At 38.8% G+C, this 70,460-nt stretch overlaps 3 protein-coding genes across 3 annotated transcripts; 1 reads left to right on the top strand and 2 right to left on the bottom strand.

The window, feature by feature from the left end:
* The first annotated feature begins 10,522 nt into the window (after positions 1-10,522).
* LOC139147505 (uncharacterized) lies at positions 10,523-14,473 on the top strand. Its single transcript, XM_070718620.1, has 2 exons — positions 10,523-12,262; positions 13,641-14,473. Exon 1 carries the CDS (start codon positions 10,565-10,567, stop codon positions 11,645-11,647), a length of 1,083 nt encoding a protein of 360 aa, XP_070574721.1. The 5' UTR covers positions 10,523-10,564; the 3' UTR covers positions 11,648-12,262; positions 13,641-14,473.
* A 2,713-nt stretch (positions 14,474-17,186) lies between these two features.
* On the bottom strand, positions 17,187-34,325 carry LOC139147504 (amine oxidase [flavin-containing] B-like). The gene is made up of 17 exons (XM_070718618.1): positions 34,062-34,325; positions 32,868-32,962; positions 31,850-31,987; positions 30,528-30,632; positions 28,727-28,922; positions 28,335-28,372; positions 28,149-28,212; positions 27,207-27,295; positions 26,505-26,588; positions 26,202-26,277; positions 23,898-23,985; positions 22,610-22,663; positions 22,215-22,272; positions 21,138-21,235; positions 19,692-19,803; positions 19,028-19,090; positions 17,187-18,139 (listed from the first exon to the last, which is right to left on the bottom strand). Exons 1-17 carry the CDS (start codon positions 34,114-34,116, stop codon positions 17,954-17,956), a joined length of 1,599 nt encoding a protein of 532 aa, XP_070574719.1. The 5' UTR covers positions 34,117-34,325; the 3' UTR covers positions 17,187-17,953.
* Positions 34,326-50,458: 16,133 nt separating this feature from the next.
* Positions 50,459-61,255, bottom strand: LOC139147503 (histamine N-methyltransferase-like). The gene is made up of 4 exons (XM_070718617.1): positions 61,089-61,255; positions 56,853-57,033; positions 54,871-55,212; positions 50,459-51,143 (listed from the first exon to the last, which is right to left on the bottom strand). Exons 2-4 carry the CDS (start codon positions 57,025-57,027, stop codon positions 50,788-50,790), a joined length of 873 nt encoding a protein of 290 aa, XP_070574718.1. The 5' UTR covers positions 57,028-57,033; positions 61,089-61,255; the 3' UTR covers positions 50,459-50,787.
* Between the last annotated feature and the right edge of the window lie 9,205 nt (positions 61,256-70,460).

The raw sequence follows: 70,460 nt of genomic DNA, 5'->3' as shown, positions 1-70,460 counted from the left end.
TAACGACCTATTTAGCCATGCAGTCCGCTATTCAGGTTGGCTTGATGGGAATTCTTCCCTTGTATAAAAGGTAGAAGACCTATCCACACCAAGTTCAACAATTTCTTTTAAATCAATATCTAATTTGCCTAATTTAGCCGTCTCGGCTTCGGGTAACAGAATGAAGTTATTGTAATTAACACGGCCAGGAAGTCAGTAAATGATATTGTGCGCATTAATTTAGCAAAAGTGACATTGCTCCAGATCGTGACGCAGATGTCCAAAGTTGAATGCATCGCTTTCAACAGCGGGGAAGACAGAATGGGGCGTCCGGAAAAAGAATCATTAAATTTGTGATAAATTATATTTCATTATAGGACATTGAGCAGTTTGGTGAAATTCAAGCTGGCACGGTTTATCAAATGACTCTACATGAAAATCTCAGCAAAACTATTGTAATATTTGTAAACCTGAGTGAAAAGGATTAGAACGTTACTTTCTGTCTCCAGATTTCCTTTCTATGCTGAGGAGGCGCCCACCCTCTTGATGTCTAAATCGACTGAGACCCCAGTATTCAAGCAGTTTTTACATCACATTCAAAGGCGTGTGTCCTATCAACTTACATAATGGGCGTGAGTACCATTTGGTCAATACTATATAACAGATTTAATTCCTTTCTTAGTATTATTAAGAATTCTTATCCTCCTGTTATGCAGGATATCTCCGAGGCAAATCTCACCCCAGCTATTATATAACCCCCCTCCCCCGAGAGTGTTTCAAAAGAAAATGAAAATGAATTACAGCACACAGTGGCCAGTTCATTTCCATTGTATAGCTGATTACTGACGACTTTCCGAATCACATAATGTCATACAGACACATACGTAGGTAAAACGTGTCACAGACAATGGTTTGTGCCATACAATGCCAAGATTCTACAAACTAAAGCGTGCAGAATTCCCCATTTCCTTAAAATATAAAACTTGAATTGAGAGGTTTCTAGGGGATTCACTGTGATACATAACTTTCACTCTCACTGTAGCATATAGACGTATTGCATATGCTCCACGGACGAAGTAACGCCTTTGAGTTCAAGTTGCCGAAAAACAGTGATGCCGTCATTATATACCTACAACCATGTCCCTTCTGATTTGTTTTCCAGTTTAAGCCATGCTGACCTAAATCACAATAATAAACATACACCGTCAGTAAGTCTTTGATACATTAACGAGGTGAAATAAGAGGGGGCATACAGCGAAGTTAGTCTTTTCAAGACTCCAAGAAAAATGCTGACCTAAATCACAATCTTAAGCAATAAAAAAGCATACACCGTCAGTAAGTCTTCGATACATTAACGATGTGAAATATGAGGGGGCATACAGCGAAGTCGATCAGTCTTCTCAAGACTTCAAGAAAAATCGCTGAACCTTTATCATCCCAAGTAACGAGCATACTATTAGGCCTCACATCGCGAAGCCATACCTTCAGGCGGTAGAATAAACACCATCTCAGAAGCTTAGAAACCAACTGATTTCCGGCACTGTTTAACGAGCTCAGTAACCGTGCTACATCTCCGCTTGTCACGTCATCTGTATTTGTTCAAGTATTGCAGTGTCCTGGGGAGCTGTAGTATTGGTTTGGACTATCTGAATAAGTACTATTAGCATGTCACTATCGGAAGTATGTGATTTTAGAATGTCACGGGCAAGGACGTCAGCGAAGAAAGAGTCAGATTCAAACGAGAAGGTAAGTAAGTGAGTAAGTAAGTAAGTAAATACGTAAGTAAGCAAGTGAGCAAGCAAATAAACAAGTAGATAAGTAAGTAAGTAAGTAAGTAAGTAAGTAAGTAAGTAAGTAATTAAGTAAAATACTAAGTAAGCAAGTGAGCAAGCATATAAACAAGTAAACAAGTTAGCAAGTAGGCCAAGTAACTTAGTGATTCAGTAAGTAAGTAAGTAAGTAAGTAAGTAAGTAAGTAAGTAAGTAAGTAAGTAAGTAAGTAAGTACGTAAGTAAGTAAGTAAGTAAGTCGCATACTGCAAAGTCTGGACAGTTGAAGCCAATATGAAATACAACTGAGATACATCCTGTCAAATTTCCACTTAGGTCCATATCCAATCCACCATTCTGACAGATACACCCAATAGACAAATACATGCACACATACATACTCAGAGACAGACAGACGTGAGTACTAGTGAGATAACGACGAACAAACAGACCAACATTTAGACATGTCTTATTCATAAGGCAGCTACAGCTAACTTGCCAAATATCGCATATCCACTCAGGAAATTCTTGTTCCATGAATCTATCATGGTGTGAGGGGCTAGGGTATGAAAGTGGCACATTTCCAGTACTTCAGACATGCAGGTCGTCATACCTTCGTCTGCAGACCAGTGCTGTATCCATTTGGAGCCACTCTAGCTCTATACTCATGTCGACTAAATACAATGCACTCATAACGTGGCTTAAACATACGGATTCAAAACAATGGGAAAGATGTGGGTGAATAGGGAATGGTCGGATTTGGAGACATGCCAGGTAGCGGCAAGAAGATAAAGAAGAAGTTGATTTTTGAGTTTTTGAATGAACATTTGATACATAAAATTCCTGTAGAGAAATGTACATAATCCATTCAAACAGACGAATAAGCAAAGAAAATCAGAAAAAAAAAACCGGCCTAAAATAATGAGATAAACGTAGTGACAGATAAACTGGGAGAAAACAATGAAACTAACCACGGTCCCTCCACAGAAGGGTTCTATCGTGCATAAAACGTATTAGACGGTAACATCGGATGTACTGAAACGGCAACTGGAAGCTGGAGGCAATAAAATGATCAGGAATAGCTGGAAAACTGAAAAAGCGATACTCAAAAACAGTGACGAGACAGGAGAGAAGAAGAAGAATAGGAGGAGTTATATATATATATATATATATATATATATATATATATATTATATATATATATATATATATATATATATACATACACAAATCCTTTGCAAGACAGGAGGCCACTACGCAAGTTAGACCAGACACTACGCGGGACTCCTTTATCGATACCAGCTCTGCTATCCACTGTTTGTCATGCTATTCCATCGAGCTTGCACCGAATCAAGCTCACACAATGAATACATCAGTGGTTTAGACACCTTTTACAAATAAAAATATTGGCGCTTTGCGTGCGATGAAGATGAGATCGAATTTTGATCTTGCGATGACTGTAATAAAGAAGAATGTAATAGCGTCCTTCATGACAACACCTCTTGAATCACAATGACAGGGGAGGAAATTGATACGCTTACTCATTTAGTTTTGATTTCGTGTTTTACCAGTGCCAATCGGTGTACATATCTCCTTTCCCATCCTATACTAATATTGCACATACTAGGCTTCAGAAAGTCGTTCGTGCCTTGTACACATTTTCGTCCTAGTCACTGCAGCAACGAGCCTTCGATGTAGCACAGCGTTTGAGAAAAATATCTTGTCTCGTTTGTAAAAGCGAATGCCGGAGGCGCGATCTGATAGGACTTCACGGGCTGTCTTTCATTTCCGAGTAGATCGTTAAACCAGCAACAAAACCGACTTGAGAGGGGCTGTATACTGCCGAGCATCACCATGGAAACTATAATGGGTCTAAAAGACTTGGATGAAACGATTTGAAAAAAAAATACAACTTTCAGCTCTCTCCCCTTGGAAAGTATTAGCTTAAGCTGTAGGCAGCAACATCACGTGACGGCGTCAATAAAATGAAAGGGTTAGGGTTGTATGTATGTTGTGCACTTAGCCTCTGCAATGCATCGTATAGCGCTTGTAAATGCTTGACTGAACGAATATCAGGTGCCATCGACTGTTATTTTTCTTAATTTTACAAAATCATCACAAAACATCATGAAGGCTAATATACTGATTTTACATATTTTTCCCCTTGACTTACTAAAATTTGGCGGGGAAACTAGAGCTGTTCGTAACTGTCCTCCCACTGGCATATGTAGAAATATACCCTCCCTCTTAATAATGATGCCCCTGCCCTCCAGTGTCTATGGTTTGCCCGCTCCCCTCTTCCAAAAACAGTTTGAGCTCCGCATTGCCCTATTCCCACCTCTGAAATCCCCCATTGCCCACTAGATATACGTCTTTGAACATTGGACAACCTTTGGACAAAACTCCCTCTGAGTTAGAGCTTAATCTCCCCTCAAGTTCTGGCATTCCCCTTCCTCTACCTATTTTCCGGTACCCACTGCCAGAAATTTTCTCCCCGCTGTTGTAAAAACTGAAAATTCTTCCCCGTCCACTGTAAATATAGATTTTTTTCCCCTCCCACTGATTAGTTTTTAAATTTCACCGTCCGCTGAAAAACTGCCAACGAACCGTGGTACCTTTCCGTACGAACAGCTTCGTTGGCGGCACCTGGAGTATGAAATTATATGCTTCCAATCACGTCCGCACTCTTCCCCGTCTTAACCTCGCTCACTTCTTTTGTTCCATTTTTTCGTCTTCCCTGGAAATCGCCGAAGGCATCACTATGCTGATCCATATGAAGGAACCTATGATCCAATTTCACATTGGCTGCACAAATGCCTGGGCTGCAAAGTCGAGGGTACAACCATAGGGGATTCAATCTCCGATGATGACGATGATGATGATGATTAAATATTTAAAAATGAAGATAAATAAACATATATTTGGACTCAGTAAATTTGTTGTTATTGTTGTTGTTATTGTTGTTGTCGTTGTTGATACTATTTGCAGAAAAGAACAAAGTATGCGCTGCAAATTTCAACACAGCCTAACTATACATGTGCGTCGCAAATTCAATACAGCCTAACTATACATGTGCGTTGCAAATTCAATACAGCCTAACTATACATGTGCGTTGCAAATTCAATACAGCCTAACATTACCCAAGGGGTGTCACTTCATTGCCACACACTTTTTTTCGATCGCCAAAAATGCACCTAGCATGCATCGAAATCGGTAAAATTCGACGTAGGGTCAAAGCACATTAGTCCTTCTCAATAATACTCCAACATTTTTACCTCTTACCGATGAAAAGTCGAGAAATCAGCAAGTTTTTCAGCGTATCTGGACGTCTCTTACATTTCAGATTTAAAAGGCGCGGCGGTGTATTGAGTCACGTGGGCGCTTTTCAAATCGAACCAATAGCAGAGCTCGCCAAAATGCACCCAGCAAGCATCGAGAGCGGTAAAATTCAATGTAGGGTCAGAGCCCGTACTGAACGAATGGGCCCAACGTGAAAACCCGGCAGTAACGTAAGTTTCTCACGTCTTTGGAAGACTATGGGTGACACTGTCTGCGTGTGTCTGCATACGAAATTTTGGTAACTTTAACAGTTCAGTTCACCCGCAGCAAGAGATCGTTCTTTCCAAAGATGTGAGAACTTACGTTGCCTCCGGGTTTTCACGCTGGTCCATTCAGCTCTGCTATTGGTTCGATTTGAAAAGCGCCCACGTGACTCAATACACTGCCGCGCCTTTTAAATCTGAAATGTAAGAGACGTCCAGATACGCTGAAAAACTTGCTGATTTCTCGACTTTTCATCGATAAGAGGTAAAAATGTTGGAGTATTATTGAGAAGGACTAATGTGCTTTGACCCTACGTCGAATTTTACCGATTTCGATGCATGCTAGGTGCATTTTGGCGATCGAAAAAAAGTGTGTGGCAATGAAGTGACACCCCTTAGGTAATGTTAGGCTGTATTGAATTTGCAACGCACATGTATAGTTAGGCAGCAACGCACATGTATAGTTAGGCTGTATTGAATTTGCAACGCACATGTATAATAGGCTGTGTTGAAATTTGCAGCGCATACTTTGTTCTTTTCTGCAAATAGTATCAACAACGACAACAACAATAACAACAACAATAACAACAAATTTACTGAGTCCAAATATATGTTTATTTATCTTCATTTTTAAATATTTAATCATCATCATCGTCATCATCGGAGATTGAATCCCCGAGGGTACACCACCGCTGAGAATGATCACAAAAACCGCCCTCTATCGTCATGGTCAGAACGAGCCCTCCATCCCCGACAAACCGACTGTTGGTCTCCAGTGGATATTTCCTGAACCCCTACACTAGCCATACACGACCTCCAAATGACCAATAAACAGTCCAACACGAGTTGACCTAGTTATACCTCGCCTTTGAGAATCACGATAACCGTAGCCACGGTTACGAGTGTTTAGATACATAACAGCCGCCGCGTAACTATGCATATGACGCGGCGGCCGCTATGTATCTAAACACTCGTAACTGTGACCGTAGCCCTAATCGAACACTGACCCTAACACCCAAAATCCGCCTTCCCAATAAAATTCCTTTCCAAGCCCCGCCCTCGTAGGGTCTATGTTTCTGGTAGAAATTTGCCCCTTCCCATCAAGATTTCCCTCGAAACATTCTCAGTTCTACCGGCCAGACACATCCCACGCACAATAATGTACAATAATAGTGTACGACGCAAAATCAATCATTTCCGGAACCGAATACAAAGTCAAGCTGCTCTCCCCTCGCACCTATGTATGCAATAAATCAGATGGAGAGATGGCGACTTGCAAAGAACAAACAAAGAAGGAACCATCGCCATATTCTGATTTTGATCAAATAAATGTATATAATATATATATATATATATATATATATATATATATATATATATATATATATATATATATATATATATATATTGAATGGAAGCCTCTATCCTCTACATCCACTGGTTTCTAGCAAACATTTTTACCTTCCCACCTATTTTCCCCCTATGAAGCCATGAAGCACCCGATTAGCTAAGACATTGCGTGTGTGAAATTTTAAAGGACTGCGGCTGAGAGGATGCGCGTTGCACCGGAGTCGACTATTGATGACGTCACAACAGTTACGGTCCTGACTGTTATTCATGTATTCATGTGCACATAGAAGACGTCTCATATATTTTCGGAATAAATATTGCAGAACCCAGATGGTACAGATAGTTCTCACTGAGAACATTTTTACTCTGGCCGTCTACTAAGGAACTTACATTTTTATGTATTGAGAAGTGTACATGATGAGGGCGTTCTTTCTCGGTTTTAATAATTTTGTAAAAATAAGTGACGACAAGAAACCTACGATGGGGTAGAATCAAGAAATGATAAAGTCGCACGGCTGATTGAAAGGTACCATTATTATAGTCAAAACGAAGACCTGAGTAAATGTCACCGATAGTACTTGTATAATATTTTGTTCAGAGACGTAATCATGTCGTTTTGCGGCTGACGGAAATAACAACCCAAAAAACAAATAGAACCATCCGTTTTAAAATGCACTGCCCCTCCGCATTGGTACGTGGTAAAAGGAAGTGATAAACTTATGCAAAAGTAGAAAATGTTTGAGATAAAGCTCGAACAAAGGAGGAAGAAAACGAAAGTAGGAGATGAACATTTCGCTGAAACTGAAGCACTGGTATATTTTATATGAGATTGTGAAAAGTGAACAAATCTCGGATAAAGGTTCGTAGCAGAGCCTCGACGGATGTGGCAAAGGGAACTTACGGCAGTGAGGGTATGTAGGATGAACGGACAAGCCGACGACACGATAATGGCTCTTTTGATCGCTAACTATTTTATTCACAATTCTAAGGGTTTATATACATAAATGCTGCATAGTGGTAAAATATAAATGCACTAAAATTCGCTTATCTAATGCCCGGTCCAAACTAGACCAGCCCTGGCCCGACACAGCGAAATGTTGAGTCGACTCAGAACCTGGGACTGCCCAACCTCAGCGCTGACACAAGCTACTCGATGAGAACATGACTTAAAAGTCAAGAGTCAAGATGTCAGGTGTGATGTCAGTGTGATACTTTCAATACACAAATCCAAAGTGTGAAACTTAAATCCATGATCTCATGTAATCTGCGACGCGCTCGTAAATAAACTATGTGTCTATATGTAATCACTTGAAGCAATACCTCATATGTAAGAGATCATGTTCAAGATATGAAATTTTGGGAAGAAAAACTAATTTTGAAATGATAGTTTGCAAGGTGATAATGATATTACGTAATCAATACTCAGCTAAAACACAAATTTATTCATAGGCCCCTGGATTGCTCGTTGCTTGGGCCGACATGTCAGCTATCAAAAAACAAAAGAGCATACGATGATGCAATGGACAGAAGTGTCAATTATCTTAGCATAATCTGCTTTTTACATCCACTGATCTTTGTAAATTAGCGACACCTGGTATGGTAGATACGTTGTTGAAGACTGTGTGACGGTCATTGTGTGGAGTGACCGAGATGGGTGCAGAATTGTGTCTTTTCCTCAAATCCAGTTCTACACTACGTGTATTCCCTATGGAACTAAATTAGCTAAAGATGATAAACACGGCAAAAACTCCCGATAATTATCGCTTTCTAAATTTGGAAAGAAGCTGAAATTTAGAAAGTCGTGCTGGAAGTGAAAATAGTTATTTTCGAAGGGTATATCGGATAAAAACGAAAATCATCGCTTTCTAAATAGCATTCTAAATTTAGAAAAATCTTGAAATTAGCTGAAGTTTAGAAAGTCGGGTCTGAAGTAGACTTAGTTAAAAACGATGATTACTACTTTCTTAATATCTATTGCTTTCGCAATCACTTTGCTAGTTTGTAGAAATATTGCGGTAGAGCCACGAAATTAACATCGGCTTGCGAGGGAAAACATTTCCATAACCAACATTATCCTGGACGCTACCGTGCCGTCCATCATGGGGGTTAAAAAGACGCGCTACTGTTGTCAATGTCATCTTATGTTTCCAATTCCATCAAAATGAAAGTTTTTGTCTGTATGACTGCTGTGGTAGAAACAAGAAAATAATACCGGTCTCACTTTACACAACCCACATAGAACCTTGATATTTGACCGATCTCGAGCGACAAACGTTCCGTACTTCACGCCACACCATTTCTGTCACACGGTTTCGTCATCTGTGTTTTCCCAACCCTTTCAAAGTAAAGAAATATAAGCTTGCGGGAGTAGTGTTGTAGAACCTGGAAAATAATATCTCTTTCCCCGGAGGAAAGTATTACAATCCGAGATGGGTGCTGAATTGTGTCTTTTCCTAAAAAGCAATTTCTAAACTATGTGTATTCCCTATGGAAGCTAAACTAGCTAAAAACGATAAACACGGCCAAATATCCCAATAATTATGGCCTTCGAAATAGCATTCTAAATTTAGAAATTAGCTGTACATGTAGTTTAGAAAGTCGGGCGTGAAGTGAAAAACATTTTCCGAAAATATGTCGGATAAAAACGTTGGTACATCATTTTTCTTATTATCTGTTTTTCCCAAGTGTTTCTACATAAAAGGTGTGAGCGTGTAGGAGCAGTCTTGTAAAACCAGGAAAATACTATTACTTTCCCCAAGAGGCAAGTTTCAAAAGCCTAAGCTCAAATGTGACTCGTTCCATAGACCCCCGAGAATAGTACCTGGTATATAATTGACCATTGCAACGGGCAAGAAGTTGAATGTCACGCAGTAGAGAAATGAGGCAGTGAGTAATCTGTTGATGTTCAATAAACAAGATGTGTGACGTGAAGACGAATGTAAATAAATGTAACAATAGCGAATAGCACTCTGCCACAGGTCAAAAGACCAAACTGTGTTGGGAATATCCTAGTTCCTTGACGATCGCGTGCATATTTAGACAGAGATTAAGTAAGCAGTGGTGCAAATTAATGCTAATTGCCTTATCCAAAGTGATAATTATCGTTTTTATCCGAGATATCCTTGGAAAACTTTTTGCACTTGAAGCCAGACTTCCTGAACTTCAGCTAAATGATAAATTTAGAGCGCTACTTAGAAAGCGATAATTATCGTTTTTATCCGATATGTTAGGTTTATATTTATATTTATATAAGATATGTATAAGGTTGCATGTAAGGGGAACTCGAGTTCGCGCTCGATTGGTCGAGCAGAGAATCAATCGATCGGGCACACTACCCAACCCACGGGCGTCTATGTACATAATGTGTTACCGCACACATTACCATCCTTTTCATCTACGGATCTTCTTGTGTCATTTGCAAAATCCTGCATTTCTGTAAACGATATTACCGGACAAACAGTCAGAGCATAGACAATAAAGGGGTGAAAGCCTTTCTACTGTTTATGGTCAGAGTCAGTATTTTATTTCATGAATAATTTGTTTGAAACTGAGATTTTACAGCCGGAGAAATGACCTCGCCAGCCGTGAAATTTCTCCAGCTGCCGGCTTCTTTTTTTTTTGCTCCCGGTAATTTTACTCGAGGGTCTATGCTTCTCCTCACTAATGATTTACCTTTCCCTCCATTTTCTCCCGCCATTCGATGTCACACCCGACAACGTAAACAGCATGAACAACTATTTCCCGCCAAATTTTCCCGCCATAAAGAATTCGGCACATTGCGAGGTCCCTCCCCAAACAGTTGGCCAACGAATCACAGCCAAGCAATCTACCAATCATTACAGCTCCTTTTGTTTCAAGTCTATAAATACACCAACTTCCTAACATTCTGGCAGTGCCCACTTCAGCTGCTGATTGAACACCAACATGCCGAAACGTAAGCTTCCGATTGCACCGAAGAGACCTTCAAGAGACCTACTCGAACGTACCCACGCATCATCAAGATCATCGTCCAATCTGTCACCAATCCAGGAACCCTCCTCAAGCACTTCCCGTAAGTCAGTCAACGATCTCATCGAGGGGGCTGCAGGCAACGCTCAATCCTCGAAAAACTCGGCGGTGTTCACGGCCCGGAACGCATGCATCCCCAACAATGCAGTGTCCCGTATCTCGCGATCCCCATGCCCAACCACCCCTGAACCAGTGCCCAATCTCCTCACCCTTTCATCCAAGGAATTCATCGCCACCATCTTTAAATTTGCGTCAGTTTCCGACACCTCAACCTCTCCACCTCCCCCACCTGGCATTGCCACCATCCTGCCCCGGCTGAATAACATTTTGGGCAACCTTTTTCAGAACCATGCCCAACGCCGCTTGATAGGCGCACTTTGCGACACAACCGATGTCCCACCCTCCTTTCAACTCGCCCTGGATCCGCCTTTTCCTTTCCCTGACCAGCAACTCTCTCATGACTGGCAGTCTACCCTCAACCAAGCGTCAAGGAGTCTACTTGTCCATTTCAAGGCCTCCCTAGACAGAAAGCAGAAATCCGTGGAAAAATCCGCCGAACTTTACATCCGCAACATTCTCTCCAGTAAGCCAAATTTCCAACGGTACATCCTGTTTCAGGCCTGGAAAATATACTCTGAACATTATCCTCAATTGCCTGCGTCAACTCCAATTCCCTCTAATGCAATTACCAAAACAGCTGACCCCGAACCATCGATTGCCAAAACGATCGCCACGACTACACGGATTCCTGCCACCCCCGTCCCGAACGCCAACCCACCCGTAAATCAGAGAAAACACTTTGACCATGCAGGTAGCACACAGAATGTTACCTCCAAACTACCCTCATGCTCAGACAAAACAAAGACATCAAACCCGCCTCCAAATCTCCCAAAGAAGAGACCACTGACCCATCACCCCAATACGAACGGGATCCCTGCCCTGATGGACCTTGACGTTCGTCCAACCAAGAAATTCAGATACATCCATTCAATGAAATAACTACCGTAAACGTTTTCTCTGAAACCCAACGCCTGATACCGTCCATACAAATAGAAACAGACTTAGATTTAAATCCGAGAGCACGTGCACGCAATGCATAGCCCTCTCCAACATGAGGAAAGACAACACAATACAGGGGATTAAAGATCAACCACGGTCTTATTCAAGCCAGCATCTGTTTACCAATAGATTCCCAGACTTTTGGGTACGTTTGACCGTCACGGGTGCAAGTCTGTTCAATACAGACACTTGTTTCTATCCCTCGATTAACTATTGCAAACACCAATGCTAGAAAAACAGAGGGAACGAAGGCAGAGACAGACCGTGAAGCAAATCGAGACTGGGAAGTACTAGTAAATGTTCACCGCCATATTAACAGATCACATGATGTGGAACTGACTCGGCAAAGCGATCAGGAAAATGGAAGATTCTCCGGTGACCGAAGGCAGCTGTGGGCGAAGACACATTGAAAGGAGTTGAACAATGCGATATTCAACGCGGATGTATGTTTGCAAAAGAAAAAACAAGATGAAAAGTGGTTGAAAATTGAAGTTGCCGAATAGACCATACACAACAGAAGGTGACAGGGAACAGACTTCGACAGAAATATTATTGGTGAGTTGGTTCATGATTTACACATAGACAGTAGAAAAGGTAATTTACGGTTATATCTTCTCGCGACCGGAATGCTGCAGCATGCTGCAAATGTATGCTTGAACCCGGCATGCTGCAAGCGAAATATAATTTCACTGCTTCATTGTTCCGATATATTTATCGTACCATATGGGCGATGGACTTTGAAAATATGAGGTCTCTTTGACGTCTGGGAAAGTTCGTTCTTTTCTTTGTAAACACCAACCCAGGTCGGTCTCATTTTTCATACTCACGGCTTTTCCCTATATCTGCATTGCATTGCTCATAGTGTTGATTTATTGTTTTTCCTGGTCGAATACACTTGACCTTCCAACTACCAATTTTTATGTGAATGGTCGCCAACAGAGATCATGACATCACTGGCGTCCCTTTCACAGCCAATCACTCAAAATGATCCACTCATGTGACTTTTTGGGGACGTAGCTTCGATGTAATTACCGTGAAAAAACTAGTCGGAGAACGTGTGCCATGTAATTGGGCACAATGATTATTAATGAGCAACGCCTATTTAATTCATAGGCCAAACATGAAAGGACCATTTTAAATGATTGACTTTGAAAGGAACGTCAGTGTCGTCACGTCCTCTGTTGGAGACGATTCACATTTAAATTTGCAGTTTGGTTTATCATCGATCTCGCGGCAAGACGGAATATAGACGAAGGCCCAGAAATCTTCGAAGCCAAAAATACGCCAGCTAGGGATAAGACTAATCTTGCTTATACCTCCATGCTGAATACCGCGATATGTACATCTTAGAATAATAGAAGAAAAGAGGGGCGACAGCTTACATAACAATATATAATTTGCATATTATTATTTTTGCATTTTCATTAACATACAATTAGAATGCTCCGAAAACAGAGGGGTGTCCCATCCCTAAAACCCCCTTGTGAAGAACCCTGAAATGCGGACCAATATTTACTTTTGCTGATTAATGAAAGAAAAATAACGTCATTTGCGGTCATCGCTGTTATTCATCTGATCACAGGGGCATGTGAATGGACATTAAAATATGAGAAGGAGTAAAGAATACTGCTATTAAACCTTATTTTGTGTTCGAGCCTTTTTTCCTTGTTTCGTGCACTGTTTCCTCGGCTTTGTGCATCGAGTCCCGACGGGTCAGTGTTATCATAATGTATGCAATAAGTAGTGCGCCCTTTCTCTTCTGAACTTTTCATACAGGATTTCTGCCTTGGCCTCCATACTGTTGCCATTCTAGGCCATAAGGCTATACATAGACGCTCGAGACCCTCGGGTCTATGGGCTATTGTATAGCGTGTGCGTAGCCTCAGTCTTAAGTTTCGTAAATTGACCCATCATCTTTGACGTCATTTTACAGGTGTTGTTTACCACTGACGAACGTTTTGAGAAAGGACACGCTTGAAAGCAACTAACTGTATTCCCGTAACCGTTGAGAGAGCGAGAGAAAGAAGCCAAATACACGAAATACGGAATCTGCGACATAAGCTTAATTTTATCCGTGGCCCAAGTCTCTACTCCGGTACTACGCAAGTAGACAGACTCTGAATTCTCAGTTCAGTGGACGATAATCTATCGCCCGGATGTGAGGATGCAGCCCATGGACCACTCACACACCAACATCGCCAAAGGAGTGATATATATTGAACATTTGACACCTGTCAACAGTACCGTGTGCACCAAAAGGGACAATTCAAGTCTTCAACGTGACCCAAATTACGAACCCACTGACAAAACTGACACTGAGTCTGAACATAACACTCCAGACACTATAGTAATGAATCAAAATTATTGTGTTTAAAAGCGGTCTTCATGATCTTGTGCTGTCGTCTGAAATGTTGTGATGCACTCATCGATGATTGTAAGAAAGTGATCTCTGTTTTGTATCGTTGAAATGGGCACTTGCTATGCAATTGCATCGACTTTACATCCTCTGATCCGAAGTCAAATGCAAGCAAGGCAAATTTTCCAAAACATTTCTCAGTTCACAATGTTTCGTAAGTTTCCCATGACAAAACATTTTTTTAAATCCGCTGTTAATGGTTAGTTTTTTTTCTACATTTTAAAGATTTTTTAACATTTTTTAGTTTTTCTTATTCTGTTATGTTAATTAATCCGCGATTAATTCATGGGTTGTTGACGCTTTGTAAATAAATTATTGTTATTGGTATCATAATTCACTTGCGTACAATGTTTCTACAAAGAGAAACAAACATAAAACATTGAACAACCTCCAGCTAAGACAGCCATGACGCACCTCGGAATTTTACCTTCTACTACAAATGAACGAAAATGACATCCCTGGTTGTTTGATCTTTCCCGCCAATAATTGCCCCACCATAAACAAATTTCCGAATTCCTAGACTTTTGACTGCAACGATTGTCCAAACTATCCCGTCTTCCGTCAAAGACATCGCCAATTTCTCCCCAGACTCGGCTATTTATCCCCTGTCCCACTGTCCTTGTAACCATAGGTACCAGACACGCCCCTTCATTTGCCAATATCATAGCGAAGATCCAGAAATCCCTCTTCTAAAGCACCCCTAAAAAGGACATAACCTAACCCCCATTATTGACTTCGCCTCACCGATGATTTTAAAAGCTCTCGAATGCCATTCAGGTCCTATGATGTTCCTCAAATACATCAATGCCAGCCACTCAATTAATTAACCTCCCAGATTAAAAAAAAATCAGTTCCCTTCCTTGACATCTAGAAGGGCCCGAACTTCCCCGCCGTCGGTATACTAGAACAGTTCAATACACTAAACCCACAGACACTCCCCAATATCCACACTCGGTGCAACCCAACCCACTCCCCCTAACTGCAAAGCCCTCAGAAACTAAGGGAGCGTTCAGTTTTACAGCCGGGGGTGGGCGGCAAAATCCAGGGGGGGTCACCTCAAATTTGAAAACTGCAAAGGGGGGGGGGGTCATGTATTTTTCAAACAGCTCAGAGGGGGGGGGGGTCACTTAATTTTCATAAGCATCTGTCCCGTCAAAAAGCAGTTTCAGTGTTCAGAAATATTCTAGGAGATAAAAATGATTTGCTGCATGATTTCATTCTCTGAAGTCATTTAATTGTAAATCTGAACAAAAGTATAATTATCTATCGCATGAACATCTTGACTTGGCAACTCTGAGGCATGTCTTATTGTCAATGGAGCTCACTGAGGGCAATGAACAATTCCTATTACTTACATATTAGAGATATGGCAAGTTTAAACAGTTACCTGTAGACTAAGAGTACCATGAAAAGTTAAATAATTCTTTTAGGTGAAATTCTAAAATCCAATTTCCTGCACACATATCCATTTGTAACCACCCTAGTCTAATCAAGTACATTAATATTAATAATCAAGAGTACATAAATACACAGATTTACCTAATTTTGTATTGGAAAAAAATTATTCATAGTTTCCTCATAGACTCCCATGTACAGTGAATCTACATTTTGGTGAAATTCCAAAATCCAATTTTTGGCAAACACATCAATTTGTTACCACCCTAGTCTAATCAAGTTCATTGATGTTAATAATCAGGAGTACATAAATACACAGATTTACCTATTTTTGTATTGGAAAAAAATTATTTATAGTCTCCTCATAGACTCCCATGTATAGTGGATGAACACTTTCAGTGAAATTTCAAAATCAGATTTCTTGTACACATAATATGCACCTTTAACCATCATATTCTAATCAAGTACAATTATGTTAATTATTCAACGTCTGTATATGTTCATGTATAGCAAGTTTTTCATTTGAAAAAAAATTGTTCACAATTTTATCATAGACTCCTATGTATAGTGGATGAACATTTTTGGTGAAATTCTGAAGTCAAATTTTTTGTTCACATACCAGTTGTAAGTACATTTATGTCAAATATCAGACATCTATAAATGCATAGATATAGTTTTGTATTAAAAAAGTATTAAATAGTTTTCTCATACACTATCATGTATAGTGAATCAACATTATCAACAGCTGATCATCAATTTAATCCAAATATCAAAATATTTTACACACACGCTTCCGCAAAAATATTGCGATCTACGTGTAATTTCTGTCCAATCTCTTTAAGGGGTAATTTCAAAATTATAGCAAGTCAGAAGGGGAAATTTGAACATTAACACTTTGTGAGTTTGTAAGGAGGGTCATTTGAAAATATCTGAGAATCTTTTTTTTGAGTCTATCCCTCCGAGGTGTTGTGTGTGCAGCTTTACTCAAGCAATGTGGGGGGGGGGGGTCATGAAATTTTTGTCATCTTAAAGGGGGGGTCATCAATTTTTTGGTGCAATGGGTAGGGGGGGTTCACTATTTTGCTTGATGCGCAGGAAGAATTTGCCGCCCACCCCCGGCCATAATAACTGAACGCTCCCTAAAGGTTAGTCTCGGACCCTGCCGAACGAAACACTTATCTTGTTCAACTATTCACACACCGCAGCCACAGAGATTTAGTTCCGGTCCTCATACGGTAAAACCTTTCCTAAAGCACTCAATAGCACTCCATAGAGACTCTCTTCTCGCTCAGAAACTGGCCAGGGATCCTCTCACAAGGAGGCCCCCTTGTCACAGCCTTACACCCTAATGTAGCAACCAACAAAAACGCTTCCAGGATATCACTTTCGACCCTAGCATACGCTACTGACCCTGCTACTTAGAATCTTCCCTGAACGACACCTCTGACGCCCCTAATCTCGGAGGTATCCTAGTCAAAGTATGGTTTTTACCTCCATGGTTAGAACTCGGCTCTCCACTCACCAGTAAATGTTGTCACTTTCCCTTGTGCCTTTGTTGTTAACATAAGGATATTATCCTCTCAAATCCTAATCTGTTTACCCAAATCTACAGAATTACCTAAAGTCAATTCATCGTCAAGTGTAAAAATACACGCAGTAAGACCGACAGCAAAGTTCTAAAAGTGGGTGTACAGACTTTATTGAGCTGACTTTTACAGTTTCGGTACTGACTGCCCCTTTACAATGACATAAGTCATTTCCTGAGTAGCAAGTGAACAATTCATACAATGAACATGTTGAATATTCGTTTCATTTTGTCTCATCAAGCCTTTCTCGAAGTCTCACCCAGTTTTGTCTTGTTGATGTTAACTTTTAATAGATATATCGAATCAAGTTGTTCAATATAGTTTCTCGATATTGTAATGCCGTAGTATGTGATCTATAAAATCGTGAGAAGTTTCTGTGCGGTTTTGCCCAGTGGCTGTGGTTCGTTACCATGGTTAAAGCTTTCGAATTTCCACATATAAGCGGTTACAATGTATGAACACAATCATGTCTGTATGAGGTAAATTGAGGATTTTGTGACACTATTACATTAACTTCAAAACAACGTGGATAAAGGACAGCTCGAGGGAAGAGTAAAAATCGTGGCCTATACTAGCACAACTTACAAAATACACAAGTATCTCTGAATTGACGATTAAAGAACGTGTCTAGCCAACATGCATGTACGTTTACTAAATTATTGTTATCATTATGGCATCTTTGATTTAAATTAAAAAACAAAGAAACAAAATTAATTCTGAATCCTGCTTTAGCCACCAGCTTTTAATATTGCACCATTATAAGGGCAGATCGACGTCTTCGTTTTGCTGCTATTAAGTTTAGCACCCTGCAATAACACGGAGATTTCTGCAAATTCTACGCAGGCGAATTCACTTGAAAATTCCCATTACAGCATCTCCGATATCCTTCAAACCGCTCAAGATCTTCGGGTTTTTAACAACGATGGCGACCCCGGCGCTGACCACTGCTGAGGAGACCAGGAACCTCAAGAATCCGGGTACCGAGGGGAGGATTTTCTCCACAGTTGAGATTTGAAATGGCGCAGCAGGTACTTCCTGAAAAGAGGCAATCGCCGTACTTTGAATGGAAAGTTCACGGTGCAATGTTACGGAACGTAGACCGAAAGACTTGGTCGCGTTTTGGGTCTCCGCCAACTCCAACCCGTTAATTGAAAATGGCGAAGACCCGCCGGACTGAATCTTTCAGCCTGAAAACCGTTAGTGACAATTTACTGATTTCGGCGTTGATGATGTTGATGATGGTGGTGGTTGTGATGATGGTGTAGACTGAAAGAGAGCGCCCTCGAGCGACAGATCTTTAGTGTAGTGGTGGTGGCAATAATGATTGTCATTATTGTTGATGCGGTCATTTTTCATGTCGCTCTTTTTAATTTTCATTGCTATTGTTCTTTTTGTATTGTTGATATTGTTCGATACTTCGACGTATCTCATTAAGATGGCGCAAAAAGTACAACTTCAAATGCATAACACGGGAATGCAAACTAACAAAAACATTACAAATGGCTCGAAAGATTTGGTATCGTTCAAAAACCACGGCAATGTTACCATTCATGGGCGATTGTGGCAGCATACGTTGAATTGATTCGTATCAGCGTTTTGCATAAAAGGTAGTTCGTTCCCTATGGCTCTTCGATGACTATATGGCTTCTTCGTTTACTATTTTAGCAAACCTTTCGACGTTTCCCCTCAGCAAATGTATCAAGCTGAATCTTTGCCTGAGGGTAACCCAAATGTAGGGATGTTTTGTTCTCGAATTCGAAGCAAAATCATGTTTATTGAATGTGAAAGTTTGAAACCTTTGCAATGAAACGGTTCCTATAATTAGTATGCAAATCATCTTCTACGTACAGAATGCGCCAGAAATTAATGATCTACGCCCCCTCAGTCCGGCATATCTTAACTTTTCGTTTATGAAGAACTTACCAGAGATTCAGGCTCGTCTTGCCATATCTCTTCTTCAGAGATCAGTCCATCGGCATGAAGTACCTGTAGAATTCCGTGTTTATTTCTAAGTGGTTTGTTATCACTACCCATATGATACTGGCCTGATATGCAACCCAAATCTGGTCATATTTACTCCAATATTAACAGTTAATTTTGCTATGATATTCCAACAGTTACTGAAAACATTGACACAAAAGCTGAACTTCCAATTCCAATATATGAGCACTGACTGGCCTATTATCAATTCGTGTTTCAGGTACTAGCTCCCCATATACGCAGGCAACTGCCAGTCACCGATTAGAAAGAACCATATTGGATTTGATAAAAAATGCGGCTAAGCAACGTTTAGCAGAAAACAATCGAAACATGCATATTTCGAAATATTGGAATATCAAACGAGATGGGTGAGTGCCGTACCGAGAGAATCAAGGCTCTACAGGAACTGCAAATTTATCATAACCACAAAGAAATCTGAACTGTGCACACTTGCCAGGTGCACTCCACATTGTGTTCCATGAAAGGTGCAAGCTGGCGTTCTGTGTATGTCAACTATAGAACGACAATTACTGACCCGTAGATTCGCGATTGATCGATGCACTTATAGAGTTATGTTCATGAGTTATGTTCATGTGACATGTCTCACCTCTCTGGCTGCCCTTTCACCTGCCTGTATCCCACCTTCCATGTAGCCCGCCCATTCGGTAGCCGTCTCCGTACCGGCGAAGTATATCTTACCGTGGGGCTCTCTTAGGACACTTATGGAGAGTAAAGAGATACAATGCAGGTGAGTTAAGGTCATCGGGTAACATAAGAGGCACTGTTTATCTAAAAAGCTATAACGTTTGTAGCAAAACACGCTATTGTTAAGAGTGTACGTGTCTATAAACAAAGTAGTCACCGGACAGATTAATGATTTGCCTTTAGGAGAAATCTGGCAACCATTTCGAAAAATGCGGCCAACCGTAACGCACTCACTTAACACATTAGCGTGCAAATAAGGCCTATGTGTATATCTGACCCATGAAATCTATTCCGTTAATTGGACTAACGTGAGCGACTCCGGCTCAGTGGCAAATTTGGAAAACAGTCTTCACACTCAAGAAATTCATGGCCCAATCCGAACAAGAAGCCTTCGTCAGTATAATCTCGGTTATCATAAGTCGCGCTCAATAATTACTGTAACTGAATAGCGTAGAGGATGAAACTGTTGGTAATTTTCCCGCAGTTGTTAAAGACAGTACTTGGCATGAAAATGGTTGCATGTACAAATATCCTACGTATTCATTATCCTAGTGATTTTGAAAAATATTAAACTATCTTTTACTAATTTTAGGCAATCCAGGAACAGAAAACCGTAGAAGATGGCATTAAGGTAGAACGCGCCTCGGGGACAAATATTTTAACTGTCAAAATTTTACAATTTCTTCCTGATCTACCACTTGTGGGGGTTCATTTTTAAGCCCTCGAAGAAAGAAAAACTATCAAGGTCTTCGTTTTTTGAAAATTGAAACTTTTATTTTTTCTTCATAGGGTTAACACAGGGATGGTGGCCATTTTGAATTTCCGAAACATCGGTAAATCTCGGGTAGTTTGTTTCTGTAGTACCAAAATTTGCACTTTGACCAGCAATTTTTATTCTTGATTTTGAAAGTGAATGATTGAAAGATCCCTTGAGGAAAACTTGAGCGAAAGTTTAATCGTTTTCTTTCGAGGCGCACATTACCTTAAAAAATGATACCGTCAACTAACTTGACTTACAATGACTTAATATCGAGTTGAAATCTATGAGAGAGAATTCCACAGGAATTCAATAGACCCTTCATGGACGTCTGCAGTATTTCTGACGTAATTTTCGACTTTGTCCCGAATGCTTTACAGATGTCTAATAGAAATCCTTGCGCAATCTTATTGGACGGTTTTTAGTCCCATGGGTGATCGCTTAGGTATGTATTATATTTTTATGAAAGGTTCATTAAAGGTTATAGTTTTTTGGGTCACCAAAAATAACCGCAAAAACTAGACGCTTACGTTACCAACCTCTGTCAGTAGGGATTACTGTGTCTATGATATAGTACTCGATAATACTTACGGTCCAAACTGGGTTAGTACGCCGGGTGGCATGACCCCGACATAACAACCGCCCGAGTACTCTTCGGTTAGCCAGTTATGTTCAATGTAGTTCACCGGCTGTTGGCAAGATTTCAAGTGTGAGTAGAGCAAGTGAACTCTTGGTTGTAGCTCCACATAAATTAGATCAATTAACAGAACCATGCAGACTGCTTTAAGTCACAAGCTTTCCAAGTCTATGCCCTGGAGCACGCGTGATAGAGTTGGTACATGTGCAATGTCTTGCCTTTTTTTCCGCAAAGCCATGAATTATATAGAGAAAACGTCGCAGCCATAGATTTCTACAGCCGTAGCTGGAAAAAATGTACAATTGGATGTATAATGCGACGGATTTAATGATAGGAATGTTGTAAAAGTAAAGGTTCGTCCATGCTAAAGGTTCGTCCATGTTGCCATCTGTTCCGAGTTAAAGTTGCCCCTAGCCGATGCGATATCAGCTGACTTGAAAAGCAAATGCCAACCATGTCTATTGCAGCCAATTAGATTTTCACTGCGCAAAAACAAGCGCGCCATCAATGTGACCAGTCGCAGTACTGCGAATATTCTATGAATAAATTTTGACGGGACCGAATTTAATACCGATCTCCGGAACTGAGCAGTTTTCCCTCGAGTTCTCAACCCGAGAAAACGATTATTCACCGTTTTGTCGGATAGAAAGATAGTTTGCCACTTCGTGGAGCATTTCAGAGATCATCATATTTTGCAATTGTTCAAATGCTTTCGAACAACTAACAATAATACTAGCAGATATTTTGAAGATGCATTTGGGAAGCCTTCTGAAAAGTAATTCGTGTTAATATTATTAAGTTGACCATAACATATCACACCTGTGTTTCCCGTACATACCTCTTATAGGTCGGATAAATTGTATAAATTTACCGGGGTGAGACCGGTAAAATACAGTAAATTTAGATTATTTACTCCAATGATTTTGAAAATGCGAAAAAATCTAGAGTCAGCGGGTTTTCTAGCGTCGGTGGGGCTATACGAAACATATGTTTTTGGCCTGATAATTACTGCAATGCCATACTTTACTTACATTTAAAGCTTCATTGCTTTCAAAGAGATCTGCATACAAGTCGCACAGTCTCCTTTTCCTGATAATTGATGGATAAGAAAATACAAACAAACAAGAAATTGTCATGTTACTGAGACAGAATTCACCTCTGAGACAGATGTACGCGCTTTCATCTTTGTCGGAGTTTACTCAAAAAAGATATTCTCAGCTCAGAATTATAGCAGAAATTATCTGAACTATAGCATTTTACAGTGGCGATCGCTTTGAAAACCTGCGACAATGCATGTAGAATGTAGAGTCCACATCACTGTATAGACGTGTAACACATTTCAGGGAGCTAAGCGCCTTTGCATGAATTGACTTTCGACAGTTAATGCACGTGCGCTAATTTTGAAAAAAATCCCATGTTTTCTTACCTTTCTTCCTTTGTTAAAGGAGTCATTTCTCTGGCGTCTTTGCCATTTATAAAACTGTCGACGAAAATATACAAGACAAAATATAATATCAATATGAGATAGCAGTAGTATTTTATTGAAGTAAGCGTTGAATGACAAGGCTGTAGGTGAAAACATTTCTAATTCTATAGTGACTGAGACTTAGAAGTGGAAAGGATGGCGTTTTGAGCAAAGGTAATTACAAAATGCCATTACCAATAGTGGGTTTAGCATATTTACGATTATGGGTATGTAAACGACCACAAATATATAAGGTCTATTGTCGCGAGGGAATTTCGAGACATCCACAAAATTCCTCATTGTTTCAAGGAATCGGGCACTTTTTTATATTCCGTCATTGATTTTCGTTCAACTGACTTCAGATCCACAAAAAGGCCCCCCCCCTTGAACGAACCAAATCAAACAAAATAAAAACAATGTGATGATACTAATGTTCCGAAAGTGAACACGGTTTATGTGGATCCACAGCCGTGCATCGCGGTTACGTATAAATTTACGGAGATCGAGTATCTTTCCGGCACCAACTCCATAGCACGTGAAAAGCACAATGGACACGTGCATTTCAAGTTTCAGAGTACGGCGAGTAACATTCTAAGGATAATATTAAAAATAATGCTCGCGGTAGCATAGTTTATGACTATGTTTGAAAGTGTAATTTTAAAAGCTGTGCCTCTCATAAAAAGGGTAGGTGAAATTCCTTTTTTACCGAATTTTCTCCTTCTGTTGAAATGAGAAATAAATTTTGCGTAAATAATTTATCAAATTTCATTTTCCCAGACGTGGTTTGATCGCGAATGAAGAGAAAAATAGATAATGACCAGTGATTTAAACTAAAGCAGGCAAGGTTTACGGGAATTAAGCTACTCTGTTGCCGCCATACCTGGACCGCATACCAGCGATTCCTTTTTACCAAATTATAGATGATTGTGACCCTTCTTCCAAATCGGTAGTCATATGTCATTTGTCATGTTGGAGACAGTGGTGTACCTCTGATCTTTTTCATGAATCAATCATGATAGGACCGATTATCAAAGGTCTCCGATCGTCCCAACAAAAGAAGGAAAAGCTACACGTACAAATTACCTCAGCCGACCATCTGCTAAATGTCTAGGCAACGTTCACTGTCGATGTGTGCGAAAAACTTGCGATAGAATAGAACGGTCGACGCTTGCTCGAGTTATGAGAAATGTGGAACATATAAACAAAATGCAGACCAAGACATCAACAAATGGAAACATATTGAGCGTACCCGATGATGGCCGGGTTAGAACCGTCCGGTTTGGTATCGTCAAAGGCCGCAACGACGAATTTGTCAGTACCAGCCATGCCATTGAAACCTGTCAAAATAGCAATGGCATTTACCAAACAATATCGCTCTGTTTGTACACTGGCGGAAAGGCGAATAACATAGTAGCTAAAGTGATGTGTATTATTTCGCTAACAGTCTCTGTATCGTTGTGCAATAAACAGCCCCAGTGGCTGTAATTCACGATTTTTTCAGCGAAAAGTTGAGTAATATTAGAGTTCTAATCAAGATGTATCTGAGCGCTGTTATGCAAATAAGATCTAGAAAGTATCAGATCAGTACTGTTAGTGTCTAAATTAATTTGTAGGCTTCAACCTTTATCTCCAGAAAGCACAGTACTTTACATAAGCTTGAGAGAAATCTGAACATTGCATGCGGGCCTATAGCAAAGACAGTTCCAAAACAACATTACGAACTGGACAGAAATTACAGGGGCGGGTGTTTTCAAAATGACACTGCGCGATAAATAGTGGTCCTTTGAAAGTGTTTGTAAGAAAAATGACCCTCCCCTATTTCATGCGCAAAACAGAGTGACCCTCACCCTGTGTGTCATACTCCATATCAATCATATAATTTCTCATTTGACCTTTGAACTTTCAGCGAATAAGTTTTGACCTCTACAAACACATGTTATCACTTCTCTGCGATGTTTCAATTAATTTGGTGACAAAAGATCACATTTCACAATAAATTATTCTATCAACAACTTGAAGGACAATTGGCTACTCAAAATCAAAAGGTACTGTAACTGTGTTATAGTTTGGCGTGTAATTGCATAGAGAACACCATTTTGACACCATTATTGTCTGTCAAAAACTTTTTACAGCCTATAAGTCACTACTGAACAAAATTTGACCATGTGTGACAGAGATAGCAAGTTTTGTTGGGGAAAATGTATAAAAGTTTACTGCTAGACTAACATGAGAAGTGAATTGATACTTTTGAGTGAAATTCCAATATCATATTTATTGTTCACATCTGCACTTCCAAACAACACCCTATTCTGATCATGTACATTATTTCGATCAATTGTCAAACAGTTATAAAAGCACAGATTTAGTTAGTTTAGTATCGTAAAATAATGCTCACATTTTTCTCATAGACTCCCATATAATGGATCCACATTTTCGGTAAATTCTAAAATCAAATTTCTTGTGCACATATGCATTTGTAATCACCCTATTCTAATCATGTACATTTAATTATGTCAACTCTCCAAGGTCTACATATGCAAAAATACTGATTGTTTTATATTAGACAAAAATTATTCATAGTTTTGTCGTACACTCCAATTTATAGTGGATCCACATTTTCGGTGAAATTTAAAATCAAATTTCTTGTGCCCTTATACACTAGTAAGCACCCTATTCTAATCAAGTGTTTTATGTCAGTTGAACGATATCAATAGATGTCACTTGTTCTATATTGGAAGAAGATTATTTACAATTTTTTATAGACTCCAATGTATAGAGGATCCATACTTTTGGTGAAATTCCAAAATCAAATTTCTTGTACACATATATACTTGTAACCATCCTATTCAAATCAAGTACATTTATATCAATTATCCAACGCCTACAAATGAGAAAATATTGCTAGTTTTAGATTGGAAAATATTAAAAATTATCAAAAATATACAAAAGTACAAAGGCACCTTTTGTAGGGGAAAATTGTTAATAGTTTATCCAATATTTTTTATATAGATTCCCTTTATTATGATTTAATATTTATCCATGGACGAAGAACCATATCGGCCACATCTTGGCTTCTAAGTGTTGTGCAAAAAGGTGACCCTCCCCCAAAGGCATGCGTGAAATGTCATGACCCTTCAAAAACGCTTGCGCGAAAAATAGCGACCCCCCCACCAACAAAAAACCCATCGGCCTCCCCCATAATTTCTGTCCAGTCCCTTACACAACTGACGCGTCTAGATTCATCAAGAAATTGTGGAATCAGATTAGTGTTATGATCTGAAGATACAATGGTGAACAAGCATGGTAGTTGAAATGCTGATGTTTTAGCTAACAATACAATGTTGATTTTTTTCTGGAGTTTTCTACACTTCTAGCTGTCTAAGTATACGTAGGTCAACATTTAGCCAATTGGTCTACTAACTTAATATATAACTTACTTGAAATGATAAAAATGTTAACATTTCATCAAAAAAGAGGAAATAAGACATCCCCCTAGTATTTTCCCATGGAAGATGAGCTCAATAATTGAAATAAGTGTTTCTGAAGCACTCACCCTTTTCTCGCCAAAATGGCCTTTTATAATACATTATGACCTTGATGACAGATCCCATTGGAACCCGCTGAATCAGCTGCAAAAATGCAAAATAATATATTCAATTTTAATTCAACCAATAGTGTGGTCAGTATTTGAATTTTTTTCCACGTAGCCGTATCCTTCTTTTCATCGTCAGTTCTTCCTCCGAAAGTATGGCGCCCTCCTTTCAAAGAAATAAAGTGAAACCTATTCAAATGAAATCATGACTCAGATCCAAAAGTCAGATATGCCTAATGCAGTGAAGCATCATCAATGTCTCACCTGGATTTTGTGAGGCGGTAGCGCAGGGAAGAAAGCAATCCGTCCGAGCAGAGTCGGTGCGAGGGCGCTAATCACGTGCCTTGCCTGGGGAGAGAGGAGAATGATAGATTGTCGTGTAAAACACTGACACACCACATATATCCACATAAATCTTTCACTATCCGCTGTTCGCCACGGATGGTTATCAGCAGGATGAGCGATTTGAATACTGTTGTGTAATAGTTGTGTAGTTGTCATTTTGAACATGAAATGCATCATCAAACGTCACGGTGGCTTCACAATGTCTATTTATTCATCATTACGTGAACATTTTAGAAACAAGGAGGGGTTGGTTCCGTAGCAGCTCTCGAGATTCTGGGAATATTAAAATTAAAGTCCTGCTCCTAACAGGAGCATGTCCTTTGATCAAGTACAGGTAATTTTCAGAATGCTGTTTACTGGTAGCAATTTTGCGTTTTAACGAAATCTGAACAACTGCCATAAAAGGTCCATCTTCGACTTTTGTGCGCAGCTGCTCAGCCAGCTGGCCTGCGTCGCAGCCTCATCTTGTTTTATCTTGATCTAAAAGTCGCCAACGTGGCGGTTGAACAGATCTCTGGCACAGTGGCCGGTCAAAGTGTGTTCCGAACGAACGTACCGCGTTATCTATTGCTATCGTATTATATGCGTGCCAAATTACATGGAGGCTAGACAGGCGTGTACCTTGTATTGGTTCCCATCAGCTGTAGTCACTGTCACGGCGGTCTCATCTTGTTCTACCTTTATCACGGGGCTCTTGAAGACAACTTTGTCTGAAATAAAATGTGAACAAAATAAATGATTGATATTGTAAGACAAATCCGGGTTGATAGTCACGTTTATAGGTTCCTGAGGATGGTGTGCATGCGTACAACTGATTGGTGTTGGAATCAATCTCATTTAAAAAAGACCACGTTAAAAGTTAAAAGTCAAAAGTTGACAGCACTGTTGAACTTTGTTGTAGTTTAAAGTACATGCATTATAAGCAAATATTCTTCCTAGGGTATGATCTCATTTATTATGCGCAAGTTCACTTAAATTGTTTTGATAGTTCATTTTTGCTCTTTTTGACGAGTTTCCGGCAAAATACAGCGTAGTCAAGTTTGCTTGTGGACATTGCTATCCACAGCAATGGTGAGTTTCGGGTAAAATCGGCGATTTTCTGCTACAAAATGTTTTAACTTGAATTTGGTAAAACCTGTCGTTGTTGGAGTAAAGTCCCGCGCACGAGAGATAGTTTTGGATCAAATTGCAGTGCATTCGTTTGTCTTTCACCTTTTCTTCAACTGACCATTGCCCATTTTCACGCCTCTGTTCGCACCGGTAGGAATATTTTAATATAAACACGATTGGAACTATAATCTTGGATAATTGGATTGTGAAGTAATGTCGATTTAATCTGCAAATGTAAGCTCATCTACTTTTCTTTTTAAGTTATACACTTGTCTTCATGAGTAATTTGTAATATCATATTGCAACATTCAGCCATAGGTCACCTAATAATTTTAAGAAACTCGAAAAAATATGAAGATCTAATTATCCCAAATTAGTTCCCATCGTGTTTATATCTACACATCACGTGCTAACTGTCAATTTTTTTGTTTTCACACGCTCCACATTTCTTACCTTTCCCAATGGCGCCATAAAGGTTGTGACAGATTTGTTGACTCCCACCAACAAACTTCCTCTCCTATTCAAGAGAAAGGATGGCAATCTTGGTTAATGTGATTCACCTATCACGTGACTGCAAAGTTCGACAATAACTTTACACGACATTCATGAAGTGTCGAGTTTCAAAGTTTTGATTCTTACCTGTCCCCCATCTTCTGTCTGTGTGATTCTTAAGAATCCTGAAATACATAGAGAAAAAATGAACAACCTAGGGGTTCTATACGATTTAAAATTCTCATTCGTGCACACTTTACAAAATGGTCGTCTGTATCACATCGAAAAAGTCGAGGGTCACCGTGGTACTAGAGAAACAAACCACCCAATATTTACCGATATATCTGAAATTCAAAATGGTCGCAATTCTTGTATTATCTCGATGGGGAAGAGTTCTTTCGATTTCAACAAAATTAAGCCGGTGAAAATATTGTTTACCCCATCAGCTTCAAAATGAATCTCCACAAGTGGTAGAAAACATTGTAAAAGTTTGAGAGTCCGTTCTGGCCCCCGAGGCGCATTCTACCTTAACCACGTACCGTGCGCAACTCTCATGTACCACAGGAAATACAAGAACGAGATCTCCTCCGGTTCGACGGCGTAGACTGTTCGAGTGACAAAGGTCATGAGAGTATTGGTTGCTTTACACCAGCATACTTTGTCGATCCATTCTTTGACAGTCATCCTGTCCCACTCCTTTGCGTTGGCGCACTCCCATGGTGCAGCCATCGGTACCTGACACAAAACAGTAATGTTAGGGACTGGATAGACATTACAGGGGCGGCGGTGCTTGGGGGGAGGGATGGGTCGCTATTTTTTCGCGCAAGCATTTTTAAAAGGTCATGAACTTTCACGCATGCCCTGGGGGAGGGTCAGCCTTTCTTGCGCAGCTATTAGAAGCCAAGATGTGGCCGGCATAGTGCTCCGTCCATAAATAGCAAATCATAACACAAGGGAGTCTATTGGGCAAACTATTGAAAATTATCCTTTACAAAACAAGCTTTATCTGTCATTTTATATATTTTTGATGATTTATGTAAATGTACTTTGCTTGAAGTGGGAGGTAAAAGGTGCAAGTGCGCACAGAAATTTGAATTTTGGATTTCATAGAATGTGCTGATTCACTATATAAGTCTGTGAGAAAAATTGAACAATATTTTTCCACCATGAAACTGGCCACATTTGCTCATTTATAGACATTGAATCATTGACATAAATGTACTAGATTAGAATAGGGTGGTTACAAGAGCAAATGTGTACAAGGAATTTGATTTTGGAATTTCACCGAAAAGGTCGATCCATTATACATGGGAGTCTATGACAAATTTATGAATAATTTTTTCCAATATAATAGACGTTGGATAATTGTAGATTACAGATATTTCACCTTTAACGTTAGGTTAATGTAATTTTCTTTGAAATCGTACGTAATATTCATAAAGACGGCTTTCTTTACCAAGGCGACTCGAAGACAACTCCACAGCGCAAGATAAAAAGAAAAAAAGGACTATAATTCATTTTACGGCCGTCTGAGGCATGTAGTTTAGGCTTAGATTTGGATGATTGTGTTCAAGCAAAAACAGATGAACCGCTGTGTGACGTGACAATCATGTTCGGTTCAGCGTCAAGAATATCAAGTTGCAATGATGTCAAATGTTAACATCATGGAATGAAGCTTCGTTCAATTTCAGAAGCGACTGGCATTTAAGGAAATAAGCGCCTCGAAAGTGAAAGACTTAAACTTTTGCTGAAATTTTCCTTAAAGAATCTTTCAACCATTCTCTTACCAAATCAACAATAAAAATCGGGGGGTCGCCATGCAAATTTTGGTACAAGAGTAACAAATAACCGAAGATTTACGGATATCTAAAATTCAAAATGGTCGCCATCCAGATGTTAACTCCATGGAGAAAAATAAAATTTTCGAATTTCGAAAAACTAAGCCGATGAAAAGTTTTCTTACACCAAGAGCTTTAAAATGAACCTCTCCAAGTGGTCAAAAGTTTGAGAGTCCGAATATCTGTCCCCGAAGCGCGTTCTACCTTAAATGGGTACCACCGACCTAAAAAATAGGCTAAAATAGCTTATCATATGATACTGGATGGTAAAATATTCTATCATATATACGTTTGAAAATGTCCCCACACATAATTCTTGACACTTTTATGCCTCACCCGAAGGTCAAGAGAACGTCATAGAGAAAACGTTTGCCTGAATTCTATTACTCAAAAAATTGTGAGAAAGGTCACAAATTTAACCGTCTAAACTGTATTAATCCCAGTCATATTGTTTTCGAATACAAAATGAGAAGGGTGGCGCTGTCATGACAGCTGTACTTACCGTATTCACGTATTCATCTATCGTTCTCACTGCGTTGTTTAAATCCATGATTATAATGGGATTGTATATATTCGGATTGACCCCTCTGTAAATCCATTTGTGTCCCTGTGCAAAATAATAACAGGAATTTTTTTCAGCGTTGGCAATGAAGCTATAAGTACTCAAATTTGTTTTTTAACAAAAGAGGTCATCACTTCTATTTAACAATAACCTGACACAAAACAGTAATGTAGGGACTGGATAGAAATTAGAGGGGCGGCGGTGTTTTTATTTTTTGGGGGAGGGTTGGGTCGGAACCTAACATTATTACCAAATATTTTACCCGAAGATCAAAAGAGTGATGATGATGAAAATAATTATGACAAGGTTTATAAATATATGACCGCTGGTGGCGAGTTAATAATAGGACTGATGGCTATTTGTACTTTAATTCTTCCTTTTTACTTTAAACTTTTTGTGTTCAATGTGATCGACTTATACAATGCACTAAGACAATAAGTCTTGCAATACAGACGTTTTTTCTGTTGATTCTGACATGGTAACACTCTTCCCTTGCATAAAATTCACCCAGATTCACCACTGATGTAAAACGAAGGGAGAAGGACTCGGAACTAACAGCCACATTTCAAAATCGATGCTTGTCTGTTGTAAAACGTATTTTTAAAGAGAATACACAAGATTAAAGTCAACTCAAGTATTCAAATTGTACATTTTGCTCTTTATTTCGTAATTTCCTACACAGTCCAAAGGCCGCGCTGTTCTAAATATGTGTCGTGATCGATTTATGCCCTGCGGAGTAGAGTTAAGATTTGAACTTTTGGTAAGCAAGGTCGTTCAGCGTGTAATAGTACGGTCGAAGACGCTTTCAGTCTAGACACGGTAGTGTTGTTGATAAAATTTGTATCGGACTCTAGCATTCAGATGTGGGCGTAATGTTTACAAGCCTTTTCTAAATCTTGTTTATCCCTGTTTGTTTTGCCTGGTCATTCCATCCTAACCGAACAAGGCGACCCTCCCGCATACAATGACGAAATGAAATCGTCTGAAAACCGTCACACAAAAATAATGCCCCACACGCAAACGAGTCAACCCCCTTAGCTAACTGTGTGCGGCTTCGTTACTACTAAACCGATTACATCTAAAAATTGTGTATACAAGTACAAAATATTCTATTTCATAGTTATGACCATAAAGGTAACAATGAAGAGTTTTTTGCCTACTTCATACCCGGTCAATCATTATGTGCACTTGTTATTATCGAACTAGTGTACTGTATCACTTTCCATACACCTATCTGCTTGCCTATTCACAACATTACTTACCTCCGTCAATAAGATCGTCCGCTCTCTCATGTTCACCTTGTAGTATTCAACTCCGAACTCTTTGGCGAGTCTTAAAAGCCTGTTCTGCGTCGGACCGACGTACGAGCCACCCAAGTCGCAGTACTGAATCGCCGGATTCTGGTGGCACAAATACAGATGGGTGTACCAATTCAGTATTGTTCATTCATGTGTTCCCTCACAATTTGCCAAAGGTTAGATTTGATCGTTTGAGGAAAATATTGAAATTTCTAATATCCTGTTGATGTCCAAGATACGAAGTTTATTGAACCTCACATCTGCATCATGAAACATTTCTTCGCCAAAGAGATGTGAGATAAAATTGATATTGTCAGCTGACCTGACGATTTGGCTCGTCATGTACATTTTCTTTTAGTTTTATGAGGTTCTGCAAACATAACCCAAACAATGGCGTTTTGAGTTTGCCCCCCCCCCCCGCGATAAAACGGAAAATATCTGGACAGACATGTGTCCTACGCTGACACCCACAGAATATTTCGGTCAAAATAAAGTATCAGTCTGTCATTCCGCAAAAAAAATATTTACAACAAACAAAACTAAGCTTGACGTGGTTGTTGATTGTCTATGGCTGACAGCATGACCTCAGATCGACGTACGGGGGCACCGATTACTGGATCTCGTAAGCAAAAAACATTTTAATCTGTACTTAATGTTAATGTACTGTGTGGCAAAGTTCAACCGTTACAAATCTACGACAATGAGTCATGGCGGGATTAAGAATGTGACATGGGGTCACGTTTCCAGAGGGGGAGGCAGAGGTCACGAGAGCATGGACTCGCAATCAAAAAGGGTGGCGTCACTTGGATCGCTCTTCAGCGTACCACAGACATCCAAGAGGGCAAGGAGAGGATCAGGGTGTCTTCGGTCTCCTTAATAGGGAAAGTACGAGGTCAACAGACACCTACATTCTTTTCGAGAGTCGAATATCAATATCAACTTAACCGTTTCGAAATTTGCGACTTTCTGTCCTCAATCTTACCTTGACCGTGTAGAGTCTTCCACCGACCCGGTCCCTGGCCTCCAACACCAACACATGTTGACCTCCTTCGTGCAGAAGTTTGGCTGCTGACAGCCCTGTTTACAGAGAGATATCAAACTTCAGAACACAAATGCCAACGTTTTCAAGGTCGCTCTCCATTTCAAAGCTTTCTCTAGATCTGTGCAAGATCCCGGGGGGGGGGGGCAAGATCCACTGTGCGAACACATCAAAGATTTATGTCGATGAGTTAAGGTCAGATGTGCCCCTGTTCGGACTCTGAAACTTTTGCATGGTGACCCCTGATATTAATTTTGATTTCGAAAGGGACTGATTTGAAGTTTCCTAACGGAAAGTTGAGCAGAAGTTTAAGTCATTGAATTCAAAAGGGCGTTCCACCTTAATGATGTGGTTATCGAAACCACATCTATGGTATAGTCGTTCCGACGCGGTCACTGAGTAGGCCGAGATAACATTATTTGCAAGCCAAAACATTTTCAATACAACTGAAAGCTTGTTCAGCTCATTTGTACACTATTCCAGGGTCTGGGAGCGGCAGTAAATTAAAAAACACCACATCAATTTTTAAATTTAATAGATCGTGCTTTTCCATAGTATAAAATAACATAAAATCCCACTCTGCAGGAAACGCATATCTGAACAGTAACGTTTTGACACAAATACTGGATGCTAACATATCAGACGAAGATAGTGTCAAGGGATGAAGTTACAGACATTTTTTTTCCCCGAGAATAGAACTGTCAGTGACTTATGTCATGTGAGAGGCGGTGTCAATGCGCCCGATATCTCCGTCTTAATAGGCTGTCTTTCGTGGTCGAACTTCAAAAATTCATTCCGTAACAACCTTTGAATTCTCTCTCCCGCCTGTACCCTACGTTAGTTTTCTCCCTATCACATAAAAAACGCAGCCACATCTCTTATAACCCTAGAATTCTTTCGCTCATTCTGCTGCCAAATAGAGATGTAACATCCAAGAGCACATTATGTATCTACGGAGAGCTGTCGCAACCAACATCGACCGTATGTCTCGCGAAAACCGTGCATACGTCTCTCTCTCTCTCTCTCTCTCTCTCTCTCTCTCTCTCTCTCTCTCTCTCTCTCTCTCTCTCTCTCTCTCTCTCTCTCATATGCACGCGACCAGCTGGTTAAATGTTTGCTGAGGGATGTGTTACTTACCGCTTATTCCTGCACCGATTATAATAACGTCGTATATCTTGTCGGTGTCGGCCATTTTGCAGAGCTAGTTGTGAAGTCTACGACAGGAAGGCCTGCAATTGGCAGACGGGCGATCTCCTTGCCCTATTTACAACACATCATTCCCAGGTCAAAGAGTGACCCGACTTATCTAAAGTCAGCAGAACGTATACATCTATCATTCACGCAGTTCCGAAAACACACAGCACTATGTCTGTAGACGGTCTTCGAGGTTTTAAACAATTCGACTAAATGAGAGGTCGCGAAGGCAATCATTTCACAAATCGGATTAGTTAACGTTTGGGTTGAAGTTGTGAAGGAAATTACTTTATAAATCGGATCTATAAGCATTTACGCCACAGGCACGCATGAAAGCCACTGTACTTTTTGAAAAAAAACATGTTCAAGAAAACTCAAGATTTGAGATCTTTGTATTTATCTTACGTCTCGCTGCTCAGATTATTTTGTTTAAAGCTTTATTAGATGACAAAATGCACGTTTTGGGGCACTGTTAGGGGTATTTGAAAATTTATGGTCCACTAGTCTATATTTAACAAGCTTCACGCGTTAGAGGTCGACGACGCACGCAGTAATTTCCATGCAGATCGATGACACTCGTAAATTTCCAATTCAAAGACCTCACAGTCGACTTTCGTACGCACAGGCATTTGACTCAATACGCTATGGCAAGCCAAACGTTGCAATATTCTTAAAAAACTATTTTGTAAAAAAAACATTTTCTTTTTGTAAAACAACCACTTTGTTGGCTGGCTTGAGGAACCGCGATTGAAATCCTTTCTTTTTCATCCCTCCTCAATACCATCAGAAAATTTTCAAGTCCCCTCATCTATTATATGGTCAAAATTTTTATCAAGTCGCCCTCAAATTATCATCTAGCCGCATATTTATTAGGGATGTACGCGCAGAAAAATAAACATCTTGCGCAGTTCCGCCCTCAAATGTTCGACACTAGCTGTTATCAGCAGTTTGTGAAGCCATATTTTTATGGCAAGTTTAAATTGATTCATTTTTGAATGCATTAGTGGAATTTTGGATTTATCAATCTAGGCTATAGGCTGACTTTAGTTAATCTAACTCAGGTCAGGTCAATGGCACCTTCTGAAGAGCACACAAGAGAGAGTCTCCTAGGCAAATTGTGAATTACTGACTACATTTTGCCAAATTGTGAAAAATTGAGCACAGTGGCCCACCCTGTGACCGATTTTTTCAAAAGTACTAGACATATATATGACTTAGATGCTACTTAAAAGTAACATGTTAAAAATTAATGCCTCATTGCTTGATAGTTTCTAATATGAATAAGGTTCTGGTATATTTTAGCACTAGGAATCTATCAAAGAGGAACTGAAGTCCTTGGAAATTTATTTTTAAAAATACGGAAAATATGCCATAAACCTTAGTTTATAATAGCGACCCACTTTACACTGAAAGTCTATTTTAAGAGGTTTGTGGGGCACCTGACTGTGTTAAAATACTTCATAAATATACTGTATTTTGTAAAGAATGTTTAGGCTGATTTTAGAGACTTCCATATATACATGACTTACAAACAGATTAAAACTAGTTATATAATGATATGCTTTTACTATTACTAGTAAGATGTTAGAAAGTCATGCAATTTAATTATATCGTAATGTTTCTGTTTATGACACCTGTTAATCACTGTGAGTCGTCTAAATCATTTATTCTCTTTCTTAATATAACATTGGCTTCATTTGTGTAGTGCATTATTTATGATTTGTATTGGTTTTTAATACCACACTTTGTGGTGGGTCTAACCCTATCTTGACTGGACTATTTGAATACTTAGACGATAAACTTACAAGATAATAGTATCGGATAGTATCGATATTGATAATGTATCGCATTATGTAAAGGGCTCTAAACGATCATATTAAACTATACTAGACTCTATAATCGATATTTTCTAGCATCGATACAAGACGATACATATCCGATATCGTATTAGTGTGCAATGTCGCGCTGTCCTCTCGCTAGGTGGTAGGCTGGCGCTTAGATCGTTGGGTGAAGCCAGTCCCGGTCGGATAACAGTGAACTCGCACCTTTTCAACCTGCCCGAAACAACTCGCCCAATACCAACTGAGATGTACACGTCGTAATAATTTATCTGGTATTTATATACTCATAGATTCCACGTACCTTGTGTCATAAAGTTTGTGCACCCTTTGTTGTCGATTTAGTCTGCAAATATCGATTAATTGACGGTAGAATCATAGACTACTGTGTATGGTGTAATCGAGACTGTTTACAATTTTATCAATTTGGAACAAAAAATATTTCGATCAATTGACAAATACAACCAGAATTTGAGCATTTTATTCAACTTTAAAAAAAAACATCGCCGTCTAAAACATCCGTCCCTAGTTGATATGAACGCCCAGCTTTGCGTCGGCCGTACTGATTGACTTATGGTTATTTCTTCATCAGTTACTTTTTCAATGTTTCGTAAAAGATAGTGCAAACTATTTCTTTTGTAGTGCTCAGGGCAGGCCACAGATGCCTGGAGTTGCCAGTGCAGTGAAGGGGTATGTATACGGCAACTCCACGCACCTGTTGGGCAGGTCGGTCTACGTTTGCAGGGAAAAATCTATCGTTGCCTCACCTAACAAATTGGTTTCGGATGAGCTGGAATCGGGCGAGTTGGTTTCGGGTGAGTTGGTTTTGGGCAGGTTGGAAAAGATGCGAGTTAACTGATACCCAAGCCAGTCTACTGTCTGACTGTGGTGGGAGTGATCGTGCGCGTGCCTTCACCAAACCGGTCCCTCGATCACGTGACCTGACCAAAACCCGTCCGCAACGTATAAAAACAGTTAATACGAAGGAGACAAGGAATGACTCAATATGTTGAAAATCTTTATTTAAAAGTCAAAAATAAAACATCTAAGCGACTGGTGGGCTATTCTACTTGTTGGGCCTGCAAATATCTTTTGATCAGAGCACCTTTGACCAGAGCGCCATCTTTAGTTCGAAGGTTACGTGAACAATACGAATGGCTGTTTTGGAATACAATCATAGGTTTTACCAACAGGAATGAAAGTTCTACATACAAAAAACTTGTTTATGTTATTTCATTAATATAAAGGAAGATGTTTCGAATAAAATTACACATCTTTAAAGAGAAACGTGAGTTGGATAAGCACAAACAGGTGTGACACGTGACCAATACGAAAGGCCGCTTTGGAATGCAAGCATAGGTTTTACCAACGTGAATGAAGGTTTTGCAACAAGAAAATAGGTTTGTACAAAAAGAAAATAGGCTCATACAAACAAAATGTTTTGTACAAAAAGAAAATAGGTTTTACAACAAGAAATCTTTTACAAAAAAAATTATTGTTAAAAAAAGAATTTTTTCACAAAAAGAAAATGTCTTTTACGAAAAGTTATTTTTTTTTTCACAAAAAGAAAATGTTTTTTTTTTACAAAAAGAAAATCGGTTTTTACACAAGGAAAAATACGTTTTTACACAAAGAAAATAGGTTTTTACACAAAGAAAATAGGTTTTTACACAAAGAAAATGGATTTTTACAATGAGGAAATAGGTTTTTACAAAAAGAAAGTGAATATTGCAACGTTTGGCTTGCCATAATACAAGCAAACCGTCACTGATGCAACCATGGCAGTAAGAATACGGTTTGCTTGCATGATTGAGTCCGAATGCCTGCGTGGTCGTACGCGTCACTGCGTCTCTAACAGGCACTGCGCCTTGTTTGTGAAGCAGAATAATGAGGCTAAAATAGCTCACGTATGACAAAATGAATCAAAACAAAAAGCATAATAAAAAATCCCAAAAAGCAAAGAAATCCCAAAAAAGTGAAGAAATTCGAAAGTCATAGCAACAGTCGACACTCCCCACTGACTATGCCGAGCTAGACGTTGTTCATGTCGGTGATTATGTAAAATAAAGTTATTTCGCCAAGTTTTAATGCTTTACTATTATGTAATTAAATGTTTTTACTGAGATTTCGCTGTATGACCCTTCGTCATAGGAGAGGCGAACTCTCTGGAGAGGCGAACTCTCTGGGTACTAGTTGATTTGCGCTTGCGCTGAGTGAACGCGATCGGCAGTAAGTCGGAGAATGACTAGTGATATCTTCAGCACGTCGCTGTCAGACCAGAAAGCCGATATTATTTATTACGTCAAAAAAAATTGCATTCACTAAATTAGGCCGTTTTATTCACAGAATAGGAATTCTGATCTCAATAAATTAGTTCATATTCACCGAATTGGCACAAGTCTCACTAAGTTAGTTTTTGTTTACAGAATTGGAACATGTCTCACTGACTAAATTAGTTTTTATTCACTGCATTGGAATAAGTTTAATGGTGCAGTAAGTTTAATGCCAAGTCTGCTAACTATCGTATTTGGTAGACGTATGAGGGCGCTCGTGTAACTCCGTGATACTCCACCTCTACAGCTTAAAACATGTGGCTGCAGGAAAGTATCGCCTTTACGTTTAATAACATTTTCATTTATTTTAGTTTCAGCGAACAAGGACTTTTTCCTCTGTGTCATTTGTGCGGTGTAAAAATGTTTACGCTGAAAAGTGAATTCGAGTCCGGACTGAAATTCCGTCGTAAACTCTACCATTGACATTACACAATGATAAGTTGTGTTGACCAATTGAAGATTGGTGATTTAGATATAATTTTATGGGGAGAAAATATATTGCTTTTTACAAGCAATCAAAATTAACGGAAATACATCAAAAGTTTGCCGGTGTAGATTTAATCTAGGACAATTGTTTGGAATTGCCAAATAACTGCTTTTCGGTAATTTTTTGCTTTTTGTACACGGTGCACTTAATCACTTAAACTGGCACAAGAGAAAAGTACTCCATTCTTTTTGTCGTCAGGAGACTTACAAGACTTCATGGTTTGCTTGTTTTTCCTTTCTTTGAGTTGTAACTCAATGATGTCTAGTCTGTGAGAGCCAGTCTACTGACATTTTCATTGAAGGACACGATGTGTCTTTTGGTCAATTTTATGAACACCATCTATCTTCAATATAATATATCTTCAGTTATACCTTGCTGGTGCGTTCGTTGTTGACTTTATCAAAGTTAATCCGGTGATAATCTGGTGACAGCATCCACAGATTAGTAATTTACCTTTGCTTGCTTTGGCGCATAGGCAATCAAACGCATCAGATAATAGAAGTAGCACGGTGACAAAACTTCGCGTAAGATTGTCAAAGGACAAATACGTGACACAGCGAACGCGGACGGAGAATAAAACGTTACAAAACCAGTGCTAACATAAGACCAAGGCACCAAAGGTTGGCAGTTTAAATGTTTATTGGCAATACATGTCATAGTCAAACGTATTACAATAAAATAAACTATATCAAGAAGAAACCTGTGCTGAGACCAAGCGTGACCCCTACCCCTGCCCCTAACCCTGCGGACGGACATTTCTACAACCCCCTATGAGTCAAGTCAAAAGATCACTCTGTAGATGAGAATTGGTAATGTTTATTCACACTTTACAGGTTTTAACAGATACAAATCCCGGCGACAAACATGAATGGCTGATTACACAGGTTCTAAATCAGACAAAGAACCGCGACCAGTAACGGAAGCGCAGTTGCGAGATCAATCAGACCGGCAGTGGGAATCCTTGGTGTCAATAAGAAAGCTATCGACCAACATGTGCTGCATTGCAAGAGTAATCGCACTGCAAGACTTATCGAGTTAGGAAAAGAGTGTAGCTTCCGAAAGCTCGTAAGCAAATGTCATAAAAAATCAGAAAATACGTTTACGAATTGTATGTCACCTCTTTCGGCGTGTTAATGATGAGAGTATAAGTTTCCAGGCAAGGCAATTATCAATACGGAAAAACATGACAGTGTTTTTGCATGAATAAAATTGATAAGAAAATAGCTGATAGCCAGCTAATAGCCCGCTTACATTGGCTATTAGCGGGGAAAAACGGCTATTATTTTGATATAGCTAAATAGCTAGGGATTTTGATATCAAAGAAGTATTGCTGCTCAACAACCCAGAAGCAGCTATTAAGTTTCCGTCATTAGGATCCTAACATAATAGCTGAATAGCCGCTAATTATCCGTTTAGTCATTGCTGTAAACCCTCGTACCTGAATAGCTGCTAAATATGTCAAAGTTGGCTGTTTTGGCTATCCAGCAATCTCGCACCTTTATGCTCTGACTTTCACCACTGGCCAGCTCAGGGTAAAAAAATCTTGGTCCTGCGCGATCCTGCAGTACCTCCACAGTCCTAGGCTGACTGGTTTTCACCCGGCCATGTACGTTGGCCTTCACTATCCGTCAAAAAATTACTTCATAAAGCTACCGTTTTTCTTCGAAATCTAAAAAGGCCCTGACCTAGATAATCATTAAAGCAGAGCGAGACAAAAAAACAAACAAAAAAACAAAAAAACTGATAGTGCAAGACCCCAAAGCACAGCTTTTCAAACCAGATTGCGCTGGTTGTGATTGAGGGACCGTGACTGAGCTGTCTTCTTCTAGCAACCATAATACAATTGACAGATGACCTTTGAAGATGCATAGCACTCTCTATACCTTGGTCCAAATATTATAACAAGTTAAAACTATATTTAACTTACAAGTTATGACAATTTACTCATTTAATAACGTACGAAATATCGAAGCTTCAATCTGTGTTTTCGGTAGGATATTGTAACCATGGCTGACCATTTCTCTTTCTTATTCGTGTAGAGATTGTTTCATTGTTACAGTACCATTATAGTAAGCTCAATGGTGGTAATACTTGTAGTCTGATATAACTAGACACGTTCTGGACACGTACGGGCATGCCGGTCGCTTGCTTTTGACATGCAGCGCTTCCGAAAATCATACCATGTCCTGGAATTTGTCACCCTACCTACCAATGGTAGGTTTTTGGTCAACTTTTTGAAATTTCTTCAAAGATTTGCGTCTAAGTTTATCTTACGTAATTGTGCTATCAACATTGAAATTCATACCAGCTTCAATCACAATGCATCTTTACCGTCATCTGTGAAGTCGAAAATTTATTCATGCTACATCGCAACTTTTATTTGCTTGCGTAAGATTGATATAATTTGACCTTGCAAAGGCTTTCATTGATGATCAGCGGAATCTGAGTAATCGAAACGAGGACTTTTTCTTTTCATTACTTAATTTGTAGATTGCTGTCACGACATGTGGTCTCGGTGATGAACAGGACGAAGTGCTCAGTTATGTTGCAAACATGGGCAGGATACAGAAGACTTACAGAAAGTCATATTTTCAGCAAAATGAATATCATACCGTTCTCCAGCGTCATGACTTGTGTTATCACCATATTATAAAACTAATGAAACTGATGCCCAATCCTTATAACTTATTGTTCTTCGTTCCGATAATTTCAGATTCAATCCTTCCCACCCTGGAACACGCAACAGCTGACTACATGGCAGATGCACTGCACGAGGTATGAAACTGAATGTTGGTTAGTCAAACAGTATTAATATGACATTCAGATTTATGCTTTATGGAAACCCGTATCAATCTAGCGAGTAATGTTACAAAATCGACCATCATAATTGCTACCCATTTCTTGTCAGAAAATACTGATTCCTACACACTAACTGATCACCATTCTCTTTGTTATAGGAGATAGCTTCTGATGATCGAGTCGAAAGACCAGGTATAGAAGTGATGCCAGAAACCAGACATATGACACGAATAAATGCCATGCAGAGTGTCGTTATCTTCTTAGGAAACATGCTAGTACAACAGGTGCAAAGAAATTATCGTCGCATTTGGTCAGTAAAAATACGTCCTAATCACATATTTTTTTAAATATGTTTTGACCGTTTTCTAACAAAACGATGAGTTTACGTGTATTAAATTTCTCTACTTTTGGAACAAGAGAATGTCCATGGATAGTAAAGTTTGTAAGGAGGTAGATACCCTCGAACACAGATTTTTACGGTGTCAAATTGCTAAAGTTGTCTGGAATAAGATAGAATGTATCCTTACTAAACTTTTGAAAACGCCAATGTATATAAAAGAAAAACAAATTGTACTTTATTGTTGTATGAATAATTTTTCACAGGATAATGAAAACTTTGTTAATTTTATTACTCTGATCGGTAAATGGACTATTCACAAAATATTGGCAAATGAAGAAAATTATTTTAATCGGTGAACTACTAAAATATGAGCTTACCTGCAGAACTAAATACGGGTTTTACTCTGAAATGTACAACTATCCAATGGAATTCATACAGTCCCATTATAAATGTAATTAACTTGCTCTTTGAAAACTGAACTTGATGTAATTGCAAGTGTGTGAAATTGTGTTGAAGTATGCATTTTAATAAAAGATAAAAAAACAAAGCAAAACGATGAGTTGTATACAAAATTCGATAACAAATAATACGCCACTTTTACTGTTCGAAAAAATTTGCGTATTTTCCACACATATTTCGTCGTAATTCTTATATATTATCCCGTGGAATTTGTCTCTGGTTGACGTCATCGTATACGATTGTTTTTCGCGTGGCCGTACAACTTCTCGCCGAAGGCGACAAGTTGCGCTGCTCCGCGAAAATGCACGAGTATACGATCATGGAAGTCAAGCAGAAAAATTTCATGGGATTATATTTATCACATGAACAGTTTTCTTACTTTTCGTTTGATGTTATTGTCTAGAATTGAATAATATCCATGTGTGCACTGTTATTTTGATTGTTTGTTAAAAATCTGTTTGATGCTGGTCGATAATGGTAAAATTGATCGAGAATGCCCTGGCCCTGTATGTTACTAAAATGATGTCATATAGCGTTAACTGTGAAGAGGTATGTAACAAAAATATTGCCTGAATACATGGGTTTATGTGCCCTCGCAGCAGGAGACAATTTGCCCTCCTGGCGTCGGGCAAATTGTCACCTGCTCTTGGGCACATAAACCCAGGCAATAATGTATATTAACGGCGCAAAGAACATATCATCTATATATACACTGAATATGTTTCTATGTTTTGTTGCGGAAGATATACCTGTCGGTAAGTCACCGTTATTGTTAATTGTCCTAGATATGTACGTCCGAGTGTAAGGTTGTACACCATTCGTTCTATTAGCGAAGTTGCTAAATGCATGGACGAAACGAAAGGAAAGGAACGATACACGCCCTATGATTGGCTAGACGCTGTAATGTTCGTTATTTTCGTAAGCAATCCTTTGTTCTGATTGGCTGAACGAAAACAACTACAGAGTTTTCGTTCCTTTCGTTCACATTCTCTTTCTTGATTGGCTGAACGAAAGTGACGAAAGATTTGCATATTCATTTTGTCTGCATGGAAGTGCGAGCTGTTGTTAACCAAAATGCTGGCGCCTAGCTCTCATTATATATTCACCATGTAATTCCGCCCGTCTTTGAAATACATAGTCTGGTTCCCTGACCCATTTCCCCGGTAGAGGGCGTTGGGAAATATAAGGTCAGGTACCGGCTAATGTAAACATGGACGCTATTGGGTTAAAATAAAACAAGCTGTGATTGGATGAAAGTAACACGTGTAACTTTTTCTCATCTTTCTTGGGTTTCGCACTTTCAGGCTCACTTGACAACAACTTCTTGTTTGTACCACAAAGCCGTGGAGGTAGAAAGAAAGACTTTCTACCTCCTTGATTTAGCCACTGTGATTTAGCACACCTCTTAATACTTTTAGAACGTCGACATGATGCCTGGCATTTTTCACGAAATTCGGACACCATTCTATCCATCGAAATCAATCGTCGTTCACAGTTCTAACAAAGTTTGCTTTCAATTAGCTGTGATATCGCAGCATTACTTGTGGCGTGTATCGAACGTGCTCGGGTCATTGGGGTCACGCCACAGTCGGTGATGACCTCAATGACCCTAGCGCGTTCGATACACGCAACAAGTACTGCTGCGATATCACAGCCAGCCTTCAATCACCTCTATTTCCCCGTACTTCTGGATTAATCCTTTCAGTTTATGTTTCCCATCTCGTGTACCAATGTTTTTGGTTCGGATACCAGTGTTCGAACATAATTCTGATCCAGTCGAATTTTGACCGGCGTTTTCATGGTAGCAGCCATATTTGTTGTAGCATGTTCTGTCAGGTGACTAACCTCCGCCATCTTGAACAAAATTCTGTTCAAGATGGCTACCCGGTACCTGACCCTATATTTCCCCACGCCCTCTACCGGGGAAATGGGTCAGGGAACCAGACTATGAAATACAAGGAATAAAGCAGAGCTCAGATTGAAATATCTCCATGACGCCCATTCTAACTCCGACACTGCCTGGTTAATAATTATAGCGAGGCTTGAACATTTAAGGTCCGCCGCACATCACACACCCAAGTCATCTCATCTCATCTCAATTCACACATAGTCCGTGGGCTAGAGGGGGTCTACGTGCACCCCTCCCACAGGATAACAAACCTGTATTTTTCAGAACCCTTGGGATCCCTAGAATACGAAATTGAATTTTAACAGAAAAAATATAGGGACGCAATAGCTGTTATGGTCATGTTTTGAAGGGTACTGCAAAATCACGATTTTCCAAGCCAAATGCATTTTCGTCAAATCTGTCTTCTTGTAAGTCATGTGCTGAGCTCATTTTTGAACATAACCTCACTTGTTTGGTATCATTAGAAAGCGAATTTATTCCTCTTTAAGATGACATATTGCACTATGCAATATCTTCTACAGTTTTTGTCAAATATAACCAAAACTTACCCCTTACCCCAAAATTTAACATTACAAATTACAGAAAATCTCAAATTCTACCAATTTTTTAGCTAGGCATAATAAAAAATGCAATGCTTTGTCTGAAATCTGTTTATTGATACAGGGACATGTCAGAACTATGAAATAGACTTTTAACAGAAAAAATATTGGGAATCTACAGCTGTAACAGTCATATTTTGAAGGGTACCACAAAATCATAGTGTTGCAGATTTGCATGCATTTTTGTTAAAACTGTCTTCCTATAAGTTATCTGCTGAGCTTGTTTTTGAATATAACCTAGCTTGTTAGGTATCATTAGAAAGATAATTTACTAATCTTTAGAATGACATATTGTAACATGCAATATCTTCTATACTTTTCATGATATATAACCAAAACGTACCCCATACCCCAAAGTTTACATTGAAAATTTCAGTCATAGCTAAAACCAAATTCTACCATTTTGTTAGCTTGACACAAAAAATCTGGCCGTTTTTGCTATTAAATCTATTTTATTTGTTACAGGGACATGTCAGAACTATGAAATAGACTTTTAACAGAAAAAATATTGGGAATCTACAGCTGTAACAGTCATATTTTGAAGGGTACTACAAAATCATAGTGTTGCAGATTTGCATGCATTTTTGTTAAAACTGTCTTCCTATAAGTTATCTGCTAAGCTTGTTTTTGAATATAACCTAGCTTGTTAGGTATCATTAGAAAGATAATTCACCAATCTTTAGAATGACATATTGCAACATGCAATATCTTCTATACTTTTCATGATATATAACCAAAACTTACCCCATACCCCAAAGTTTACATTGAAAATTTCAGTCATAGCTAAAACCAAATTCTACCAATTTTTTTAGCTTGACACAAAAAATCTGGCCGTTTTTGCTATTAAATCTATTTTATTTGTTACAGGGACATGTCAAAACTATGAAATAGACTTTTAACAGCAAAAATATTGAGAATCTACATCTGTAATTGTCATATTTTGAAGGGTACCGCAAAATCATAGTGTAGCAGATTTGCATGCATTTTTGTTAAATTTGTCTTCTTATAAGTTATCTGCTGAGCTTGTTTTTGAATATAACCTGGTTTGTTAGGTATCATTAGAAAGATAATTAACTAATCTTTAGAATGACATATTGTAACATGCAATATCATCTATAGTTTTCATGATATATAACCAAAACTTACCCCATACCCCAAAGTTTACATTGAAAATTGCAGTCATAGCTAAAATCAAATTCTACCATTTTCTTTACCTAGACATATAAGTTCCGGCATTTATTTGTATGAAATCTATTTCATTCGGTAATGGGTCATGTCAAAAATATAAAATAGACTTTTAACAGAAAAAAGATTGGAATTCTGTAGTTGTAACAGTCAAATTTTGAAGGGTACCGCAAAATCTCAGTATTCCTGACTTGCGTGCATTTTTGTTGAATCTATCGTCTTTTAAGTCAACTGCTGAGCTTGTTTTTGAATATAATCTGACTTGTTAGGTATCATTAGAACGATAATTTACTAATCTTTAAAAAGACATATTGTAACATGCAATATCTTGTACAGATTTTTATGAAATATGACCAAAACTTACCCCATACCCCAAAATTTACATCGAAAACTACTGTCATAGCTAATGTCAAATTCAAGCAATTTTTTTACGCAGACATAAAAAATTAGGCATTTTTTTGTATGAAATCTTTTATTTTGAACTTGGCCATATCAGAAATATGAAATGAACTTTTAACAGAAAAAATATTGGGATTCTATAGCTGTAACAGCTGTATTTTGAAGGGTACAGCAAAATCTCAGTATTCCTGATTCGCATGCGTTTTTGTTAAATCTGTCATCTTATAAGTCGTCTAATGAGCTTGTTATTGGGTTTGCTTAGTATCATTGAAAAGGTAATTAAATAGCCTTTACAATGACATATTGTAACAGGCAATATCTTGTATAGTTTTCATGGAATATGACCAAAACGTACCCCATACCCCAAGGTTCATATTGAAAATATTGTCATAGATAACGTGATCAAATTCCGTGAATTTTTAGCTAGACATGATAAAAATAGCTCTGTTTCGGTATTAAATCTGTAGTATATGGTACTGGGTCATGTCAGAAATATTAAATAGACTTTTAACAGAAAAAATATTTGGACTGTATAGTTGTAACAGCCATATTTTGAAGGGAAATGCAAAATCGCAGTACCGCAAACTGGCACCTTTTTTGTTAAATTCTTCTTCTTGTAAGTCATCTGCTGAACTTATTTTGTGACACGACCTGGCTTGTGAGGTATCATTAGTAGGGAAATTTATTCTTCTTTAAGATGACATATTGTAATATACAATGTCATTCATAGTTTTCCTGGAATATGGTCAAACTTTACCCAATCCCCAAAAAGTTCAAATCGCAAATTACAGCTTATCTTAAATTCTACCATTTTTTGCTGCACATAATACAAAAGGCAATTCTTGTTTAAAATCTGATTTATTTGTTACAAAAGTATGTCACAAGTATAAAATAAATTTTTAACAGGAAGATGATACAATTTAGTAGCCATTTGGATCATTTTTGGAGGGGAAACCCATATATTGCAAATGTATGTGTTTCGGCAAATTTGCCCTGATACCTGGGTACCCTTCCAAATATGATCCAAAAGGCTACAAAATCATATTATGTTCCTGTTAAAAGTTAATTTCATATTTTTAACATACTTTATTAACAAAAACACATATTTCATACATTGCATACAAGCATTGCCTTTGGTATATAAAGTAATTAAATTGTAAAAAATGGTAGAGTTTCAGATTTGCAGTAATTTGCTGTGTAAACCTTGGGGTATGGGGTAAGCTTTGGTCCTATTTCATGAAACCTAAACAAGACATTGCATATTACAATATGTCATTTTAAAAACTAGTAAATTACCTTTCTATTGATACCTAACAAGCCAGGTTATGTCAACAATCAAGCTCAGCAGATGACTTTTAAGAAGACAGATTTAACAAAAAAGCAAGCGAGTTGGCAATACTGTGATTTTGCGAGACCCTTCAAAATATGACTGTTACAGTTGTAGAGTCCCAATATATTTTCTGTTAAAAGTCTATTTCATATTTCTGACATTCCCCCATACCAAATAAAAAGATTTCATATAAAGCATTGCCTTATTTGTTATGTCTAGCTAGAAAATTGGTAGAATTTGACGATAGCTACGAAAGTAATTTCCGATATAAACTTTGTGGTATGGGGTAAGTTTTCGTCATATGCCATGAAAACTTATAAGATATGGCATATAACAATATGTCATTTTAAAACGTAGCAAATTAGCTTTTCAATGGTACCAAATAAACATGGTTATGTGATAAAATAAGCGCAGCAGATGACCTACAATGGGACAAAGTTAACAAAACACATATGAGTCTGCACTGCTGCGATTTTGCAGTACTCCACAGAATATGCCTGTTACAGCCATAGAATCCCAATATTCTTTCTGTTTAAAGTCTATTTCATATTTCTTACATGTTCCTGTAACAAATAAAATAGATTTAATAGCAAAAACGGCCAGATTTTTGTGTCAAGCTAAAAAAATGGTAGAATTTGGTTTTAGCTATGACTGAAATTTTCAATGTAAACTTTGGGGTATGGGGTAAGTTTTGGTTATATATCATGAAAACTATAGATGACATTGCATGTTACAATATGTCATTCTAAAGATTGGTGAATTATCTTTCAAATGATACCTAACAAACCAGGTTATATTCAAAAACAAGCTCAGCAGATAACTTATAAGAAGACAAATTTAACAAAAATGCATGCAAATCTGCAACACTATGATTTTGCGGTACCCTTCAAAATATGACTGTTACAGATGTAGATTCTCAATATTTTTTCTGTTAAAAGTCTATTTCATAGTTCTGACATGTCCCTGTAACAAATAAAATAGATTTAATAGCAAAAACGGCCAGATTTTTTGTGTCAAGCTAAAAAAATGGTAGAATTTTGTCTTAGCTATGACTGAAATTTTCAATGTAAACTTTGGGGTATGGGGTAAGTTTTGGTTATATATCATGAAAAGTATAGAAGATATTGCATGTTACAATATGTCATTCTAAAGATTAGTAAATTATCTTTCTAATGATACCTAACAAGCTAGGTTATATTCAAAAACAAGCTCAGCAGATAACTTATAGGAAGACAAATTTAACAAAAATGCATGCAAATCTGCTACACTATGATTTTGCGGTACCCTTCAAAATATGACTGTTACAGCTGTAGATTCCCAATATTTTTTCTGTTAAAAGTCTATTTCATAGTTCTGACATGTCCCTGTATCAAATAAAACAGATTTCAGACAAAGCATTGCATTTTTTATTATGCCTAGCTAAAAAATTGGTAGAATTTGAGATTTTCTGTAATTTGTATTGTTAAATTTTGGGGTAAGGGGTAAGTTTTGGTTATATTTGACAAAAACTGTAGAAGATATTGCATAGTGCAATATGTCATCTTAAAGAGGAATAAATTCGCTTTCTAATGATACCAAACAAGTGAGGTTATGTTCAAAAATGAGCTCAGCACATGACTTACAAGAAGACAGATTTGACGAAAATGCATTTGGCTTGGAAAATCGTGATTTTGCAGTACCCTTCAAAACATGACCATAACAGCTATTGCGTCCCTATATTTTTTCTGTTAAAATTCAATTTCGTATTCTAGGGATCCCAAGGGTTCTGAAAAATACAGGTTTGTTATCCTGTGGGAGGGGTGCACGTAGACCCCCTCTAGCCCACGGACTAACAGTTACGTTCAGATCTGTTTAGATTTAACGACTGAGATTCCACCAATGTGTACCTGAAAAAAGTGCGATCGCAGTCGTAGAACCACGTACACTGCTAAGACTCCCCATGACTGTGTGTGTTGAAATGAGTCCGGGCGTGTTGTTTCGGGAAGTGTGTGGCGGGCCTAACAATGAGCGTGAAACTTGTATTGTTATAACACTCATTCATTGCAGCACGCCCGACTGTTGCCCCATTCCATATTTGAGACGAAAATAACGCGACATACTAAATGACAGGGCGGAAGTCTCTGTTTTAACCAATTCGGAAAAAAGATATAAAGGAATGAAAATGCAAATTTGTCGGCCTTTCAAAACCGTTCAGGAGGCGTGTTGAATGGAGGATACGGTGAATGAACTCTGTTCAATCTGTGTTCACTGTTATTCCTTGTATTTCAAAGACGGGAGTTATAACATGGTGAATATATAATGAGAGCGAGGCGCAAACATTTTGAGGAACGACAATAGCTCGTTCTTTCCATGCAGTCAATTAGAAAAAAAATATGCAAATCTTTCGTCACTTTCGTTCAGCCAAGCAAGAAAAAGAATGTGAACGAAAGGAACGAAAACTCTGTCGTCGTTTTCGTTCAGCCAATCAGAACAAAGGATTGCTTACGAAAATAACGAACATTGCAGCGTCTAGCCAATCATAGGGCGTGTATCGTTCCTTTCGTTTCGTTTCGTCCATGCATTTAGCAAGTTCGCTACTCGTGCCCATTTTTGAAAGAAAATGGCTTGGATATTTTCAACTGACTGATTGTTCAAGAATTTGAAAAAAAAATAATCAACTAAATTGAAGTGAATATGGATCCAATGGTTTATTATATTTTATTTGCCAAATTCCCTATCAAAAGAAAGGTGAGTATAATTTCACACAAAAGAGAACGGATTACAGGAAAGGTATGATATATGTTATACTTACATCATAACTTTGAACAAAATCAGTGACAAACGACGTGACACATAAATAATAGCGGACACACAAATGGTCACCATGTTTGATCATAGCATCACTAAAATTGCAATGCCTATATGGAATAGCTTATTGTTCTCGTGCATAATTTAAAACGCATTAGCAGAAGCATTTCTGATTACCGACAATTTTCCATCCGACTACTTAAATTACTTCTTTTTCAAAATGTAGACGTCCTCTTCGTCGGCTATGAAACAGCGCTTACCATTCACTATGCGGCAGCATTTCTCTTCGATGAATTCGATAATTTTATCAGCAACGTCTTCTTGAGCATTCTGCCTGAAATTCAGCCCCTGGACCAGGAAATCGAGAAGCATATTACCAACTTTCGAATTCTTTTGGAAGCACTCTTCTATGTCTACACTCAGCTCTCTGGTCGCCACCCGCATCTCCACACCTGGAATTCGTTGTCGAAGTATGCCCTGAAGATGGGGGGAGCCGTATAGCTCATGCACCAGGGAGGGAAAATACTCCGCCACTTTTATGTAGAGTCGCTCCCAAGGACCTGGCGTTAGTACAGAAAACAAGACTATCAGTTTAAACAGAGTCAGTTGTGGTTTTCTGAATTATTTTAGGAGCTCAATTTTTTACATCTTGAGCGATCAAATTTCATCTTGAATATTTGAACTATGGAATTTTAATTGATTCGTTTATACTGGGTAACACGAATGTGGCGTTACAGTACTGATCGAATGTATGAAAATAAATGTTATTGTGTTGAATGTTTCCTACTCATATAAGAAATGAAGACGACTCGTATAGCAGAGATTGGTGGGGGAGGGGGCAGTAGTTTGACATGGAAATGCGTACTGAACCAGAGATCTACCTGTGACACAAGTTAAGACGCCTGTGGAACCTTTTGTAGTTATGCGGATTATTCAACTCTTATCCCACTCATTTGCCTGGCATTTGAAGTTTACGTTAAAACCATTCAGCTTCAGCTCTCGAAAAGGTAGCTTGAAAGAACTTTTCCCGGCTATCCCGAAATGCATCGCTGTTGGCGTTTAAAACTCTTCATACACAGTCGGAACAAAACATGGTTTTTAACTCATGAATTTACATCCGTGGGCTAAATTTGTCACGTCACGTATCTGTCTGTGTCTGATAGTGTGTGTCTGTCTGAGTGTGTGTCTGTCTCTTGGCGCGATGTCTCAAGAACGGCTGATATAGGATTGCTATTTAACCAGATACAGAGATTGTGTTTGGGAGTGTCAACTTCTAATTAGTTTGTGATGGGTATGGCCCGCATATTTTTTGCTTATTTGCATAATTCATGATTGTAGAAAAAACAAACATTGAGAACGTCCGTACAAAATTTGACGAGATAAGCTTAAAATATTGATCACGCTAGAATATATCAGCCTTGTGAGATATTAAAGGGTGACGTCACGTGCAAGTTATCTGCTAATATGCATATTTAACGGACTTTCATAATTAGGGATATGTATATGAATTGACTTGATCAAAATTGACGAATCTTGCTCAGTGTTGCAGCCAGGACGCGCCCTTGTGACAATGTCCCGTAAACGTGACCCGGTGTTCCGCATTCTCGCATCCTGCGGGTCACCTTGCTCGCACTGATGAGCCACTGTGTTGGGTGTTGTCTGCAAGCAATATCTGACTCTGACGGCGACCTTTGATTTGCATTATTCTTTTGAGGCTTTTATTTACGTACTTTCGGAACTATCAGATGTAATTAAAACGCTACACTTGATATTATAATTTGCTTTGATTTGTAGTCCTACAGAGCTCTGATTGGCGGCAGATACGGCATACTGCTACAATTACTTGCGCGGTATTCAATCGTAGTCCGGCCGCTTGACGTTGTTTTGTGAAATCAATATTTTACAAAATGATACAAATTTGATTGACAACTGATGCATTGTTTTCGTTCGCGGAAAATTCCATTCTATAGCCACGCATTAAAGTTGGCAAGTTCAATATGGCAGGACGTCACAATCGAAATACATCATTTTTCTCGAATCCAACTCGGAGTTTGTCAACCGATCGCAATCACCATGACGATCAAAAAGCCGTCTGTTGCTATTGGTGATGGTGATTCAAATTCGACGCGATCTGATTGTGATACACAGTGTAATCCACCAGAGTGGAAGAAAAAGAAACAACGGAACGAAAGTTTCAAGAGTTTTGGAGGAAAGATGACAAGTATTCTATCTGATTGGAATATAACAGTTCAAAGAAACATATGCATTGCAAGATTTCTCTTGAAAGTGGCAAGCAAAATGCGTTCACACCGCCATATTGTGTGTGATCAAGTTGCAAGGCATTGAAGAAGTCGCATTGCGTATAGAAGTTTCGACACCACCGTCAATCGAGCTCTGTCAGAAATTGATTAAGGATTTATATCGGCAATGCAGTCGGTTTATTGGTTGGCAAAGGAGGACATTGCCACAAGAAAATATGAATCACTCCCGCAAGGCGTTCAAACAGTGGATAAGTTGCGGATCGGACAGAATACAAGTTACACCTCCCGACAAATTGCCGAAGAGATGCAGGATGCCATCGGAACAGTGATTGCTAATGATATACAAAAGCAACTACAAGGTAAAGTGAATTTGTTAGTGTGCTGTCCGATGAAAGTACAGACATTTCCGTAAGGGTCTTGTGAAAACGATGACAGTTCGAATTTGTCGCTACGACACATCTCTACTCATGGACGTTATCCCTGGCAAACCTGAGTATGGTATTTCAGTGGCAGTACTGCGCTGGCATCGATGTCGAGATTGTACAGGTTCCCGTAAAGACAGCCGTTAGTCAAGTTCAAGACTTGGCTACACAAGATGGCAAATTCTTTTCAGATTTCAAAGGAATGAAGACGTCCGAAGGCAAGTTTTTGGTCCCTGGCCATGGCCATGCTATCAGCGCAACACCTAATGCCTTTGCACATTTCAGGAATATCAGAAGTGGATTTATTGAAAACATTCTGCAAAACCTGAATGAGAGGTTTCCCCGGGACACTACTGACTTATGGAAGTTGCTGTGTGCGTACCATCGGGATCAATTCCTAAACTTTTTCAAGCTGGCTAAAATTGCCCTCGTTTTGCCTGTTCAGACCGCCGATTGTGAGCGTGGATTTTCAGTTCAAAACAAAATCAAAACAAACACTCGTTAAGCGCCTAGACGCTGAAAGACTACTGTTACTGATCTCAGCCCGAGGGGTCCCCATAAACCAATCTGCATTTAGGGATGCACTCCATATGAATGAGACAAGTAAAAGAAAGTCGCATAAACAAACAAAAACATAGTCATCAACGGTGACTTTGTTCATCAGACCATGGTTTGTGGAGGGACCGTGATCAGACTAGTTGATCTGTCCACAGTACGGGACTGTGATCTGTCAGTGGACATTGATACAGTTGATTTGAACTTGAAACCAGTATGGCACAGTTAGTATGGTAAAGATATACATAGACCCTCGAGGGAAATCTAAATGTTATGATAAATATATGTTCTAATAATAATCACACAAAATGTGCGTGCGAGTGTGCGTGTTTTGTACCCGCGCACAATTTTTGTTAGCCCCAAAATATGCAAAATGGCCCCCCAAAAATAGTAGCGGTGCACTGGCTGCAACACTGTATACGCACATATGTGTACCAGGAAAGTAAAATACAGTATCAGAATACAGTATCAAAGGTAGGAACAAATAAGTTAGAAAAGTCTAGATCTTTGTATAGGGGAAACAGGATATAGCTGGTAGCTGGTCGAGCCTAAACCCCTACATGTGAAAATTGTGGTGAAAAAAAAATGTGTTTGTCTGTCGTTGTTTATTTCTTCATCTGTGCATGTATTGTCGTGAAAGAATGAAATCGCTGAGTGTTTTTGTTATATATTCGGGCGCTTCATATTTTGCTTGATATTTAAAAAGGTTTCTAAAGTCGTTTGACGTCACCGTGCGCACATCATCGAAAACAGGATTGGTTTCAGCGTATAACAGCGGAGAATTTTTTAGCAAATGACGTTTTTGTTTATTCTCACTTCGATACAATAGTTCTGTGTTACCTTTCCCACTGTTTGGGAAATGAAAGCGAGGTTTTACCGCGTTTTACTTACAATTCGATTTTCTCTCTAAAGCGAGGAATTAAGGCCCTCTCTGCTGTATTCACCACCAGTGTTCTCAATAACTAATTACCTGTTTATTGTTAAATATTTGCGAGTCCTGGTTTCAGCTGACGTCGGATATAAAAGAACTCCCCCCAATATGTACTTACCGGCACACATCGTATTTAGCAGAATTCCTCTCTCATTGAGAAGATTGTAGAGGTCTACAAAAACTTGTCCCGGCTCAGGAAAAAAGTAGGCGCTGTGATAACAGTGGATGATATCGAAATGTATCTGCTTCTCGGCTACCTTTGCCTCGAGTAGGTATGCGTCCAACGTAAGTTCCTGGAAATCAAAAGTAACAGTCTTCCATAGGCCTTGATCCCGCTTCGACTCCGCTAGGTCCTTGAATTCATTAATGGCCTTTTCAGAAGATTGCTGTATGACGAAGTGGATAGGTTGGTTCTTTCCCAGTAAGCTTAAGGCATCAATAAAGTTGCTTTCGGCGGATCCTGTCAATTTAAAAGACAACAAAGTTTACCCATGAAAGCAAATTGTAGTGTTTTATAGAATGGTACCACGTACATATAACCACAGAGAAACATAAACAGAGTGGCAACGGGTATTGTTTAAGGTGTGAAGCGGTTACGTAACCCATCCATGTTCGCCTTGCCTCAGGTTGCTCTCGCCTCTCTTTTCCGAAGAGTGCCGACCATGCATCCTTCGGTAATCTTCGGATTTTCGCCGACTGTTAAGCGAAAGTATGTTCGGCAAAGTTTGTGTTATTGTTGTCGTGTGGTGCCGAGCGGAATTGTCGTGCTGGCGAAAACGGGAGTGTTTTGAGCTTCAGTAAAGTGAGTTTTACCGTTTTAAAAATTCCTCTCATATTTTCATGAATATATAATGAGTGTGTTTGAACCAAATTTGAAAATCTTTTATCGATACTGTCTGGTTTTACTCAATGGTTTACGGTCAGTCATACCGTCTTTTACACGTGCGTCAAGGAAGGACATGTTTATGAAACTGCTGGCGTGTTATGTTTTGATTGGCGTGAAGCAGTGTTTCTGGCCTGAGAGCTCACAAAGTAACTATGATTGCTACGCGACTGGAAGTACGATGCCATCTCGTCGTATTTTTCGCATAATCTCGTGCAATTATCAACAAAAAACAAAGCCTCCAAAAAGTTTAACACCTTTGAAGCTCATTTTAATATGAAAAGCCAATAGTCTACCGACACGACCATGGAACAAAAGGCTGTCTATACTATTTGTCTGTGATATAACCCGCATTATATTACCATGCCCTGTCCGTCGCATTATAATTAGTCGAGATGAACCATTTGACCGACCACAAATATAGAAATAGCAGGCGACGCGCTGACCATTAACGTTTATTTATGGGAATGGGCGAGAGGAAAGTCAAATATTGGCTTTCCTCACGCCCGCGCCCATAAATAAACGTTAATGGTTAGCGCGGAGTCTGTTATTTCCATTATATTATCAACGAACCCAAAAACTGTCAAAATTTACGAAAATTTCCCACGCGAACGACAACGGGTCAGTGAGTATTGCGCGCACTGTAAAAATTTTGCAAATCCGGATATTTTTTCAAAAAAGTGTCTAAAATATCTGATAAAAGTCAAACTAACAATTACATTTCAAACCTTTCAAACACACGTGATATAATTTGTTAAGAGTTGTTTACGTTTGTTACTATCGTATGTACGTACATACGTACTTACATACGACGTACGTACGTATACGTACGTACGTATGTATGTATGTATGTATGTATGTATGTATGTATGTATGTATGTATGTATGTATGTATGTATGTATGTATGTATGTATGTATGTGTATGTACGTATGTATATGCGAGCGCGCGTGTGTGTGCGCGCGTGCATGCATGCATGTATACATCATCATGCGTGCGTGTATGTTCCTAATTACGTTTGTATGCATTTTTAAATATATGTGTACGTATGTACATGTTTAGTATCCATTTGTACAGTAATACGTGTTTTCACTATCATGTGCTTTAGTATACGAGTGACTATCGTGTAAAAATGAGCTTATGCTAGAGAATTGAAGGCTCATGCACAGTCCCTCCACCCAGCCTTAGGTGGAGAGACTGGGGTCCATGGAATCTTACCGACTAATAGGACACAGAGAGTGGAATCCTGGCGAACCATCAACTCCTTAAATGTGTCTTTGTAGATCAACAGTCGATTATCGTCAGTTGTGTGATATCCTTTCTGGTGTACTAAATTGATTCTCTCGAGATACTCGCTCGGATAGTCCATAAGAGATTTGACTGTTTGTGCCATGGTATCCTGGAAGAATTATGAAACAAAATATCGGCTCAAAATTTTCATGGATAACACCGTTTGTTAATAAATGATGTTACATATATGTACTATCAAGCGTTTGCCCATTTTACTCCGCATTCGTACACATTCCTTTTTACTACATGTTATATATGCAGTAGTTATTTGCGTGCAATTAAAGGTACACTGTCACCTGTTCCAATTTTACCACAGTTACCATGGAAAGAGAAAATCTTACCAATCACAGATTTTAAGCAGGTGGCCGCTTTATAAAAACAGCACCCTCACACGGGCATTCCGAATACCAAGGAACGCCCCTTTGACCATGTATGGGCATATTTAGATTACAGGTGACTGTATACCTTTAATGTAAACTCGTCATTCCTTATAAACTTTTATATATTATATGATAATTAGTTGGTAATTTTCTTCTCACCCGGTTGTAACTTCAAGTAAGGCATGCGTTAAAAAAACGGTTAGTGGGGCTGGAGGAATTCAGGTGTATTCGAAAAGTTTTTTGGTAAGTAGAGGGGGACTTTGAAAATTTTGCTCTGCTTGTATAGGGGGACTTGAAAATTTTTTGGTTCACTTTTACGATTTACATTTTGAAATTCCAAGTTTTTGTAGGTAATTCAATGACAAATGAATACCATTTTTATGACACCCAATTGTGGTAATGTTTGTTATAGTTTAACAAAATCTAGAATCATTTTGTCACATTTCATGACCTTAATCTTGAAAAATCTAAATATGTATGATTTGTCGTAAAATACCAAACTTGAGCCTAGTAATAGGGCAGAAACTGCAACCATTGATGATTTTTGCAATATTTCTGTGCAATATACCAACTATAGTTTCTTGCTGTTTCCCTAAAGCATCCTCAAACACACAATATTCAGTTTGTCAACAAAACCTGTATATACAAATATATATTAGGTGATAATTTAAATAGAGCCCAGACTGACAGTCAGTTGTCAGTCATAAAAAAAATTATGGTACACATACACAGGCTGTGTTAGCAAGCTGAATACTGGACAGTTCAACACGTTGAAGGAAGTAGAACAAGAATGTAATGTATAAACTGAACAAAAATATTGTCAAAATTATCAAAGTTAATACAGCTACTGCCTGCGGACAATGTCACTATCAGGTACCTAGCTGCTACAGCAGTGTCACTGTCATTGCATACCGGCAGTGACAGAGAAAGCTCTGACTCTGATGTACATGGTAGTTGAAGAGGAGTTTGGGTCAAATAACGCTCATGACAGTGACACATACTTGTACCCAAGATCAGGCCACAGATCAACACATGGAAGACAAGGAGACTCGAAAAGTTATCAGGGATATTTTTAATTATGGTATATGAGAATAATCAAATATTAAAGAGGAAATATAGGGTTACCATGCTTGATTTTATAAATTTTCACATATCATCATAAATAATACAAAAGCATAACTTCGAACAGTAAAGACTAAATGAAAAAAATATGTGACTAAACTGAATTATTTATCTTACACTGAACCGTCAGGACTCAATGCACAAAGCGAGGAAACATAGGGCAAGAAGAGAGAGAACAAGGAAAAAAGGCTCGTACACAGTATTTTTTATTCTTTCTCATATTTCAGTTGGCAATTCTCGTGCCCCTGTGGTCTACACAGTGATAAAACTTCGCGTAAGATTGCCACAGGACAAGTACATGAAACAGTGTAGGAGAAGGACTCGGAGAAATCTGTACAAAACCAGTGCTAACATAAGACCAAGACACCAAAAGATGGGAAGCATAAATTTTTGTCGGTAATTTTTGTCGGTAAACAATAGTAAGAAGAAACCTGTGCTGAGATCAAAACACTCCTACTCCCGCCCCCACCCCTCGGGACGGACATGTAAAAAAACCATATGTTTAAACACTGTAATGACATACAGGGTTAGGCAAACTGAGTTACCCCACGTTACTCATTCGCACTGGGGCAGACCCTGGCATACTCGGCTCACTGTTGACCACAATTCATAAGAAAACCAAAGGACGCCTTGCCTGTTATTTACACTGTTTCCGTATATGATGTGCAGCACCATGATTCATAAGGATTACATTTGTTACTGACATAGAAAGAAAATCATTTTTTGTACTTTCAACAATAGCCAGTATAGATGGCGAACTTCCAACTTTGTTTCAACAATAGTCCGGAAGGAATGTGATTACTCTGCTCTCTATTTGTTGTTGATCGCCATGCATATTTATACATCCTTCACGGGAAATCATTGAATGCGAAAGGCTCCATTCCTTCCGTTTTTGAATTTTGCTTTGTTGTGCTTTGACAAAGCATTTAGCCTTCGTGTTTTTAGGATCCATAGACAAAGTAATCATTGTTCCATTTACATTATTCAGAGAGAATGAACAATCATAGTTGCTTTGTCTATATGCAAAGTCCCTTTATCCACCGCACATACAGTCCCTGTGGTCTATGGATTCTAAACAGTTGTCATTTGTGCAGAATGTGGATCAGGAACTGTATTCTCATGCAGCGTAGAGTGAAGGATCATTTTCACTAAGAATAGTAAAAGATATTATTATACACCTACTGCCGTAACCTTTGGGAGTTTGACCGTCCAATAACTTTCCGTATTTTGTATAGTACGCGGAGTCCCGAATACGGGAGACGCGCAACGCGCAATTTTCAGGGGTTTGTAGCAATTTTATTTCAACAATCGCGCGCGTTCCACTCATATCGCGCGTGCCGCATCCTTCAAAATTTACCATAGAATTAGTTTATACGGACGATTAATGGAGGGAGGTGTATAATAATAGGGTTATACACAAAATACGGTCCTGTATGGACTCTGGCTCAGTGAGTGACGTATTGGACGAGCCGAAGGCGAGTCCAATACGTCACTCACTGAGCCCGAGTCCATACAGGGCCGTATTTTGTGAATAACCCTATAGTATTTTCACGACGACATAGGGTGAAAGACAGTATTTTCTCTGCAAAACATGGTATAGGGCAATGTTATAGTGCAGATTATAACACGCCACATGCTCATTCCGTGTCGCGATTCGCTAGAATATGTCACGTGACGAGAAAATAGATACGTCTAGTCCCCATCGGATCGACAAAAGTGACGTCAGAGGGTATTTTTTGAAAAGCTATTTCCCTAGGGAAATAGTCCTGACCAAATTTGGAAAAGTGTCTGGTCACGTGACCGTAGTGTCGCCTGCAGCTTTGCAACAATGGCGGGCGACTGGAACGTGATGTGCGTCCGGGATACGTGACGACACATTCTCTAAAACAGATTTTCCAACATTTTCCAACATTCCAACAGCGTAGGAACTTGAATAGCTCATCGACGGAAAAGACTGAGGTGCAACTAAGAATGTCGCTAGGTATGCTTAGAATATTTTTTGAAAGAAAGTGGTAACACATACAACTGAAAACGCTGTGGAAACATCGCCCAGTAAACTTGTCGCAATGGACAACATCTCGCATGGCAATATCCAGAAGTGAACTGTTGTACCTGGTGACGGAATCCGACATACAGAACAAGCTCTAGTAGGAAAAGTTAACACTGAGCGGTAGAATTTACACCACGAGGATGCAGCCACAGAAAAAGCGGAAATCCTGGTTCAATGGCAGCAAGTTGTCAAGGCAGAGATAGCAAAAATACAGGACATCGCCCCTGGAAACGTCGATCGCTTGAGATCGGGCATCTTTCGCGGCCGTAAAAATGAGAATGCCCAACGATGGTGGCAGCGCTACGCTACTTTGCGGCTGTTCAATACTGCTGAGATGAGAAACACTCTAAAGCTTTTGCCTGTACTTATCGGACGAAGCAGAGAGATGGTTCCAGAACTTACCCGATTATCAACGGGACTGACACAGACATGAAGATATTCAAGTAATAGGCGCCTTAGAGATTAGACTTTTAGTCTCGCTTTCGTCAAGGAAGCTTCACAAATGAAATCGAGAAGATAAAATCAACAATAAAAATAAAAATAAAATTATTTTTTCCCCTCATTTTCAAACCATTCTGGAATCAAAATCAAGAATTTCTGTAGTATACTTACGTCGCAATTGCACAGCTATTTCGTACTAACAGTACCAGACACTAACAAAAGAATTCATATGCTGCTCCGCCAAAGAAATGACTCGTTATGACACTATCAAGAGTCTTTATATAGTGCCTCAAAGCCCATGACAATGCCAGTCGTTTTCAAACATGTTTGCCAGAGCTCAGCAGTTCCGATATTACTATACCCTGTCTGTCGCATTTCAATTGGTCGGGCCGAACCACGTGACTGACCACAAATGCACAGTTGTTTAGATACCTGTGAATATGCATAATAATATTAACAACTCACAGTATCGTAACATCATAACTTTACAACCGAAACGTAATAGTGAATTGTACAATCAAATGAGACAATCAAATGGAGCACTTGTGGGCCAAGTTTAGACACTTTTTTTCAAAAAAACTTTTCGGATTTGCAAAATTTAAGCTTACCAGCGCGCGTGGCAGTGTGTTTGCACTACTCACTGACAACTTCTGGCGAAACTTTCGTAAATTTGTGAATTTGAACCAACTACTCAACACAAATCTGTGTGGGAGGAAACTGTTTTCTGACTGGTTCGTTTATACACGCTCCCGTCTTCTTTTTTTTATCTAATCGTCCCTGGCAAACGCAGGTATTGGCTTAAATGAGTTTCATATGCTTAGAGACTCATATGTGATTGACTAAAATCACGGTCCCTCGGACCGTGCTCAAATCAATTAATTGTTCATGAAGTTCTCACCACGTGCACTGCCCTAGTCAAAATTCCCAGTTATACTTGGCTCCTCGAGTGTAGACGTGGACGCTGCTCAATATTACGATATTTCCGACTATGACAGCAATATCGAACATTTTGTTTCACGATATGATAAAGCAGATGCAAACGAGGAAATAGCGGAGGAGGCAGCATTCACCCTCACAAAAACACTAGAGCGGTCACGTTTTGCAGCTCCAGTCAGCAGGGAAGATGCCATCACGTTTGGCCCAGAACACGAGGAGAGCGACCAACTGGGATGTTACAGTCTGGGACACCCGGGGTCGGATGAGGAATGAACGTATCAGTAAATCCGGGTGTGGAAATAGTAAAGTGTTCACATTTCTACTTGCACTATCGTCTGATATCGAAGCGAAGGAACTCAGTTTCTGGCTTTGTCGTTCGGACGTTTCGTGGCTGAAGTTCGTCGAGTGGATGGGACAGAATATCCATCACAAAGTTTGAGAGCTTTGTGATGTGGCATTCAGCGGTATTTGCGTGACTAATGTCTTCGGCCAGACCTGAATTTGATGACTACTAAAACGCACATTTTTTTCAGGATTTCCACCAAACAATTGACGGAATTATGAAAAAAATTGATAGACGTGGTATCGAGGTCAACAAAAAACAAGCACATCCGTTTACACAAGAAGAAGAATGTAAGTTGTGGGAGAAAGTTTTCTCAGTCAATTTTGCCAGGTGTTTAAGTTGCGCTGTTCAACTTATTTCTACGTGTCTAAAGTCATCTGCAGGTTGTATTGTGATTCACATTGGACGTGGTTCAAAAAAGATGAATATCCATTTTTAGACAGTGTTTGTCAATTACATCATGGATGTAAAAAATAGAAGTTCTTTTATTTTTGTACATCCATGATTATCTGCCTTTCAAAAATAAAGTGGCTTTTTGTGTTCATTGTGTATGCGAATGAATTGCATGCAGATTTTGTTATCAGCCACAATTTTTTTTTCATATGTTGATTATCTGTATTCGTAACAGTGTGGTGATATCTTATCAACAAATGGAAAAAGAAGGGTGGCCGATAATATAATCTGCATAAATGCAATAGGAAGTGAGTTTACAAGAATAAATGCACTGCAAGAACAATAGGTTACATAACCTAGAGTGGTATAAGCTATGGAAGTCCTATTGTTATGTGATAGATAATGAACGAGTTTGGACGCGTCATGCGTTATAACACGAGGGGGCGTATCCTCCGAGTGTTTAACGCATAATCGACCAAACGAGTTCATTATATCACTTATCACTCGGCCTAAAGACTCGAATATTATTCTTATTTGACTTGCCAGGTGACAACTTTGAACTCTATATATATTTGTGTTTTCGGCAATACTTTCAGTTGTACTTGAAATATAACACTGAGATCGGTACCGTGGTCATGGATCGACCACGTAACGTCTTTCGATCTTGGTTTTGAGTGGAAGAAAGTCGCATTAAGGGGGCCGTCGATAATAAAAGCTGACGCACAAGAAACGTAATTCCTTCATTGTACTTGAAACCCCCTCCCTCCTCCTCAAAACGAAAGTTCTTATGCGAAATCGATATCGTATTATGATGCCGTTTCTGACAAACCCACACGCACCTCTTCGATCCGCACGCCCATAAAAAAAATACCGGAAAGGCACATTAATTTATAAACCTCTACGCGTTTCACTTTTTAAAGACACAGAATATTTTAATGTATTTCGTATGTAGGAAAATGTTTCACGTACATGTTTCAAGTTGAAAAAGCATACAAGTTTTTATTTCACATTTATGTCTTTTCGGTGTCATTTTTGTGTCCGTATTTTGTGGTCATTCTGTTCTCGATGAAGGTTGGGCCTAGTATATTCGTCCCAGATGAACGCGAAGGTAGATGTATTGCGTTCAAAATGTCAAAATGTTCAAAATGTCGGTTGACCGCACCCCGTACCGCACGTACGCGGTAACATAAGAACTTTGTAATGCGAGTGAACAGATGAATGATATGACCAGAAAAAATTGTTAATCGGAATCGCCGCTTCTACTTTGTCTGATTTGGAATTTTTTTTGATTTCGGCAAATTCATACTTTTGCATTGCAAATACTTTTGTACCGCCGCTGGCGGCGCCCTACACTTCATCGGGTTTTCGCGGGCATGCGGAATTCTGAATGAGACTTCCGACGTGTCAGCACCGAGCTCTGTCAACACGTTGTTGCGACGTCTGAATTTTGCAAATCACGACACAAACGTGGTCAATTTTGGTTAGTAAACCATGACTATTAATTTTATCGCCAGCATTTGACGTGATGGCCAAAAATTAGTTCCAAAGACGCTGTTCAGTGTTTGTCCTGTGAGAAAACGTTTGGCGATCTGTTCACCTAGATCGTGAAGACGAGGGGCGGTGCATCAGATTCAATGAAAATTGCAACGAAAGTACAAATTTTTATGACAATGAGAAAACACATCGATTGCGTCGATCTTAAAGTTCGATCTGAGTTGTCAGTATGCAGCGATTTCAACATGAAATTTGTAGTGTTCAATGTGTCCCCCGGGTAATGAATGCAGACAGTCATCCATTCCATCTGATCTACTTCCGCCACCGCCATACAGTTTCCTGTTTTGTATTTTCGTAGATGGCAGCATTGACCAGAATACAGGAGGACAACAGCAATATTTGTGGCCAGCCCCTGTTTCCATGTAACCATGAATTCTATAGTGAAATAATCGCAAAACAGCAGACACATTACACAGAAAACCATGTCATCCAAAATCAACCTTCAAGGGCATGATCAAAGGCGAAACATTAAGGTACATGAGGACATGTATAGTGATGTTGTTGTACGCCAAGCTGTGGCCTGTACCAGTCCAATGGAAACAACTTACTACAGTGCAACAACTGTATCATTTGAAGCTTGCTTTTCCTGTTGTGGAGGACGAGAGAACCTTCCGAACGATGACTATATGACTTCACTCAGATCACAATACAGTGTTGTTAGATCATTGTGTAAAATGTGTCAGGACAGCGGTAAAGGGGCCAAGACATGGGGCCAAAGTAAATTGAAAAAACTCAGATGCTAGTATCTAGCAAGAAATACTGAAGGACGGTATTGAATTGTTGGATTTCAGTGATTTGCTTTGCATATCAGTTTTATTCTGAGAGCATGTTAAAATACCCAGAATATCTTGTGCAAACATCGACTGTAATTCCCTATGTTGTTGTTGAGAAATATAGTGTTGAATTCAATAACCAGTATCCGTGTATCTTGTCTGATATATTTCTGGTTAGCTTATAAGGGGAAAAGATTATTTTGCCTTATCTGCATCCATCCCGGCAAATATGTCCGAGGGACCGCGGTTACCTTTGGCCTAAAAAAGTAAAAAAACAAATTCGCTTGCCGCTCCTGGATCTTGGTCCAAAAAATCCGATGAACAAGATTTTTTTTCTGGCCTGAACGATTTTCAAGTCCCTTGACAGTCTCAATTCGAGCAAAGTCTGAGTGAAAGAATACCGGTGCGAACCAGGCATGCCAACAGTTGGACTGTATCACTGTACAACGAGTGGGCCACGTGTAGGAAAGTTTCATGGTCGGCTGGCGCAATGAGTAACGTATATAATCATGAGCACGTTGAGTGTAATCTGTAAATCTTTCTTTAAACTTATTTCATCATTATTATTCCATCATTTGGTGATTTGGTCATAAGTATTTCAGCATTTGGTGATTATTATGCCATAATCTGATCATTATTTGGATATTATTATGACATGATTATGACATGATTATGAACTCATTTCGTAATTCGTTTGTTTTGTCATTATTCAGCATTGATGTCTTGATTTGGAACTTATCTCATCATTATTATGCCATTATTTGGTGATTTGGTCATTTCTGTGTCATTATTTTGCCATTGTTATGCGATTATTTGGTCATGATTATGACATTATCTTGATATTATTATGAACTTATTTAATAATATGTTTTTTTGCCATTATTCAACATTGATACCTTGATTTGCAATTTATCTCGCCATGATTATACCATTATTTGGTGATTTGAAATGTACACTATGATTTATCCGTGTGAAAAATATTATGCTGAATATAATGACATTACCGTTATTAGGCCTATTTATTGGTGATATCGCTTAACCACAGAAATCAATTGTGAAAGATGTAAACAGGGCGAAACTTATTTCCGATTTCCACTTTACCCGATTATCAGAACTTACTTTTAATTTTCTGCTATAGTTCTGAACGTTTTGAAAGAAATCCGTTTTTCATGACTGGTTTCCCCAAATGTAGAAATTATTGCGGTTTTTCGATATGATTTGAGTTGGGCTGGTTATCTTCCATTTTTATATGAGTACACTCATCATCTATGTGGATAGTCAAAATATTGCGATATTTGAAGGTCAATGTCTAGACAATAAGCTTATTATATATAAAATTAAACAAATTTAACAGATAGGAACCATACAATATTTGACAAACTATTTATAAGGACAGAATCGGGTGGTTTAATTTGCACAAATGTCAACAATGAGCAGGGAGGAAATTTAAATTCCCGTTATAGGGCCTAATATTTCAATATAAAACTTCATAAATGCATATGAAATATTCGTACATTTCCAAGAATTTTTTATTACAGATGCATCTTTGAAGAAACGGTTACAGGTGATATTGAATTTCTTCCTATATGCCTATGGTGAAAAGATTTGAGCGTCTTTCAAGTCCTCGCATACTCCCGACATTTTACTTTCAGAAATAGTCCTTCCATTAAATGTTTATTTGTTTTAATAATTGACCAACCTGTTACTGTACAAGATACGACATAACAAAACTCGTACAACTGTGTGTATGGTAATGCTTCAAAAAGAACATCCAATGTACAGAATGTTTTTTATTTGCGTGATTAAGACAGCAAAAATATGCCAAACTTGCAACTTGAAGAAACAGCGGCTGCATTTTCGGCCGTGTTGATTTAATAAAAACAATAGTTTTCGCCATTAGTATCGCGCTCTGCCATGCCATGCATTTAGCAGGTTCACTGGTAAAACGCTACGGTATTTTCGACAAACGTAAATCCTCAAGTTTTTAGAGATCAATGAGTTCCCAGTGTCCTACTCCATAGTTTCATGTACGTGAGATTGAAGATAACGTTGTGGTAATTCTGGAATGGCGGAATATGGCACACAAAACATTGCAATATTCAAGAAAAATATTTAATTTAAAAAAAACAAACATTTTCTTTTTGAAAAAAAACCCTATTTTCTTTTTGTTAAAATCCATTTTCTTGTGTAAAAACCCTATTTTCGTTTTGTGGATGGACTACATTTAACCACGGTTCCTCTATCAGGGATCGTAATTCAACATAATATCTATCAGTCGACACATGCAGGGCCCAATTTGTGTCGTATGTTTTTACATAAAACAATATGATTGAAACGATACGTATAGCAACGGGTGTTTTCAATTTTATTAGCAAATGACCACATAAACAGTAAACAGGTTACTAATGGTAGGTGTCATGTGCTTATACAGTGCCCGATCCATTCTATGCTTGGTATCTACTTTTCTATGATTTCTTTTCATAAGCTTATTGAGTAAATGAATATCCTTACATATCTCCTACAGTTTTCCGTCTTGAGCGACTTTGTTTAGATTAAAAGAAGGATTACAAAAAGATAAACATAAATCCGAATTTAAGTGTGTCTCACAAACACTAGAGAACATAATATGCGTGTAGTCTGATTACTTCGCTTCCTTTGTGTGTTTTGAACCAAGGCAAAGCAAGCCTAACGCAAGTATTACAGCGATTTGTTCACGTTTCGAAGATAGCTTGAAGCTCTTACACAACAGTTCCAAAAAGTTCGGAGACGAAATGCGCATCTTATGAAATCGTTACAACTAAAACGAAAACAGTGAGAGTACAACCGAGGCTAGTTATAAGCCTTCAATATAATAATTTCTTCTTAAATCGACGCGGAAACAGGATGCGGAAAATTTAGACATGAAAATACTTACATTTCTGGGAAATATGACTTTTCTACATTATCTTCAACGTTGTTAAAAAAGCCAACGCATAATTCAAACTCATATGTATGTCTTTACAGTGTCTGTCTGTCTGTCTGTCTGTCTGTCTGTCTGTCTGTCTGTCTGTACATGTGTGTGTCTGTGCTTGTGTTTCTATGTGTGTGACATTATGCGTTGGTTGCCGTTATTAAGGTAGTATGCGCCTCGAAAGTGAAAGACTTAAGCTTTCCTGTAATTTTCCCTAAGGAATTCTTCAACGGTACCATTCTCTTTCAAAATCAAGAATAAAAGTCAGCGGTCACCGTGCAAAGTTTGGTACTAGAGAAACAAATAACCCATGCAAGATTTACCAATATTTAAAATTCAAAATGGCCGCCATCCCTGAGTTAACTCTATTGAGAAAAATAAATTTTTTTAAAGTCGAAAAAACTAAGCCGGTGAAAAGTTTTATTACACCACGAGCTTTAAAATTAAACCCACAAGGGGTATATCAGAAAAAAATTGTAAAAGTTTGAGAGTCCGAATATCTGTCCCCGCGGTGCATTCTAACAAACACAGTAAAACAGTCTGTATATCTTGTAATGCCATGAGGATTATGTAAATTTTGCTATAAATTGTATTCTTTGCACGCTTGCTTTCAACGTTAATAATTCATTACGTGTGTACTTGAAGTGTACTTTGTATTGCCCTTTGAGAACACATCTTTCATGGGACGAGACATTTTGTACACTATATAGCTAGGAACAGGTTTCATCGCGTCTACTGATCGAAATATTGGGCGTCTCATCTGCCGGTCTGTTTATGAAATGTCGTCTTGTATTTTCTACCAAACTTTTCAGGCCCTCCTTGAACTGGGAGCTGAATGTCCAGTAGAGGACGAAGTTGTACATAGTGCTGAAGACGGCTAGCGCTAATCGTGCTTGGAACCACCCTGTGTCGTTGTGTGTACTGCCGCTGTTCCCCGTCAGCTTCTGGGTGAAGAAAAATAAAGAAATTGTGAAGAACGAAATAACTCGGGAGTTTGCTTATCGTTTTAAAAGGCTGATCGGCTGTGTATTCAACATTAAACCGCTTTCTGTAGAATTTACGAAATATTTGCTGCCAATAACGTGTATGTATGTATGTATGTATGTATGTATGTATGTATGTATGTATGTATGTATGTATGTATGTATGTATGTATGTATGCATGCATGCATGCATGCATGCACGCACGCACGCACGCACGTAGGTACGTACGTGCGTGAGTGCGTGCGTGCGTACGATGTATGTTTGTATGTGGGTATGTACCTACCGACTGTATATGATTTAAACCACTCATAGAGTTGTCGCAATATAAGATTTGTTAGCTCTGTCTCTCGACTCTTCTTGACGTTTGACGTCTAGCTGACACGATTTTACATGTCATACATTTTTTTAACTCCAAACTAATTAGTGTATCGATCATGAGCCGTCTGGATGCTTTGTTTTACTGGATGTATCTTTTGATGAATGAACATCCGCAGGATCGCCAATTCTTATATTTTGCAAATGATTGCATGTAATACACTGAGTTGCATACATGCACCCGCGGGGCGTGAACCAAATAGGCAACACCATAGTGCATAAAAAAAACCCATTTTTGTGGGGTACTAAATTCGACACCCACAGATATCTTACATTCATTGGTCGACGATCTCAGAGCACAGGAAATACATGATTTTGCAGCTGCTGTCTGTGTGGCGTAAGCACATAATGGATCTGATATGGATTTCATCGACCGTGGCACGGAAAACTAATAATGCCAAAGGTAACAAAATCTACTGCAGTGATCTATTCTGCATTTTGATAAATTTATTGGTACCGGTGTGCCAGAGGCAAACTTTGGTATATGGCATATCTTCAGTTGTCAGTCTGTTTGTAAGTGAGTCTGTCTGACCATCTGTCCGTCTGTAGTCCGTCGGAATCTATGGCGCTCATAACTAAAAAATTATTGCACCAAATATGACTAGCTTTGGTATGAGAATGTTTTGATGATTCTATAGAATCTGAATGGAATCTTATGCACACGACTTGCAGAATCATGAAAAAAAATAGTATTTTATGATTTTTCATAAACAGTTCTTTCTATGACAATTGGTATATATGTTGGTGGGGACAGCGCATTCGATCATTGTTCAAATTAGCATAAAATTTGGATATTTGTGATATTAGTTTTGTTGTCAGTTCTCTGTCAAAAGTTTTCTTGAGGAATAACGTGGGATAAGACTTGATTTGGATTTTAGATTTCTTGGGAAGACATCAAAATATGTGCAAATGGTAATGGACTTTGGATCTAGTGGGCCTAGTTTTGACACTTTTGTCAAAACATATTTTTCAAGACTTATGATGTAATAGCTTTTAAATGTATTAATAGACTCCTAGATTGATTTAATTTTGAAAGTTATAGTTGTTAAATTTGAATATGTAAAATTTTGGGAATTTTTCTCTTTCTTTTGACTGACGACGGTATTTCCCGTATTATGCTAATTTTAGTTTTAAGGGTTGAAGGCCTGTCTTCTTTCTGTTTTGTGCAAATGATAATGAAATTTTAACAATTCTCTGTTTCAGTCATCACATATTTGATTTTAGGTGCCACGGAC

The sequence above is a fragment of the Ptychodera flava genome, chromosome 13 (genome assembly GCF_041260155.1).
Source record: "Ptychodera flava strain L36383 chromosome 13, AS_Pfla_20210202, whole genome shotgun sequence".
NCBI classification, from domain to species: Eukaryota; Metazoa; Hemichordata; class Enteropneusta; family Ptychoderidae; genus Ptychodera; species Ptychodera flava.
Note: the sequence above shows the minus strand (reverse complement) of the source record. Positions and strands in the feature narration are given on the sequence as shown.

What these genes read in the sequence shown, in the direction of transcription:
- LOC139147504 (XM_070718618.1), bottom strand. Translation starts at nt 34,116, where the DNA reads ATGGCCGACACCGACAAGATATACGACGTTATTATAATCGGTGCAGGA. An exon ending in TTATGGCGCCATTGGGAAAG is followed by an intron (nt 27,296 to 28,148) that starts GTAAGAAATGTG and finishes ATTTTATTTCAG; the next exon opens with ACAAAGTTGTCTTCAAGAGC. An exon ending in GTACTAACCCAGTTTGGACC is followed by an intron (nt 19,804 to 21,137) that starts GTAAGTATTATC and finishes ACTCTCCATAAG; the next exon opens with TGTCCTAAGAGAGCCCCACG.
- LOC139147503 (XM_070718617.1), bottom strand. Translation starts at nt 57,027, where the DNA reads ATGGCACAAACAGTCAAATCTCTTATGGACTATCCGAGCGAGTATCTC. An exon ending in TCTCTGTGTCCTATTAGTCG is followed by an intron (nt 55,213 to 56,852) that starts GTAAGATTCCAT and finishes TTAAATTGACAG; the next exon opens with GATCCGCCGAAAGCAACTTT. An exon ending in GCTAAATACGATGTGTGCCG is followed by an intron (nt 51,144 to 54,870) that starts GTAAGTACATAT and finishes TACTAACGCCAG; the next exon opens with GTCCTTGGGAGCGACTCTAC.
- LOC139147505 (XM_070718620.1), top strand. Translation starts at nt 10,565, where the DNA reads ATGCCGAAACGTAAGCTTCCGATTGCACCGAAGAGACCTTCAAGAGAC.